The 72,089-nt window shown below is 38.8% G+C and overlaps 1 protein-coding gene and 1 pseudogene across 1 annotated transcript; both read right to left on the reverse strand.

Moving 5' to 3' along the window:
* Positions 1-2,684: 2,684 nt before the first annotated feature.
* Positions 2,685-18,975, reverse strand: LOC132099201 (CD209 antigen-like protein A). The gene is made up of 4 exons (XM_059505653.1): positions 18,876-18,975; positions 14,396-14,523; positions 3,139-3,248; positions 2,685-3,030 (listed from the first exon to the last, which is right to left on the reverse strand). The coding sequence occupies exons 2-4, from the start codon at positions 14,474-14,476 to the stop codon at positions 2,898-2,900; spliced, it is 324 nt and encodes a 107-aa protein (XP_059361636.1). The 5' UTR covers positions 14,477-14,523; positions 18,876-18,975; the 3' UTR covers positions 2,685-2,897.
* Positions 18,976-25,066: 6,091 nt separating this feature from the next.
* Positions 25,067-29,788, reverse strand: LOC132099283 (uncharacterized; annotated as a pseudogene).
* Between the last annotated feature and the right edge of the window lie 42,301 nt (positions 29,789-72,089).

The raw sequence follows: 72,089 nt of genomic DNA on the forward strand, positions 1-72,089 counted from the left end.
AATTGAAATGCAACTATTTGTTTCTCAATCTCATGCCAATGTTATTTATTATACATCACACTTTCAAGTGTCGGTTCAGATCTTTAGACGTGTGTGTGTTTGTATTTTGCAATTTTTTTGATCAATTATCAGTTGATGTGTTGACAGCAAATTGCTTGTTCAATTTAAATGTGAATGAAAGTGTTGTCTCTATCATTAAATAAATTACATTAAAAAAGTGTTTTGTCATCTTTAAAAATGTAAAGCAGTGGGGTAACATTTGTTTACGATTATTGATCGAAGTAAAAAAAGAAATAATCCCTGTTGACACAACATGATTTAGTTGACTGGACTAGAAAATAATAGTCAAGTCAACTTAAAGAAATGTGACCTGGACTAATTCCACTCTAATATGAAGTTGTTTCAACAATAATTTTTTGTCAAGATAACAAAAAATGTGGGATAACATAATAATTTTAGTTGACTCAAATTATTTTTTACAGTATAGAGCAAATAACTGTGCATTACAGACTTGTAGTGTGTTCTTTAGGATCAAATAAATATTTAGCAACTTGTTTTGTAGCGGTGTGACCCTCTTTTCAAAAGTTATTGAACTGGATGGTGTGCCATTAAAGAAACCACATTATGAAGTAGTAGACATTGACCATATAAAAATAATTATTGCACAATAAAGAGTTGTAGTATGTTTATTAGGGTCAAGTTAAGATTTTTCAATGTGTTCAGGAACAGTCCATCAAGCCTTTTAAAAGCTATTGAACTCAATCATGTGTCATTGAAGAGTTTATGAAATATACAGTACAGACCAAAAGTTTGGACACAGCTTCTCATTCAAAGAGTTTTCTTTATTTTCATGACTATGAAAATTGTAGATTCACACTGAAGGCATCAAAACTATGAATTAACACATGTGGAATTATATATGGAATTATATACATAACAAAAAAGTGTGAAACAACTGGAAATATGTCATATTGTAGGTTCTTCAAAGTAGCCACCTTTTGCTTTGATTACTGCTTTGCACACTCTTGGCATTCTCTTGATGAGCTTCAAGAGGTAGTCACCTGAATACCAGAGATAGATAAACTGTACATGTGGCAAGAGGTGCAAGTAACAATAGCAGGAGAAGCCATTACTCACCGTGCTTGATGAAATATTCTTACCACAGTTGTTTGATGAACTTGTGAAAAACTGGAGTGAGAGAGAGGAGAGGAGAAAAGAAAAAAAGATGCATCACACCTGCTGTGCGTGCTGTACTATTCAGTAGCTTTAGTGTAACATGGAACTTGAAGAAGCAAAGAAAAAATGAAAACAGGAGATTTAACTTTGAGCAAGTTTGGAGAAAAATCGGAGGTATGGAAACATTTTAAACTAGTCGTGGGGAGTGACAACATATGTGTTGGCTTTGTCTCGTGCATTAAATGCGGCACGCTGCTCGCTTATGACAGCCAAAAAACGGGGACTTCGCCGATGAACACACACATGAAGCAGGCTTGCCGTGATGAGCTTCAGGTTGTTACATCAGAAGTCAAGTCGGCTGAACAGTTGATGGATTTAGCAGCGACTGCATCTGATGCTCTTCCTTCAGTCGATTATTCACTGACTTTAACGAGGCTGGACTTTAAAAGAAGCTCTCAGTCATTTGGGTGTTATTCTGGGCTTGTTTGATGTGAGCAAACTTTGATATCACTAGCATATAGCTGACAATCAACAGTCATGAAAATATTTAAAACAAAACAATTTATACTTGACGCATGTAATTGTTTCATATAGTCTTAGTTAATGATTCATATTTACTTATGCTAGAATGTACTTGATCTACATGATGTTGTTTCTTAATAAAAAAATATATACAAAAAATTGTAACTCCTCCATAATTTATATCCTGACTTCCACAAACAGAATATTTTTCATATTCTGAGTGAAATATTAGAGGAGTTTTATATGTGATATGCTTATACTTTCCATTTATATTCATCGCATGGTTCAGGAGATATGTCAGCTAATTATTGAAGACAAGTAAATCATCGTCAAGTAGGTTTATCGTCATACTGTAGTTGTTACAAAAAGCTGCAAGAAATTACAAAAAAGGGACACAGTTCAAAATAAACTTTACTGGATGTCCTGAATTATAAAACTAAAATCATGATCATTTTGGATCAATGCTGTTCATGTGAACATTTCTATTATTTCAGTGTATTACTGATATTATTTCAGTCAGTAGAAACATTGCTGTTGTTTTTCACATTCAGATCTGAATATCAAAACTAAAATCTGAATAATTTTGACTGAATATTCAAAAGAAAGTGATTTTAAATAGTTGAAATATTAGCATAGTTTTTGTTTTTATTACTGAATAATCTAATTAAAGTGCCATTCAAATAAACCTTTAGCAAAATGACTACACACAAGGCTTGTGGTTAAGCAGATATATTGTAACGCAGCTGCTTCAGAAAAAGAGAGAATCCAAGTGCAGTCATGAACATTTATTCAAAGAAACAAGACAAACATAAATCCAGATGAGAAAAATCCAAAGACGGACAAGAAAAACAGATCAGATTGGATCATAACAGATATTCATAAAGCTCTCTCTCTCTCTCTCTCTCTCTATATATATATATATATACTGTATAATGTATCATTTAAGAACACTCTTTTCACAGATCCATTTAGCCGTATCATTAGTTCATATCTAAAAATTCAAAACAAAATGATTTAACAAAGTTTTATATGAAAATGTTTATATTACAATGTTTTTTTTCTATTTATTTTTTATTTGTTTTTACAGAATAACCTAATTAATGTGCCATTCAAAAAAAACAAAACAAAAAAAAAAACAGGTAAAATGACTGACATTTATATGTTCATGAAGCATATATGTACACTTTTATTATAATGTATCATTTAAGGATATTCTTCTCACAGATCCATTTAACACTATTATTACAATGAGTATCAAACCATCCTGATGAATGAATATTAGCACAGTCTTCTTTTCCCTGATAGTTGTTTGGCTCTCCAGACACCCAGAACCTGCTTCAACAGATCAGCGTTAGTTCAGAGCTGCTTTCTGTGTGATATGATACTGACTGAGACAATCATTTATTAGATAATAATCAGTTCAGTTCAGTGATTTCTCACCCAGAGGTCAGTGTGCTGCCATCAACCCATTTCCATCTGTCCTCCACTTCAATATCAGTCAGACCAATCCAGAAAAGTTCAGAACCACCAGAAATGTTCTTCACAAAATCCTGAGAAGTCAAACAATAACAGGATTTATTAAACAAACAAACAAACAAACACACACACACACACACACACACACACACACACAGACACACACACACACACAGACACACACACACACACACACACACACACACACACACAGGTATATAGTGTTTATGAGGACAGCATGTAACCATTGTGGTTTAGAGGGACATCCCTTTCCTAACATCCTAGAAACCAATATATTAAACAATGTTATATGGCCTCTTTAGGATACATCTCACTTAAAAATGTTGTTTTTACATAAAATCATGGAAATATATCAACTGATTTTTCACAGGCTTGCAGGGTCCAATGATTTATGGTTTGCGGGGACATGCAGGTTTACAGGGACTAAACACACACAAGCATTGTGGTTTACAAGGTCTAACATAGTTTACTAAGAACTTCATTAAAAAAAACTGATAGACAGTATTTTTGATATGAGTAATCCATCTTTAGGAACAGTAGGTTTTACATTTTAAGGTTTGGAGCCTGTCATATTTTCTGCTTTAGTTCATGTAGCATGAAAAGCAATGTACTGGATTTGTTGCATGTTAATTTTGTTTATTGCACTGGAGAAAGAATATATATATATATATATATATATACAGTACAGACCAAAAGTTTGGAAACATTACTATTTTTAATGTTTTTGAAAGAAGTTTCTTCTGGTCATCAAGCCTGCATTTATTTGATAAAAAATACAGAAAAATAATGTAATATTGTGATATATTATTACAATTTAAAATAATAGTTTTTAAATGTATTATACTTTAAATTATCATTTATTTCTGTGATGCAAAGCTGATTTTTTTAGGCTCATTATCACATGATCCTTTAGAAATCATTCTAATATGATGATTCATTATCAAAGTTGGAAACAGTTCTGCTGCTTAATATGTTCCAGAACATGTGATACTTTTTTAGGGAATACTTTGATGAATAAAAAGTAAAAAAAAAAAGAAGCTATGTTTTTAAAATATAAATATTTTGTAATAACAATATACACTACTGGTCAGTAATTTGGGGTCAGTCATTTTTTTTCTTTCTTTCACTTTGATTTGCGATAGTTTGCACGTTGGTTTAATGAATATATGCTCAGCTTCTCCGTCTCAAATGCGTTTTGGAGGGCATTTACACCTGGTCTTTTCACGATCGGATAGCTATCCGATCTGAGAAAACGCATGAAGTGGCCAGGTGTAAACGGCCCCTTACAGACTTAGCGTAAACTCATGAAATGAAAATATAAACAAGTATTCTATTGACTGACAGCTGAACTGACAGCTTGCCTGTAGCAATATGAATAAGTTGCTTTAGAATATGTCCAGACCACTGATCTATAACAGGGAACTGGATTGCTCATGACGTCATAGCCGCCGCGCCGCCATATTAGTAATCCCTAGTGTGCGTAAACGTTATATTGAATTAATAGGAAATTGATTTTAATGAGAAAACATCACCTAACAAGTCAGCATTTATAAATCTGAAGTATCTCTGTACATTATTACAATCCAAACACCCTGGACATGTAAACGGTTATTTTTGTAATGTTGGGAATTTCCCCTACTTATTAAAAAGCTATGTTCATTACAGTAACGAGCATCGTGAACATGATAAACCTCAGACACAACCTCAACACATATAACAAATGACAAAGTGCTTATTCTGAAATCTGAAAAAAGATTTATGTTTTTATACCTTTATTTGCCTTGTACAGTTATTCATTGTTTATATAATTTATAGTGTTTTTATTCGTACAGTAGCTAACAATGATTTCATTAACAGCATTAATTTTGAAGCAAGTAATGATTTAAACGGTGGTTAAATTAACTATTTATTTAGCATACAACAGTTTACATGGAATCGGTAATAAACATATCAAATCAAATAAACAAATCAATTTCTGATACGAATACGTTCATCTTTAATAATTCCTGAATAATAATGTTCATAAAGAAATTTAGGTTTATTTTGTGTTGGATCAGTTATCTGTGTCATCAGCGCGCAGCACCTGAACGATTTAAATATATCGCGTATCCTGCCCCAAAAGACCGTAAACACTGTAGATAACACCTAAAATAAACATTAATTTGCATACACATAACATAAAAATGAGTCCCGTTTGACTGATTTGCTTCAAATTGAGTGATTTTAGGACAGCGGTTTGAATGTGTCTCAATGGTGCTCAGTGGTCCAGACACATTCATTAAAGGGATAATTCAGCCAAAAATTTAAATGATTTCATCATTTACTGACCCACAAGTTGTTCCAAACCTGCAGGAGTTTTTTTTTTTTATGGGGACCAGAAACAGTTTGGTTAACTACAATCTTTAAAACAGATCTTTTCTGTTCTACAGATCAAAGAAACTCCTACAGGTTTAGAACAACTTGAGTCAAGTCACCTTTATTTATATAGCGCTTTAAACAAAATACATGCATCAAAGCAACGGAACAACATTCATTAGGAAAACAGTGTAAAGGCAGTTCATCATTGAATTCAGTGATGTCATCTCTGTTCAGTTTAAATAGTGTTTGTGCATTTATTTGCAATCAAGTGAACGATATCGCTGTAGATGAGGGTAAATAAATGATGTCATGATTATCATTTTTGGCTGAACTATCCCTTTAAGTGTGACATACACTACGGAACCATTGGTTATTACTATCAAACAGTCTGTTAAAAACACTGTGCTTCAAAACACTGCACAATATGATTTACTTAACACAAGAATGAATCCAAAACACTCATATACTGTTTGCTTCATGCTTCAGAATATGTCCAGACACATTCGTTAAAGGGGTAGTTCAACTCAAAATGAAAATTATGTGACCCACAAGTTGTTCCAAACTTGCAGGAGTTTCTTTCTTCTACTAAACATACAAAAAAAGATCTGAAGAACATGGGTAACCCAACTTTTTCTGGTCCCCTTTGAATTCCATAAAGTCTCTTATGTTTTGAATTGTTTGAGAATCAAGAATGGGGTGCTCTGCGTTCTCACAATGTGTACCCGAAACTGGTTACCCACAAGATCTTTTTTGTGTTCAGCAGAAGAAAGAAAATCCAACAGGTTTGGAAAAACTAGTGGTAAATTAAAATTTTGAGGTGAACTATCCCTTTAAGCATGCCATACACTGCGGAACCTTTGGTTAGAAAAAAATGCACAAAAACTTCAGCAATAGTTAAAATGTCTAAACAAGACAGAAGTTTGATTTGATTGTGCCAGTCAAATTGTGTGAAAGAGGATAGAAAAGAAGACATTTAAAAACACATCTGTCTCTTGTGAGCTATACCCATGTTCTGAACAAAGTCTCATATGTTTCTCATATGTCTCAAGAAACAAGAATTGGGTGCTCTGCCTCTTGCAATTTCACATTCTGGTAAACTTGCCAGCTTTCCTTTGCTGATGTGCTCCCAGAGAGTGCTTAGTGACCGCTTTGACCTCTGACATGGACCATGGTCTTTGTCACATAGGTCCTTTTTTTCTTTTGCTTGTCAAGCTCTATAAAAAAATACAGTTAGTTAACATAAACATACAACATAGTTTAATCCAGCATATACAGTAAAAGTGGTCAATGCCAAGTTTGAACAAAACCAGTCATTCCTTTAACTAAAAAAAATTTAGAAAGTAATTTTTTTCAAATTTCCACGCATATTAACAATTAAGCACGATCAGATTTTATTTGCCTCTCAAAACTCAGTTTCAAAGGGCAAAACAAAAATACTTACAGCAGATAAATACAATAAAGTGTTGTTTCCTAGTACAATTACAATGGGACAAACATTCACATCAAATGTTAACTCAGCAGTAGAGTTACACTTACGGGACACTGCACTTATTCATAAATCACAAAACTACATTATTTGCATGTGCTTTAAAGCCTTGCCAGTTAAACATTGTATTTACATATGTTTCTGACATGCACTTTTTCTAAACAAGTACCCCCAATAAGGTCCAAAATTTTACAATTTTACATTGTTGCCAATGGAGGCAAGACACTGTGGTGGTTAAATGATTAAATCTAATTTAGTACCATAACATACAGGGTCCTGTTTTGATCTCTGTTGTTTTCTGTGAGCATGCTTTTGATATAAGCATTTATATAACTTTCACTAGCAAAACCAAACTGCTGCGCTAATAGTCTCATGAATAGTTGTACACAGAGACCAAGGATCAGATGCAATCAAAATATAGTTAAAGCAAACATTTAACTGAAGTGTGAAATCACAGTCTTGTATCCTAACGGTCAACCAACCCCCCCCCCCCCCCAAATTTTTAGGGCCAGCACTAGACTACAGCAATGCACTTCCATCATGCGCAATCAAACCTCTACAAATGATACAGAATGCAACAGTATGACTGGTTTTCAACAAGCCCAAGATCCCACGTCACACATTTCCAAATCTCTCTGCACTGTCTCTTGGTTGCAGCTCACATCAGGTTCAAGATACTGATGCTTGCATAGAAAACAGCCATGGCTCTACACTTTCCTACTTCCCCTTGCTTTTTAAGTCTACATCCCCTCCAGAAGTACAGACATGCAAAAAAAAACAATTTCCAGAAAATTTTTATTTACTATTCCAAGCTGGTGGAATGATCTTCCGATCTCAAATCTGTAACGCCAAATCCCTGACAATATTCTAGAAAACTCACCTCTCCCATGAACACTTAATTGCATCCTGCTAAATCAAAAATAAATAAAAACCTCTGCTTCCACTACTTCCTTAATTCCTCCCTATTCTACTTTGTATTTTTGTAACAATGTCTGACATTTGTAAGTAGTTTTGGATAAAAGCTTCTTAGGAATTAATAAATGTAAATACAAACAATTTCTTGATATTTGGAAGGTGTTTGGTGAAGCCATGTTAACAAATAAAATGGAGTGGATGTTAAAAATACAAGAATATAAAAATTACAGATTAATTTAGCATGTTGCACGTTGTCACACAGTTTCAGTTTTGTTGACAGTGAGAGGTGGTACGAAATTTGATAAAGGCGGCCACTTTGAAATTCTTTATGCAGGAATCCTGATCTCTCATATACGCATGCATTACCAGATCGTTTTATGAGATCATAGATTTGGTTTAGATTGCATCTGATTGGTGGAAAATGTATATTGTGACCAGGATATATCATATCATCCAGCCCTACCCTGTGCCTCCCCTGATGTACTCTGGCACTCCCTCATTTACATTTTGAAAACCTGTCTTGCTATATAAAGATAAGTCATGCAGACAGTACTTCACGTTATGGTGTTTAAGCCAAAATACTGATGTTGCTGATCAGCCAACTAATGACTGCTCAAATACGAAAACAAACTAACAGTTCTATGATTACTAGGGATATCCAGATCCGATCACGTGATCGGAAATCGGGCCCGATCACGTGGTTTCAGACTCGATCGGAATCGGACGTTACCTCCCGATCAGGACTCGGATATATATATATATATATATTCTCATTAATTTTTAACACATCTTTTGTTATGCGGTGGCACAGAGTTAGACCCATTTGAGTCCACACAGAAACAGCGACGTGTGCGGCATGACATCACTTTGTTTTCAAGAGCTGGTGTGAATAAATATAGATTCAAACTCAAAGGGACATGATAGTTTGCGCATGACCTGATATTTCATTCGGACCCAGGATACAGCGAGATGAACATCACAGAGCGCTAAACTCTCATGCAGTGTGTGTTTCATTCATACTCGAAGCCGGAGCGCGCTCTCGCGCTGATATCAGGATATTCCTAATATGGACAAAAGCGTCCAGCTATGCTGTGGTGCGCACAGGAAAACAGAAACTTATGCAAACACGAAGACATTAATATACGATCACGACAATAAATTGTTCAAGTCATCTCCAGCAGGTGATAAATAAAGTATGAACAATGCAGTGCTGATTGACATAGTATTTATTACAGTATAGAAACTATTCTGCATTATTATGTGATAAACAGTGTTTGTAGTATATAAACAAATCATTATTATTTGTTATTGTCCAGCATTTATAGATTTCTAAGCCAATTAAAAGCTAGAAATTAGAGAAAAAATAAAGTTGCCTATACTAGAGTTGTGACGTTCGCGAACGAACCGATTCTTTTGAACGGCTCATAAACATGAACGATGGGAGCCGAGTCTCGGCTGGAGGGGAGCCGTTCTTTCTGTCGTTCTTTTTTCCTATGCGTGTTTCACACAGATGCACACAAATGAGCTCCTCCGCGAGACAGAACAGTTATAGGGGGAGGGGCGCACCCAGCGCAGGCCAACCCTTTATAGCGTGATGATATTAGTTATTAGTTGTGCATGTTCATTGCAGCCCACTTTGTTATTGTTCATTGACTTGAAGGGGCTGATGTCCTATTTGCAAAGTTTACAGTAGTAATAGTATGTAGTATGTAGACATTTCCATTTTATTTATTCTAATTTTATCTACTTTAAATATTTTTTGTTTTCTATCAAAATGTTCTTGTGTGATAACAATGTTCTTGTGTGAAAGTGTTTGTAGTAAAAGCTGTTTTTCACAGAAATTCATTGCAGCCGGCTTTGTTTTTGATGTTTATTTGAGTAGGTATTGTATGAATAACATAAGTCAACGTAGCTTCACACACACACACACACACACACACACACACACATTTTGTACTAAAGGTAAATCCAAAACAGTGATGTCACTGTCTAAGCAGAGGGATTTGTGCAACCCTATGGAATATAGTCCACACATGACAAATGAGGTAATAATCAATATTTCAGAATAATTCAAACTCAGATATTGGTGTGTGATATCTGAGTTTTAATTATTTGGCTACAAATCTCACCTCATCATTCTTCCCAGTGATTATTTCCAGGATAAACTGAGATGCCTCCAAGCTGGCTTCTTAAAACTGACTATATATTTAAAAAGAGCCAAAAGAGCCGTTCTTTTGAACGGCTCTTTGAAAGGAACGGATCGCGAAGATCCGGATCCCCTCAAAGAGCCATAAATCCCATCACTAGCCTATACTACCAGTCAGAAGTTTTTGAACAGTAAGCTTGTCAAGGGTTTTTTTTTTTTTTTAAGAAGTCCCTTCTATTCACCAAGCCTGCATTTATTTGATCCAAAGTACAGCAAAACAGTGAGATTTTGAAATATTTTTAGTAGCCTATTTAAAATAGCTGTTTTATATTTGAATATATATCAAAATGTAATTTATTGAAGATCCTGGATCTGTTTTTTCGCTCTTCTTTATTCTTTTTTTATGTATTATAGAAGTATCGGATCGGGACTCGGTATCGGCAGATACTCAAAATCAAATGACTCGGACTCGAGGACAAAAAAACCTGATCGGGACATCCCTAATGATTACTGTTGGATCTTATGATATATTGTATCCGATTTTCTGTTTTTAAGTTGGTTTGGATAAAAGCTTTTGCTAAATGAGTAATTTCAAATGTAAACTGTAACCTGCATCAGTTCATCAACCTCAATGTCCATATTAGGGTTGGGGCGATAGATCGTCCGACGCGGATGGCTGATAGACAACACGGTCTTGCACCGGCATCTTGATCCCCCACCTTTGGAATGCATTATCGCTTTTTAGTTTCAACATCACTTTCAAGATTCATGATAAACTATTTATACTATGGAATGGCAGTACTAACCACACATTTTACAAGATATGTTTGTCAGGGTGGTATTGAGAATCTGCAAATCATTCACCATTGTCCTCAGACATCTCTACGTACACTGTGTCTAAACTGGACGCAACAGTAGTCATGTGGTGCCATATCACCTAAAGACTTCTACACTGGACACGACCATTGAAGAACATTTTAAGGGTGCTTTCACACTTGGTTCACTTGCCTGGTCCGAACCCGAGTTCGGTTGCTCCCCCCTGCCCCTGCCCCCGCTGGACTGTGTTCATATTATTTGAGTCCAAACCGCGGATCGCTTGCGTCATGAAGCCAGCAGCTGTTTACCCCGTTGCTTGGTAACAACAGTGCAGGAGAAGGTGGCAAATGCATAGCATTACTCTCTGCAATTTTATGTATTACGTTTTTGAACTGTTCGTTTTGTTTATAAAGCTTCGGTACATAACGGCGCTTGCGTCTGTCTTACAAATGTACTGAAAATGCTCGAAAGAACGTTGAAGGCGAACATAAATGAGATGTACAGCTCTCTGCTTGCAGCGCGTCAGTCACACTTATCTGGAAAGTGAGTGAAACACACACACAAACACACATTTTCATCAAATAATTTGTCATTAAAAGCGGTTCACTTACGCGATTTGGTACGATTGCGTTCACATAAGCAGCGAACCGTACCAGAGTTCACATGAAGCCTACCCCAGACCTCCGTTTTTAAGTGGACTCTGGTACGGTTCGCGGGTGCGGATCCGAGTACGGAAGACAGCGTTCACATCATCCAAAAAAACTGAACTCTGACGTCAATCGACCCCGGGTGCGCACCAAAAGTGCTAGTGTGAAAGCACCCTGAATGTGTGTCAGCACATCACAAATAGAACACAGCAGTTTACTGTCAGGGATTTGTGGTGTCATGCTTTCAGTCAAGACTGTATCACTAATTATAATGAGTTCTATTGACTGATAGTTGGATGTTAAATTGTCCAAGAAATTATCACGATAAACGATATTATTGCCGTTCTAAGATCAGTTTCAACTAATATAATGATAATGGCATAATAACACAGGTACACCTTTTCAGAGAGCAATAATCTTTTATTTTATCTTATGGCAGATTCAGAGCAAGAAATACTAACATGTTGACTTTGTGTGACTTAAAATTAAGTGAAGTGAAGTGAAGTGAAGTGACATTCAGCCAAGTATGGTGACCCATACTCAGAATTTGTGCTCTGCATTTAACCCATCCGAAATGCACACACACAGAGCAGTGAACACACACACACACTGTGAGCACACACCCGGAGCAGTGGGCAGCCGTTTATGCTGCGGCGCCCGGGGAGCAGTTGGGGGTTCGATGCCTTGCTCAAGGGCACCTAAGTCGTGGTATTGAAGGGTGGTATTGAATTAATATTGTATGTTATATTATGTTTATATGCCAGTTAGGGATGCTCTTATTGACTGTTTATCCGTTATCCTTGTAACCATAGACTGTATAAAAACAGGTTGTAACGGATATCGCAGCTGATGGATGCTTAGCAACAACAGACGACGCAGCACAACTGCCCGAGCGCTTTGGAAATAAGAAGAAAACGCGCTGTGTGTGTGTGTGTGCTCAACATTAAGCTTTGAAATGTGCTAAATCAGCCAAAAAGTTACTTGTCCAGGACATTTTTTTTGGGTTGTGATGTAAATGCTATTTATTCAGAAGCACTTTTCTCATCAATGTTCAGGCCTTATATTAATCTGCATAATTGTACTTTCTGCCCACCTAAGTTGATTTCTAAGACCCTTTTTATCTGCCACATGTATGTTCTTTTTGTTTTTTAATATATCTGTTGGTTCCTGTGTTTAATTTGGCCTAATTTTCTTTGTTCCCATTTTCGCACCACACTGACATAATGCCTGCCAATTAAACTTTTTATACAGACACTGCCAGCAAGGTTATACTTCATTAATACATGAGTAAAAATAAATGGTACAATCTAAATGCCATAATATGATCTTTGCCAGGGCTGAAAATATTTTTGATACAACTACTATACATAAATGAATAAAACATATACAGATTACAGTATTCTTCTAAGCATTACATATAGAATGCAAACTTACCTTTAATTCCATCAGTATATTTTGAAAGAAGGGTGTGTTTATCTCTTCCTGGATGAAGGTGTGTTTCAGCATCCTGAGGAGGAGAAAGCCCTGCCTCTGGAGCTCTTCCTGCTGTTCACTCAAATTCACACATTTGATAGTCAGTTAGTCAGAAGAAGTAGTTTAGATCACTAATATTGTGTGATTATCAAGTTTGTATTAATCAAAAAGCATGTCTAATTAATTAAAATCATTAAACTTATACAATTTCACATCAATTTATTAAAAGTTGAACAACAATCATACGAACATTACTGTCTTCAGAATTTTCGATATCATTTTGATTTCATCTTAGGCTACATATAACTGTTAATTTGTGAGCTCCATAGAGTTGAAAGTTGTAGAATATTGTTTGACATGTAATGTTACTTGGATAGTTTTAGGGATAATGTTTCTATGATAAAAAAAAGAAAAAAACCTTCCTGGCTGATTGATATATTCCCACAAAATACAGAAATCATAATGAAATCGTACAGTTCAGATAAATCAATGCCGCTTTAACTGAAGCAATGGAAAGAATGACCTCAAAATGGTGACTCATTCGTCAATTAGGCGTCGACGTTTCAGATTCTATCAGGTACTTGATGAAATTGTTTCTTTAATATTGATTTATTTAGTATTAATTTCTACAGACAGACGTGTGGTCAGAACTGTGCTGTACACACAGAGGGCGCTGAGGAGAAGCGGTGGCCTGTAACGATCGATCTCCATCATTACAAACTCTTAATACAAAAGCAACATATATTTCTAAATAGATTTAAATGGAGATACGAGACATTTACGAAGTCTTTGATCATGGTTGCTAAATAGCTAAATTATTATTTGCTCGTATGAGTTTCAACTGAGGTAAGTAATGCTGGAACTTTTTTATTCACTTTACAAAACGTAGTAGATTAATGTATTCAAAATGCAAAGACGATATTTACATAGACATAAAAAGAAGTAAGACAACGGATATTTTTTTTCAAAGGCACAGATTACTTACTTGGTCTGTCTCTGATGCAGTCTGGATATCTTCAGGGAAAAAATGATTGACATCCCAGAACTACCGTCCATACACATACACATTGTGGTATATATGGTCTTTTTTTATTATTAAAAACTTAATAGGGAGCATTATTTTGAGTCAGAAAACAACATAATAGCTTCCAGAATTACGAGGACACCGAAATGTCTTTGTAAACCAAATGTCCTTGTAATGCTGGTGAGTAACCTGACATTTTGTCCTCATAAACCATATATTCAACACACACACACACACACACACACACACACACACACACACACACACACACACACACACAGACTCTCTCTCTCTCTCTCTCTCACACACACACACACACACACACACACACTGACTTGTTCCTCTCTGTTGTTGATGATGATCAGATCTGCTTCTCTCTCTCTACAGTATCTTCTGCTCTCATCCCAGTTCTTCATCTCAGAGGAAAAGAAGTAAAGACTGGATTGATGGCACTTCCATCCATCTATAAACACAACCAGATACGCCATGAACTAAACTCTGATCCACACCAAGTTAAAAAGGTTATGATAGTCTTAGTAGAGGTGTTTAAGTTATTTCAGTTGTTTGTAATATGCTGTTTATATCTTTTACATTTGTCACTGGATCAGATACTGTGATTATTATAGGACTATTATTTTATTCATAATGCCATGCAGAAACTAAATGCAGTTATTCTTGCTCCCTGTCCCAAATGCTAATTCTGTAACAAGAGATTTTTTGCACCATTGGAGCAATTCAAGTGTGAAAGTTTGCAGTTTTTCTTGATTGCTAACACTATAACTGATTCATTTGGCCCAATTTTCCAAAACATTCTTGAAACAAAAATGTGTTTCTCAAAAAATGTAACACATTTCATGTGTTTTCACACACGTACAAACTGGCTCAATGTTTTTTGTTAAACTCTACAACAAATGTCCTCATTATAAACAGGTTTAACATGTTCTGATTCAGAAAACACAAACACAATAGAATTACCTCAAGCATCACAATATAAAATTTATTAAAAATAACACGCAGTGGAAAATAAACTCTTCTTAATGCTTATTGCTGAACTGTATCTGCACCCTTGGTTTGTGTTGTATTCTGTCATATACATTGACCTCGGTCCCAAAAGGTTTCTGAACTGATCTCACTCGTGTTCTCTTGGCAGTGAAGTACTCAGGCCATCCTTAAAAATATTCTTGTTTGCCGTAACCAATTTAGCACCGACTCAATTTTTATTTTTTTTTGCTTTTAGTCCGACCGACTTGCCGATTGTAAATTTGCGTTAAGACCGACCATTTTTTTTTTTACTCTTCAAACAACTAATACAAACGCAATAAAATACTATTAATTATATTTAAGTAAGTATTGTAAATATATAAATTGCCTTGGCCTACATACAAATGAAGGCTATCTTATTTAATAATAAAAAAAACCCTGTGACGTCATCTGTGTTTACACGGATGTCACACTGTGTCCTGTGCGTTCGCTTCGTCTCATACTCTCACTCACTGTCAGAGTCAACGGTTCGCGCTTGGTAATGATGGCTGCGGCTGCAGTAAACTAAATGTTCACGGTCACTGTTTAAAGTCATACGGGTTCAGGCACCATAATACATCTAAAACATTCATTAAAACAGCTCGACACCGCTTTAACTCCCATCTCCTTTTTTTTTTTTTCCGCATCTCTTCTCCTCTCTAGTCTAAAGCCGTGACCGTGTCGACTGTCACTTTATGTTCGAAAATCTATTGCACGAATCAAGCACGAATCAACCAACACAAGTTTCGAAAACGAAAATAAGAAAATGATTATAACGACCTTTTCTCGCAGCGCGTCCAGGTTTATTTTTTTTTTTGAACAGGCGTCACAGAGCAACTGCAGCTTCGGACAAACACGCATAACAGCAAATAATACTTCTGCACAATGTTTCTCTTTTTACAACAGAAATCTGAATTCAGCCGGTATTCAGTCTCATACAGTTTCGGGCTTGGATCGCCTAGGGCTGTCAAAATAGCTGAAAAAAATTAATTCGATTTTTTTTTACTTAAATATGATCAAAATTTGAATTTTATTCGAATTTTAAATGCATAATTTCAGTTCGGGTGAAGAAAAGCTTTTTGCTTCTCTTCTAAGGCTCAAAATAGCGCATCGAGCGAAATATTACTGCATGTTTATTCAAAGCATTAGAATACATGACTGAAAAAAACATAATATTTAAAATAATGTTTATGAACCAATTATTATTTAGTTGCTTAAAGAACTATAAACAAAACCGCATCATGTATGCATGCATTGTTAAATAAATAAAAAGGGCGGAAAACCAGTCACACAGGATACATTTTATCATTTAAAAACATGAGATGCGCGAAATATGCATTCTGTGTGAACGGCTTGGTTTCAGTTTTGATGTAAACAAGATCTTCTCCACATTGATTTTTTTTTTTTAAGTGGCTTCAACTGGATAGGCTAACATAACCTTATAATGCAACGACACATATATTGTCATCGCATCTTGTGCGCGTACACGAGGTGAAAGATGAGAAAGCAGATCCTGCGTGTCGAGCTCGTCCGCCTTTGAAAGTTGTATAATATAAATATTTTTTTTGATAGCCTAAGAAAATCGCCTATGCGATTTTGTTGTTGTTGTTGAAAGCCTGCAGTAAATGTTTTGCATTATGGCAGTCACTCTGCTTATTGTTTTTCGAGAATGTTGCACTCCTGTTTGTCATTGTGCACAGGGGCGTAGTTTATGGGGGGGATGGGGGGGAGGTAAGCCCCCCAATATTCAAATCCATCAGTTACAACCCCCCCAATATTTCAACATGAAAATCACAGTAGATCAAATGAAAAATATATTATTAAAAAATAGAATTCATTTATTTTGTAAAAATTATTTTGTTCCTAATCAAATATGAGTATGTCATAATAAATCAGACAAAAATACTCCCCCTCCATTGAACCGATTGGTAACGCCCAACCAATGAGTCGCACTTTCACCAAAACAAGCGAGTGGTGTTTGAATGGGAGAGCACAGGGTTAATGTTAGCGCCAAAAATGAAGAGAAGCGCTGCACAGCGGACTATATTTAACTGCTGGTCAGAGAGGGATGCAAAAAAAAATACAGCATGTACTGAGAATGAGGTATGAGAATATTGTGTAATAGTTAGTACACACCACATATATTTTAGCTAGCTAATCCATTGCAATGTATTTAGCTATAACTATCAGTATAACAAGATACCAAAGCAGCTGTCTGTTTTGCTAGTATATTTTTCAATAGTGTCTGTAATTATCAACGACAAAAGTATTCATATCGGTGTTTGTTTTCTTACTAAATTAATCTGACTTTTGAACGAATTGGATGAATTAACGATTTAAGTGGCTAACTCATTAAAACAGTGAAACGCTGCCGCCTACTGGCTGTTACAATACTTAATTTCTTTCTTTTGATAATCTCTGCTATGTTAGAATTTTATGAATGATGATTATACACAAATTTTAATAACGTTATGAGGTTTATAATCTCTTAACATGTTTTTATAACAGATTCGAGGTAAATATAGCTGCAGGGTAGAAAAGTCAGCAGAGGGAGAGGAGGAGCAGGTGATCTGGTAAAGAAGATGCCATTCAATCAATAAAATAAAATAAAATAGGAAACAGTATAGAAAAACAGCAGTTTTGTAAAGTTAGGCTATACATTAATGCCTTTAATGTTTTAAAGATGTGTTTCCCTTTAGAAAAAAAATTAAAATGCATTAAGGTGGACTGTAAAAATCTTAAAATAAATGTCTAGATGTTGTCTCTTTCATATTTGTATATGTTGAATTTGTAATCAGTTAAAGCATGTTGCCAGATAGATAGATAGATAGATAGGAAGAAAGAAATTATCCAATAACAATACACATAAAATTATTATTATTTTTTTTAAATAACGGGCAGCATACAACGTTCAACCCCCCCCAATGTTCAAACCAAATCTACGCCCTTGATTGTGCACGTAACTTCACGCCAATAAATCATCAGAAATATTGGTCTTTACCAATATATTGAATCTTTACATTCCTCCTGCCTGTTGTCCGTGGATTTACCTATATTATTTGCCGTATAAAACTTTAGACATGCAAAATCGATTTTACAATCGATTCAATGAACACTCGTCACTCAAATCAAACAGGATTTTTTTCACAAAAGTGACAACCCAAGAAAGCAAAGTAAACGTTCTCTCATTTGTAGGTTGCATTGATACGTCGCGGTGGATGCAAATAAAACAGTACCTCATTTTTTCTCACACCTGAAATTCATGCAATAAACATGTTATTGACAAAGATTTAAATTTGTTTGTTGTCTATATAGCCTGCATCAAAATGAGGTTTGCAATGATGCGCCCGAAGGCACGGGTTGAAGACCCAGTCAGTGACGTCACGATATGCTAATTTGTTTAAATTCATACCGACGTCATCACCATCACAAAAATTTACTTTTTTTTTTTTACATTGAAACTTGAAAAAAAAAAATAGACCGACCTACCGACTCTTTTTAAAAAAAAAAATTACTGTTACTGCAAACCAAAATATTTTTAAGGATGGCCTCAGTGTATTTGACCGGTTTGTGTCTCATCTGAGGCCAAACTTTGAATAAAAGAGAATGTTTTTGACTACAATATTTGATTTTGAACTGGAAGTGTAAGTTTGTACAAGTTGGTGTGTAGTTTTGAGATTGTGTTTGTAGTTGTGAGTAAATGCGAGCATTAGCCACATGTCAGATCCAGTACAGTCCACTTTCAAATCTGAGTCTGCTTTAGAGCAAGTTACCTGTTAAACTGAAGAAACTTACCCGCAAACTTCTTCTGAAGATCATTTATTTTTGATTTCAGCTGGTCTCTCTCTTCGGTGAGGTTGGTGATCTTAGTTAGCAGCTCTTGTGTGTAGTTTGTGCTCTTTGTTTGGATGTGGGCAAACAGTATAATGCGTGCAGTCATCAGAAGAACATACATCAGCCCCAAACACACACCAGCTGCTCTGGAGCTTCTGATCATCACACCATCACTTCCTGACCATCAACAAACATGACTTTATTATCTTGATTTATCCACTTCACACAGCATACAGCAACTAAATCATGAAAACTGAGCACATGTTCAGGCTTTTAGATGATTTATCAGATTTGTGCTATGTGTGATTAAATATGTTTAATCAGTACCTGTGAGTTCAGATGACTGGATTCTCGTGGTGTGACTGTCTGTGGTCCTTTTTCCAAATGTTCCTTTTGTAACAATGTCTTTTTCACAGGTATCATTGATGCTTTTCCCGTGTTCTCTGTTCATTTTCCCTTTATTAACTATATTTGAGTTCACTTTCTGACAGTTTCAGAGTCAATAATCTAACACTAGTTTCTCTCTCGTAGTGGACTGTGTTGTGTTCCTCATCTGTGTTTGTGAAGAGAGGAACTGTTTTTTTTTTTTTTAGAAATGTTTCAAGTGTTTATTCATAAAGGAACTTCAACTCGCTGCAGAACATCACCAGAAATATCTGATTTAACATTGTTGCTTGTGTTTATTTAAATGATGTCAAATACATTTATTATTATTCACACATTGTCTGTATAAATTCTTCAGAGGTTTGTTCATTTTGATGCTTGCTGGTGTTTGGGAACATTTACGGCTTTTGCAGTGTTCATGCGGATTTTTTAAAGATCCTGTGTGTGTAAATGTTGGGCTAATTCTGTTGATGTTTATTAAACTAAAATATATTTAGTCATCCCTAGTGCAGTTAGCTCACCATCAATATAATTTTTTAATAAAACAGTTTCTGTAATATAATTGTTTAAATTGTTTGAGCAGCCTACTGTTGCTATGGTTAATTGTCAGGACATCACATGTAAGTTACAGTGTTTTAAAACTGCTTACATACTGAAAGTGTCACAGAGTCCTCAGTCTCCACTGTCAGCATAGTTTTAATCACCAGCACCTGTCCCTCTTCAACACACCCATCAACACCAGTATAAATGTAGTACAACATTATATATAAAAGTATAAATCTCACTAGTGCTCCAAAGCCTGGTGTCCTCCATCTTTCTTCTGACAGTTCGGGAGAGAGAGAGGGGACTGGGTTTTGTGTAACGTCGACCTGCGTTTACATTACTCTGAGATCTGGGGCCCGTTCTTCGTACGTCGCTAACTCAGTTAGCTGGATTTGAATGTTGACGATTTGGCGTGATCTTGGATCGTTTGGTTCTTCGAAGCTCATCCCGGAACTGCTGTCATAGCAACAGGTCCGTAATCTTAAACCTGCTCGAGAGCAGCTTATTTCATGTAAACAGGATTTGATCGCTTCTTTTCAACCAGAACTGATACTCAAAATATGTCTGCTACCACCGCTACTTTATTACAAGAGTATCGTACTGATCCAGGGACAATAATTTAAAATAATAATCATTAAAAAATTTATTTAAAAATAATATAAAAATGCTGTGTAGTCCATAACAGCCTACTATAGACACAGCCAGTTTTACTCACTGAAATATTTATTTGTCATAAAATTATTACTTCATAATAGTATTAGAGTCTTACACACATGCTATACAGATAATAGAGTCGTGCATTATTTTGAGTGATGACTGCTATTATAAGAGTGGCTTGATGGAGCGCAGGAGATGCATATAACATGATATTGACCCTTAAGAAACTTTTATTAATGCTGTCAAATCTGTCCAAATATAAAATGAAATGAATAGATAATTTCTACATTGAAATAAAAATGTAAAGACTGTACAACTATTATAAATTGCGAATCTAAATAATTGGGAATCATAAAAAAAATTCTAATAAAATAAAAACATGCATCTATTATCTGTTTCATGTATCTATTATAACATTTATGTAGTTTTGTTTGCTTGGCTGTTTCCTTATAAAAGTCCAGAAATTTGTCAAGTTTTTCGTCGGGTGTCATTTTAAATTATATGACGTCATTACATTGCCGTCTTGCCACCAGCCAATCGCTGCACTGCTGATCATGGTTTCGAGTATCGATACATATCGCCTTTTAAGCCAACACATGAACGTGCAATTATCTCAGATAACTCAATCCAGCGATACTAATCATACACAACAGGTGTGTTCGAAGAACCCAATTAGCCGGATCATGATTAGCACGATGATATCATCTTGGATGTGTCATTTGATCTCGGATGTAATAAGCGCCGTACGGAAGAACGGGCCCCTGATCACAATCCGTCCTCGACTACCTCTGAACCAGGACACGCTAAACGGACAACATTCGGATCAGAAGTGCGTTTACACTTGTCTTTTCAATGTGTAAGTGGACAGCATCTGGATACAGTTTGCATGTTAATCTCATGCAGTTTCAGCCTCTAGTTGTCTGGTCTACTTGATGGCTACAGACTGCCTACCTGCGACATACCCTGTGTGATTACGTCTTTAATGGTTGTAGAGGTGGAGGTTGTAGGAGGAAGTTCATCCTGCCACAGGATCTGCTGAAACAGTTCTATTCCACCATCATTGAATCTGTCCTCTGCACTTCAGTAACTGTCTGGTTCAGCTCAGCTTCTAAATCTGACCTCAGAAGACTACAGAGGGTAGTCCGGACTGCTGAGCGAATCATCGGTTCAACTCTCCCATCTATTCAAGAACTGTACTTATCCAGAGTGAGCAAAAGGGCTGGCAAAATCACTCTGGACCCCTCACACCCAGCACACTCCCTCTTTGAACTGTTGCCATCTGGTCGATGCTACAGAGCACTGAGCACCAGAACGACCAGACACAGGAACAGTTTCTTCTCTCAGTCAATCCATCTTAACTTGTAAGCACAAAAGACAAGATACTTCTCTTTTCAATATGAATAAGGCTTTATTAGATAAATCTAAGACATATAAACTAATCTAACACATAAGCACACGCACTCACATATTCATAAAAGTTGCAGGAAGATAGAAAGTTAGGGAAGAATGTTTAAGAAGTTTAAGAGAACAAAAATGTGGAATCCCAAGTTTACACCAATACGTGAAATTGCATAGACATGAACAGCCATCAGTCACTTAATTAGCATTGAGCTCCTGAATGAGTAAAGGGGCGTCTACTGTGTAAAGGGGTTCCCTTTGTTGTTGTTGAAAGGGGGTTTCCCGATGTCGCTGATTGGCTGGAAGTTCAGTAGTCGCTGAAGTGACGTCTTGGGAAGCCCGTGGTTGGGCGTTGGCTGAAGACGCGGAGTTGTGTGGGCTGTTTGAAGTTGAACGGGCATTCGTGGTCAGACTCTGAGACAGGGCATTAAAAAATTATTCAGAACATGAAACTCTCAACGGAAAAGTAAAGAAACTAAAGTAAAAGAACAGAAGTAAAGTTTGACGACACTAGGTGGTGTTTCTTCTCATCGTGCCTAAGTAGCAGCAGGCGTGCAGGCCGAAGCACGCTGGAACTGCGCTCAAAGAAACGCTAACAGTGATGACTAAAAGCATGACTAAAAGCTAAACGCAAGCTAAAAGCTAAAAGCAGGCATGAATAATAGCAAAAGCTAAGAAGCAAAGCTAAAAAAAACAGAATTTGATTTTGTCCTGAGTATTTAAACTGGCCTTTTGGCCAAACCTCAAATGTTGTCTTGACCAATTAGATATTGTCTTTGCTTGGGGTATTATAAATCATGTCTTATCAAACACGTTGTCCGAATTTTCCCGCTCTTGCAGGGTATAATTTTGGACATGATTCCTATATCAAGATGACAAATAACTGATGGTCAGGACGGTTTCAAGCTAACAGATTCAAACACATACATACTAAACATAAATAAGCTATCCAATAGTTATTAAAAGACATACACAATAAGTGATTATAAACATGATAGTCAAATGTGTGGATTACATATAAATGAATATGGAGTTAAGCAAAGGACTGATATTCATTTATTAAATCTTTTTGAGATCATTAAGAGACAGTTCTTGTGCCATTCTCTGACAAAAGATGTTCTGTGGGGACCAGAGGTTAAAAGGTCCCCTTAGGAATTTCAGTCTGGTTCTGCTAGGTGGGGGGGGGGGGGGTCAATCCAAGGATCTTGTTTATTACTCTCATGGGTTTACATGTGCTGGCCGGCGTTGCATCTTAATTACTTGCCCTAAATTTGACAATCTCTTCTCCGAATTGAAATTGTCAATAATTGTTCTATTGGTGTTAATGTTGAAAGCTGTTCTGTGAAAGAGTTGGTTGGTTGGTTATCTTGCTTCTGAATTGTGGCACTAGGAATGATTTACAACCTCCTGGAATTTGGCTCGTGTTTCAACTACAGTCCTGATCGACTCTTTAACTTGTCTGGTTCGGGTCTGATACACTACATCTCCCCCTTTCAATCGGCGAGGTGTTTAGCTGAAGACATCATTGATCGCTTGAGAAACAAAGGCAGAAGAAGCAGACAAACACAGCAAACAACAAGACAACACCTCCATGACAGTTACTGTACTAGTGCAGGCATCAGTTTATTTAGGTACACGTAGTTAAGTTCAATTAGTCAATGTAGTTTAGCACTTTGAGGATAGTTTAGATCGTTTTGGAAATTGTTGTTTTATTTTGATTCATCAATCAACTTTGTTTGGTTCTTCTAGGTTGCCTTAATTTAATTGTTTACCGTTAGTTTTCTAGTAGCCTGATTGTCAATTAAATGAATTGACCTATCATCCATGGAGCTCTCTGGCTTCCATTCAGTTTAGAGTGGCTGATGGATATTAGGTGTGGCGATTCAATCCTAATTTCAGACCTTCGACCCTTGCAGGGTGTCTAGGTGTTTCATCTACTCAGGAAAGAGGGGAAGGAGAAGGACAGGTAAAAGAAGAACAAAACTAAACAAAGCTGCTGTGGGTTTTCCTAGCATGGCTTCCAACTACTAATGAGCTAGTATGTCATGTGCAGCTAGTGTGTCATGTACCTTAACTTCGTGTCAGGTGTTCTACCTATTGTGAGGATGGCTGCACGTTTCTTCATAGTGGGTATATGTAACTTTGCTATGCTAAAAGTTGGACATTCTACCTGTGAGAAGAATACGTTTGTTGAATGTGTTATCAGTAGATGTGGTTACCTCTGGGTGTAGGTAATGTTGTGCGTGTTGATGGTGTAGTGCAAGCGTGGTCAGATCTGTTTCAGTCTGTGTTGTCTCCCCCCTTGTCTAGTGTGTCACTGAAGACTGGATCTCTGCATCCTTGGCTTGGATGAGGGCGTATCCTTGGTCTAATGGGGGTCAGTCCAGCAAGACAGGAAGTTCTTTAGCAGACAGTCGGAGGCAGTTTGGCATGGCTGTGCGAAGCTGGGTTGAAAAACTTCTTGTGATGCCTTCTGGCTGTAGCAGACTTTCTGACCTTCTGTGCTCTGGTGGTTGCTGTTGCACAGACAGGAATGTGGTTCTTGGAGTTGGAGTTCATTTGACAGTTTGTTAGTGAGCGTTGGGTTACTGAGGTGATTTTCTTTAGTACATCAGATTTTTCATCAACGGTTGGCCGTGAAAGACTTGTTCGTTCTGGGTCGTTGTTGAACAGGTGCTTGTCATCTCTGATGTGGTGCACCAGGTGATCACCGGCCTTCAGTTCTGTCGCTGGTCACTGCAAGCATGACTCAACTTTGTGGTCATATGCATGTAACTGGTCTTGAAGGAACTCTTTTAGTTGTCTCATGACTTGTTCTATGTCTTCTGATGGTAAGCTGTCATGTTCTTGTGCATACTCAGCACTGTACATGTCTGAGTGGTGCTGAGGTGGGTTTTGTTGTCGCTTACCCACCCGAGTTGCTCCGATGAGTCCGGTGATTACCTTTGGATGTCTGGTTAGGTTTCCAGTTGTTCTTATCCTTTTGGTTTCTTGAGAAGCGTGGCTGGTCCCATGGATTTTTCCAACGGTTGGGCTGAAAACGGTTGTGTACATGGGTGTCACGTTCTCTGTGCTCTTGTTGGAAGACTCTAGTGTTGTGATGCCAATGGGTGTCATCCAGTGCAAGGCTTGAGTCTTTGTTAACAGAGTTCCAGAGTTTGGGAGTTCAGTTACCTTTTTTGAGGCCATCTTCTGCTTGTTATAGGTCGTGGACAGGCCATGACACCTATATGGTGGCTGACTCCAGGGTGCATATTCTTTAGGAAGAGGCTTTTGAAGTTCACATCCTCCTCAAGGTCAGGCTTGTTGTGTGCACCAAAGTATGCTTGTCGGAGTCGGTTGTAGTACGTTTGTGGAATCTCTTGTTGACCTTGTTTGGTTTCCAAGGCAGTCAACAGTCCATGTTCAGACCCTGGGTCTGTAAACTCTTTAATCAGGACCTCACAAAGTTGCTGGTAGTTTGACTGGGCTGTCGTTCTAGAAAGTTTCGTACCTCGGGACTGGATGTGGCTCTAAGGAGGTATAACCGGTCTCTGTCAGTCACATGTGGTCTCATTTCCAGATGAAATTCAATATCTTGCAGGTAAGCCTGGATGTCGTGGTGCTCTGGGGATTTCGGGTTGAACCTGCTGATGTTTTCAGACAGCTTGTTGAGGTGTTTGATGGTCATCCCTTGTGCAGCTCTAAGGTCTTGGATGGGAGGTTTTCTTTCGTTGGCAGGAAAGGGTTGGATGGCGAAGGCAGATGAGGTTTTGGGTTGTGGCCCTTCGCTCTTTCGTCATATGCCAGTTCTTGGACATGGGACTCTGCTATGCTCAGCAGTGATGAGGCTAAGAGATGTTTCTCTTTCCTTGGCTCTTTTCTCTGCTTGTAAGCATATTGGAGTTCTTTTCTGACAACGTAGAGCTCATCGTTGGTATCGTCTAGTTGTTGGGTCAGATTGTCCATTTCAATTCTGTACCTTTCAAGGTGTTCTTCCAAAGCACTAATTTCTTGTTTCTGATGTCTAGCTTGGCTTTCTCTAGTAGCTGTTCGGCATGGAGTCTGTTTACCAGGTCTTTCTGAGCAGCTGTTGCATGTTGCTGGTCGAGCTGAGCTGCTGCCAGGGCTGCTTGGAGCTTCTTAACTTGTTCCGTAGTTTCCTGCTCCCTCTCGCTGGGTGCTTTGAGTTGATCTTGAACTTTCACTTCCAGCTTGTCTATGCGATGTTGAGCACGTGTCAGCTGATCTTGAAGGTGGGTGATGTGCTTGTCACTCAGTTTCAGCTGGGTTGTGAAGGCATAGCTTAGTGAGCTGGTGATCTTGACTAGCTCCCCGTGGTTGTTGTTCTGGCTTGAATCTTGTGTCAGGAATCTTCTAAGGATTAGGATTAATACTAAAAATAATAACAGTTCAAATGTTTTTGGAGCGAGGCTGTCTGTCATGCCTCTCAGCCAAGTGTTCACATCTTCCCTATGGGCAATGGGGTCTGCAGTCTGTGGCATGTTGGCGTGCTGGGTAGAAGAGAGACTGACACAGATCTGTGTGGAGTAAAAGCCTATGTGTTGCGGGACAACTAAGTGTTGAACCAGTGATTGTGAACCACTAGAAAAGAGTGGTGATAACGGTGTTGGTCTCAGGGTATCTAAGTAGACTAGAGATGCGAAGATTTTGTCACACTAATGAGGAAGAGGAAAAGAGAGAAAGAGGTGAAAAACTAATTCAATGACAATCAAAAATGTATGTTTTTTCAAATGAGGAAAATTAATTTTTCCCAATTAAATGTTATCAAAAAGGTAAAAAATATTATTAAATCTCTTGTTTTGGACAAAAGAATACAATAATAATGCTGATATCTCTTTCCTTAGTCTGACAGGATTGACACCGTACACCTTACAGTTGGACCGCTCATCAGGGAGGCTGCGAAGGCAATTGATCTCAACGTTAGATGAGATGCTAAAACTTGGATTGCGCTTCCAAATGTATGCACGTTAGGAAGAACAAAGGAGAGGTGGATTACAATCAAATTCATAAGGATGATTTGTCTTCTTTGACACGATTGTGTATTTCATTCACTTAGAATTGATTGATTGTTCTTACATGTCATTACACATGTTAAAAGTGAAGAGGAAAGGAAAGGAGAGATGGGACGGAGACAGTAAGTCTCAGTTGCGGTTATCTCAACTACGAGGAGAGCGTTGTTTTAGTTGCTGCACAACTAATCAAACTAAATAAACTTTAAATGAAAGAGAGTTGTCTTTCTAATTTATTTGAACTCGTAGTGAGGGATAACAATGTCTCCTTTTAGGGCTCAGGTGTGTCGTTCCCAAACTAGGATACAAAGAGGAAAGAAATGGTAAGAAAAAGTAAAATTAAAAAGTAATAAATGGGCAAAATAAGCAAAAATGAAATTAAATAGAGGAAATCAATAAATAAAACAATAGTGGTTAAGTGTATAACGAAAACAGTAAGAAAGAGGGGTAAAACGCAATAAGTCTGAATAGAATATATTCAGATGGATAATAAATAAATTAGGTAGAATAGGTTTACTTAAACTTTCAAAGTTCAAGGCTTATTCAATCCTAAAATAATTAGGCCCCAAAGATAATACTAGAAATAATGATCATATGAAATGATCTGAGAGGAAAATTTTAATGATTTAATGATTCGTTGCCTCCAAAAAATCTCGTTTGAGCACACTTTCTCTTTGTCTTTATCCCCATCAAATGTTACTATTGATATAGCCTTTGATATCTTACGGTCCAACCGATACATTCTTCTTCGTCTTCATCTCCGCTCAGTTGTAGATTAGGGCTATTATTCAGTCTTATTATGCCGCTTTCATCGTCGGTCAGATCGTCTCCAGAATCAGTGAGCCCTTATTTATAAGAATCTGGCTTGTCCAAGAAGTACTTCAAAACATTTTCGATGTAACGGCCACGGTTCAGCTCGTCTGCGATAATCTTTGCGGCGTCCCGCTTGTCACGCTTTCCCTTAAAGGGTCGGGGGCAATAACAAAAGAAACAAAAGCCGGCTTATCCAGTATGAAAATACACACAGACAATGACATGCCCCTACTGCATGCTAAAATTTCTGAAAAACAAACTGATTTCAACCTCAAACTTTACGCTTTTTTTTTGGCCGGCAGCCATATCACCCTGGAGCCCAAGACCGGTTTCCCACTGAAGCTAAGCAGGGCTGAGCCTGGTCAGTACCTGGATGGGAGACCTCCTGAGAAAACTAGGTTGCTGCTGGAAGAGGTGCTAGTGAGGCCAGCAGGGGGTGCTCACCCTGTGGTCTGTGTGGGTCCTAGTGCCCCAGTGTAGTGATGGGGACACTATACTGTCAACAAGCACCGTCCTTCGGATGAGACGTTAAACTGAGGTCCTAACTCTCTGTGGTCATTAAAAATCCCAGGATGCCTTTCGAAAAGAGTAGAGGTGTGACCTCGGCATCCTGGCTAAAATTTGCCCATTGGCCTCTGACCATCATGGCCTCCTAACAATCCCCATATCCACTGATTGGCTTCATCACTCTGTCTCCTCTCCACCAGTAAGCTGGTGTGTGGTGGGCGTTCTGGCGCAATATGGCTGCCGTCGCATCATCCAGGTGGATGCTGCACACTGGTGGTGGATGAGGAGATACCCCCTGACTATGTAAAGCGCTTTGAGTGCCTAGAAAAGCGCTATATAAATGTAATGAATTATTATTATTTTAAATATACCAATACTGCTATCTCAAACACGGAAAGGCTTCTTCATGATCTCAACTAACAGATTCTGCAAAAAAACGAAAATCACCAATTTTGAAAAAAATAAAACCGTTTCTTTCTCATTTTGCTCGAAAGTCGTGCTGCCGACTTGTGTCACTGGTTTCTGTGAAGGGTCACATATAAAAACTTCACAATCATGGGAAGGAGGCGGGTACCAGTGGACATTCAAATGAAATCTTTAATAATAAAATAAACACAACAGCGCGACAGCCCCCCCACGGTCGACTGCCGTGGACAAACAAAACCAAACCACAAAATAAAACCCAAGCCTGGTCCTCTCTCGTCCTTCACTGTCATAGCTCACCTAGACATTTAAAATGACACCAAACATGGAAGTTTTTATATTATTTATTATTATTTTTTTTTATATTATTTTTTTATTTGTCATAGTAAGATCATTTCACAATTTGTATTTATTATATGGAATAACTATTAGAAAAATAATGATTTATTTTTACATTAATTCATGTAAACCTATTCTAGCTGACCCTCAAAATTATGAATCTGTAATTGAGCATAAAAGGGATCCTTTAAGAAAAATCACTATGCAATCACATAATTTAATCATTTTGGCTATTTTTTTTTTCCTAATTATTTCCTTTTATGTCTAATATTCGTGTTATTTAAATTTAAGTGAATAATTGTATAGATTTGTGAGATGTTTGTAAAGTAAGACAGAAAGACTGTTTACTGGACAAGAAGAATTTATTGAAGCCAATTTTCTTAGAACAGACTGTGACTAAAGGAAGTGAGCTGAGAAACCACTGTGTGTGTGCGTTTCTGATTGTGTGATGAAGAAACTGCAGATGTGGTCTGACAAAAAACCCACTGTTGGTGGTTCACTTGACATTTCGTGGGAAAACTCTCTTTTACAGCAGATCGCCTTTTCAGCCCTTTGTGCTGAAGGCCTGTCATGTAGTTTTTCTGTAATCACTGTTGTAAATTTTCTTTCTGTTTGGCTTACCACTGCAAATCCTGCAGACAGCACGTTCTGTTCTGTCCTGAAACAACATCCATCACAAAAAAGTGTCAATTCAGGGTTGTCTAAAGGGATGTCCCTCAAACCCTCCCTCACCTTGTCATCTGTCAAGGCCCTTGGGACACATTCATGAGGCTCCCCCTCCCCCACCAGCTCAGCCATGTTTATTCCTTTGTGTTCATGTACAATGTTGGGGGCAGTTAGAATTTTGAGTAATTTGTTTTGTCTCTGTGCTGAAAAAGTAAATGCAGAGAAAGTAATGAAAGCCACCACAGAGTGGTTTGTCAGGATGTGTAGTGGGTGTCCCATCACCAGATGCTGTGTTTTTTCTATCATTTTAGCCAGCCCTGCCACAAATTGTGCGCAGGGTGCTTATCTTTGCTCAACTTTGTCCAAAGGAGCGCTACAGTAACTCAGCACTCGCCTTTGTTGGCACTGTTTTTGATACAGCACCCCACTCACACTGTTCTTGGTGTTGCTTACATCTAGGTAGAAAGGTAATCCATGGTTGGGAGTTTGCAATGTGCCAGCAGCAGCCATGTCAGTCTTCGGATTTATGAAAACCTGTTCTTTCTGTACTGTCCACTGCAGTACAGCCTTACTGTTTTTCATGCCTACTTCTTATTAAGAGAAAAATCAGCTGGGTTGTTTTGGTCTTAAAATCATTGCTCTGTTTTGGTTACTCTTACTTAGCAGGCCGATAAGAGAAGCAGAGCACCATCCCTGCCTCCACACAAGCACTCTCTCTCTCTTACTGTGCAAAATATTAGTTATTTATTTATTTAGACAATTTTCGCCAAACTTTAACTTAGACTATTATATCTATTTTATTACAACATATAACCCTTAATCATTCCAATAGGTTAAAAATGTCAAAGTTTCTATATCTCAAATCTCAGTTTAGACTGCTTAAAATACATAATGCTAGGAGCATTTCTTTAAAATTATTTTTACCTTACATGCTTAATTCCCTTAACCTTTGTTATCTAAACCATCTCTTGATTCAGCAAAAGTAGTCTTCATTTTTAGCCACCACCATATCTTGTAATCATCTTATGCTATTCCTAATGACCTGCATGAGTAAAGACTATGATATAGACATATTAGTTCAATATTGTTTTAGCCACATAAGAAATTTTGTCTCAAAATAATGTCTATCATCACATGGTCTCAGATGGTTCTTGACAGCCCATTGCCATTAACTCTTTATAAATAAGCCTCTTTTCCTCAGGGTCTGATCCCCTGGCATAGTTGCGTCAAGTTGTGGACTCTTGTCACAACAAGCAATCAAGGAATGTGGTTGCTGGTGATCAGGTCTGGAGGAGCTCACATTTTTGAGGCAGATTGCTGTACTTCCAAAAGTTCCCCTCTTAATGATGCTCTAGGCCTATCAAGCATCCGCTCAACTCCACTACCATCTCACATATAACACCTCCCTTCAGGGCAGGTGCCCAGTGGTGGTGACCCCCTGCCTTAGGTTATCCCCTATTGGCCAGAAGAGGATCTTACCCGTCATTGAGAAATCACCTCATGCACACTGGTAACCACTCTTTCCCGTTGCAACATCCTCGACAGTCTTCTTCCAGAATCCAGTATTTCCTGCAGCTTAGGAAAGGTGCACTCAAGAACCATGAGAGCCATTGACAGCACCTACTAGTGTTAAAACATTGAGACAGGTTAATCAAACTAATATTTAATCACTAAAATCAATTGGATACCTCCAAACTATCATGCTGAGATTACTCAGTGAATTTATTTTTCACACTGTCCATTCATTGTAATTTTCTGTTGCTTCTGTAGCTGCAGCCATCAGGCCCTGTATGATGGTGGAGACTAAAAATAAGACAGATAAGTTACTGGTCATAGAACAAATAGCAATACAACTGTTTAACTATTCAAAATTATTACATCTATAGCTCAGGGTCTGTATTATGATTTTAAAGACCTCATGTCTCTTCAACAATTGCTCCTAAATTGTTATTCATTATTTTTATAATCTCTTATTTCTTAAATGCATTGGGCAGTTGAACATTTAACTACCAACTGCCCTTATAAGGCATTAAATCTGAAGTCTTTTTGTCATGTCCTTTAGCATCTCAGTGCCTATGATTTGACTGAAAACACTGTGCTGTACTATAAATAGCTTATCACTTAAACACAGGCTCAGATAACGGCATTTTAGCTTACTTTGAATGAGAGAGAGAACTCTGAGGGATTCAGGACTCGTAACAATGCATTTTCATTCATTTTTAACATAATTTCATCGTACTATCATTTTACTCTAGCCCAGTTTAAAACTTGTCAGAAATTATATGCATTTTAAAAATAAACATCTTTATATTTTTATTTTTACTTTATTTTCGCAACTCAAATGTTTCTCAAAGTTCTTTGCAGTCATTGTCATTACTTTTACATCAAATTTGTATTTATTCATTCACTTAATTCTGGCCATGGCTTCGGAATTTACTCAACACAGCATTCATGTCAGAATGGCCCCGCGGTTTGTATTCTGGATAGTTGCCATTAGCCCTCATCAGTGGCATTTGATATTTTGAACTTTTTCGTCTTACGTCGGGTAATGCTTATAAAGAGGTGGTAAACCTGGGGGAGGACGGGTGAGCCCCATCTTCTGCCATTACACTGTGGTGGGTTTCCCCATAAAAATGTGGTATGGTTTGTTCATATGGTTCAAATTCACTCCTGATCTCATCCTCTTGTTTTAGTTTTCTCTGGTTCCAATCAATGTCTAAGTCATATCCTGTGATGGTTAAGCTATCTTTATTATCTCCTACCATTCTGCCTGTGGCACCCCCTGGAGACATTCCTCTTATGCTGCCTTCCCCTACGCTGCTCTTCCTTTTACCACCTTCCCTCAATGGTATACTTCCTCTCTGCAAACTTTCTCCCTGTATTTCCTTCATTATATTCTGTACTTCTTCCAACCCCTCCTCTATTTCTCCCTGCAGTTGACTTGTTTTCTCTTTTTTTATTGCATCTTTTACTTTCTGTTTCACTTCTTGTTCTATCATTACCTTTATTTCATACTGTTGTAACTGGTGTTCTCGTTCTTTTTCTTCCCTATCTCTCTCACTGAGAGTTACATCTATTTGCCCTTTCGTGATTTTAAAAGTACCGTCACTTTTTGCTGTTTTAGTTGTGGTTTTAACCACCCCTTCATTTATTTCAAACAATGGCATTTGCATTGGGGCTGATGCCGTTACTTTGTGCGTGGGCGGGGCATAAGGGGGTGGACTCCGATCTTTCTCCTCTGCCCATGTAGCACATTTTACCGTGGCTGCCATAGCAGCCGCTATTCTGCTCCATTTCCTCAATTCTGCCTCCTTCTCTAGAGGAAGTAACAGTACAATCCGTCTAGTTGCAGATTGTAATCTACAAGATTCTGTGTAGTGTTTTTTGGTCCAATAATTAATATCTCTGTCTTATCCGAATTTAATTGGAGAAAATTATTTGTCATCCAATCTTTTACATTTTTGACACACTCTGTCAGCTTAGATAATTGGGAAGTTTCATCTGGTCTCGTTGAGATATATAGCTGAGTATCATCAGCATAACAGTGGAAGCTAATTCCGTATTTTCTAATAATATTTCCAAGGGGCAACATGTATATTGAAAATAGAAGGGGACCTAGGACGGATCCTTGTGGCACTCCATATTTTACTGATGATAAATGAGATGACACCCCATTTAAGTAAACAAAATGGTAGCGCTCGGACAGGTAGGATCTAAACCATCTAAGAGCCTGCCCTTGAATACCTGTATAGTTTTGTAATCGATCTATGAGTATGTCATGATCTATGGTGTCGAACGCAGCACTAAGATCAAGTAAGACTAGAAATGAGATGCAGCCTTGATCTGACGCAAGAAGCAGGTCATTTGTAATTTTAACAAGTGCAGTTTCTGTGCTATGGTGGGGCCTGAAACCTGACTGAAGTTCTTCATACAGATCATTTTTATGCAGGAAGGTGCTCAATTGAGCAGACACAACTTTTTCTAAAATTTTAGACATAAATGGAAGATTTGAAATAGGCCTATAATTTGCCAGTACACTAGGATCTAGTTTTGGTTTCTTAATAAGAGGCTTGATAACCGCCAGCTTAAATGGTTTTGGGACGTGACCTAAAGATAACGATGAGTTAATAATATTGAGAAGTGGTTCTTCGGCTACAGGTAACAACTCTTTCAGTAATTTAGTGGGTACAGGATCTAATAAACATGTTGTTGGTTTAGATACAGTGATAAGTTTATTTAGCTCTTCCTGTCCTATATTTGTAAAGCACTGCAGTTTATCTTTGGGTGCGATGGATGAAACTGAAGTGTTAGACGCTGTAGAATCTACATTCGCTATTGTATTTCTAATGTTATCTATTTTATCAGTGAAGAAATTCATAAAGTCATTACTATTTAACGTTGGTGGAATATTTGAATCAGGTGGCGTCTTGTAATTTTTTAACTTAGCCACTGTGCTAAATAAAAACCTTGGATTGTTTTGGTTATTTTCAATGAGTTTGTGTATATGCTCTGCCCTAGCAGTTTTTAGAGCCTGTCTATAGCTGGACATACTGTTTTTCCATGCAATTTTAAAAACTTCCAAGTTAGTTTTTCTCCATTTGCGTTCAAGACTACGAGTTACTTTCTTGAGAGAGTGAGTATTACTGTAATTCCATTGCACAGTATGTTTTTCTCTAACCTTTTTCAATTTGATGGGGGCAACAGCTTCTAATGTATTAGAGAAAATAGTGCCCATGTTGTCAGTCATTTCGTCTAATTCATGTGTATTTTTGGGTACAAATAGCAGTTGAGATAGATCAGGCAGGTTATTTGCGAATCTGTCTTTGGTGGCTGGAACAATAGTTCTGCCCAGACGGTATCGCTGAGACATATAGTTAATATCAGTGTTACGCAGCATGCACGATACAAGGAAATGGTCTGTAACATCATCACATTGAGGTACGATATCTATAGCAGTAAGATCGATTCCATGCGATATAATTAAATCTAGTGTATGATTAAAACGATGAGTGGGCCCGGTGACATTTTGCTTGACTCCAAAGGAGTTTATTAGGTCAGTAAACGCAAGTCCTAATGTATCATTTGCATTATCAACGTGAATATTAAAATCTCCCGTAATTAGCGCCTTATCAACTGTAACTAGAAGGTCTGAGAGGAAATCTGCAAATTCTTTTAGGAATTCTGTATACGGCCCTGGTGGTCTATACACAGTAGCCAGAACAAGAGATACATTAGATTTCTTTCGCATGTCTGACAGTGTAACATTTAGCAGAAGTATTTCAAAAGAGTTAAACCTGTATCCTGTTTTCTGGGTAACATTGAGAATATCACTATATATTGTTGAAACACCTCCGCCACAAGGTTTTTTTCTCCATTCTGTCACCGATGGAGTTTCGGTTCCTTGCCGCTGTCGCCTCTGGCTTGCTTAGTTGGGGACACTTCATCTACAGCGATATCGTTGAATTGATTGCAAATAAATGCACAGACATTATTTAACTGAACAGAGATGACATAACTGAATTCAATGATGAACTGCCTTTAACTATCATTTTTGCATTATTGACACTGTTTTCCCAATGAATGTTGTTCAGTTGCTTTGACGCAATGTATTTTGTTTAAAGCGCTATATAGATAAAGGTGACATGACATGACCAGTCTGACGGGGCTCATGCTTATAACAGTAGTTTGGTGGAGTCGACTCATTTAGACCAAAATAATCATTTGGTTTTAGCCAGGTTTCAGTCAAGCAGAGTACATCAAAACTATTATCTTTGATCATTTCATTTACAATAACTGCTTTGGGTGTGAGTGATCTAATATTTATGAGCCCAAACTTTAAAAATTGTTTTTGTTCATTTACTTTACATGTTTCTGGTTTAATCACGATAAGATTTTTTCGAGATCCTACCTACATTATATTTTGACCTCACTATTCGGGGAACAGACACAGGCTTAATAGATTGTACAGCGCAAGTACTTTTATCATTTAAGCGGGTGGAACAAAACTCATCATAATAGTTATTTGAGAATTGTCTTACTAGTCACATGGAGCGAAGTGTCCTGGAGATGTTGTCAGAGAGCAGCTCCGCTCCGACTCTGCTGGGGTGTAATCCATCAGCGCGAAACAGCCTAGGACGCTCCCAGAAAAGGTTCCAGTTATTAACAAATAGCAGTTTCTGTTCTGACAACAGCCATTCATTTAAAGCAAAAAGTCTACTGAACCTTTCATGTACTCGTCGATACATGGGCAGTGGTCCTGACACGATGATCGTCGCCGCGGGCATCGTGCTCCGAACCGTCTCGATCAGGCTGCTGAAGTCCCTCTTCAGCGTCTCCGTTTGCCGCAGCGTGGTGTTGTTAACCACGGCGTGAAGCACGACCGCTCTGGGGCTCTCTTCGGCCTTCAGGATTGCGGGTATCTGCGCAGAAACATCGAAAACACGAGCACCAGGCAAACAATGAGTGTGCACTTTACCTTCGGCTAACGTAGCACAGACGTGTCGGACGATGGAGTCTCCGATGATCACAGCGTCGCGTCCTGTCTCGCGGAGGGGAGCGAATCGGTTCCGGATTGAGATGTCGAAGGCAGGAGGGGGAGAAGTCATCGGCCAGGGCCCAGCTCGCGTCCTCCGCTGTGGATGCACCCAGGGTCCGTGGTGTCCCGGCATCGCAGTGAAGGACATCTGGGAAGATCGCGTCCTGGGTGCACCGGGCCTGTGCAGAGAAACACACGGAGTAGACGTGGTGGGTCTGTTAACAGCACGCTGTATACTTACCCCGGACTTGTGAGCGTCAGCCCGGGATGATTCCAGCGCGGCTCTCCGCTCTCTCAGTTGGGCCTGCCTCAGCTCCAGGTCGCGAATCTGCTTCCCCACGGCCTCAAGCTGCACAGAATGCAGCTCGAGCGTGTCCCCACTTGCAATCAAAGGTAGAGATTCATCCGCCATTAAAGCAAGTAACAGTGAGTACAGCAGTGGTAATGTGTGTGAATAGAGTATTAGCAATTTAAGCGCAGTTAGCTGCAACCACGCCGCTGATGCTAACGGGCTATAAGCTAATGGCGGACCCGGGAGATCAAAATAAAACTAGTGATAGCGAGGTTCTCTGATTGTTTTTGTTGTAGAATACAATAGAGGATATATTCACACGTTATATAAACGGAAACGATAGTGTATAAAATTGATTTAAGATAAAAATAGTCGATAAAAAGAATATAGTGACGGAGCTCAAACGCAGTACAGATGCCAATAACAAACAGGTTAGAGAGTCGGACTCGCAATCGAAGGGTTGTGAGTTTGAGTCCCGGGCCGGCAGGAATTGTGGGTGGGGGGAGTGCATGTACAGTGCTCTCTCCACCCTCAATACCACGACTTAGGTGCCCTTGAGCAAGGCATCGAACCCCCAACTGCTCCCCGGGAGCCGCACCATAAAAGGCTGCACACTGCACCGGGGGTGTGTTCACAGTGTGTGTGTGTGTGTGTGTGTGTGTGTGTGTGTTCACTGCTCTGTGTGTGTGCACTTTAGATGGGTTAAATGCAGAGCACGAATTCTGAGTATGGGTCACCATACTTGGCTGAATGTCACGTCACTTTCTTTTCTTTTACTATTTAACGTTGATGGAATGGAATGGAATCAGGTGGCATCTGGTTATTTGTTAACTTAGCCACTGTGCTAAATAAAAACCTTGGATTGTTTTGGTTATTTTCAATGAGTTTGTGTATATGCTCTGCCCTAGCAGTTTTTAGAGCCTGTCTATAGCTGGACATACTGTTTTTCCATGCAATTCTAAAAACTTAGTTTTTCTCCATTTGCATTCAAGACCACGAGTTTCTTTCTTGAGAGAGTGAGTATTACTGTAATTCCATTGCACAGTATGTTTTTCTCTAACCTTTTTCAATTTGATGGGGGCAACAGCTTCTAATGTATTAGAGAAAATAGTGCCCATGTTGTCAGTCATTTCGTCTAATTCATGTGTATTTTTGGGTACAAATAGCAGTTGAGATAGATCAGGCAGGTTATTTGCGAATCTTTCTTTGGTGGCTGGAACAATAGTTCTGCCCAGACGGTAACACTGAGACATATTGTTAATATCAGTGATACGCAGCATGCACGATACAAGGAAATGGTCTGTAATATCATCACTTTGGGGTACAATATCTATAGCAGTAAGATCGATTCCATGCGATATAATTAAATCTAGTCTATGATTAAAACTATGAGTGGGCCCGGTGACATTTTGCTTGACTCCAAAAGAGTTTATCAGGCCAGTAAACAAGTCCTAATGCAACATTTGAATTATCAACGTGAATATTAAAATCTCCCATGATTAGCGCCTTATCAACTGTTACCAGAAGGTCTGAGAGGAAATCTGCAAATTATTTTAGGAATTCTGTATACGGCCCTGGTGGTCTATACACAGTAGCCAAAGCAAGAGATACACTGTCAGATATGCAAAAAAAAATCTACTGTAACAGTTACGTTCTCCTCCCTGTCTAAGGGCCAGGAGGGGGGGAAAGTAATAAAGAAAAATATGATATAAAAGAAAAAGAGGGGTAACGTAAAAAAGTAAAGTTACGTGGAAGATACACCTCAACCTCATGCTTCAGTGTGAGAGCAGACACAGCTTCAAGTACAAGAAAAAGTATTTATTTATGTTATAAATTGAAATGGTTAACAAAGGATGAGAATAGGTCTTCAGGAGAGAGTAGGGCCTAAAATAAAGAAAACCAGAGGCTAACTAAGGTTTAAGAGAGCTATCTACCCTGTACAATAACAAAGATGAAAATCAACAACAAAAACTTCCCTGAGCTCCCTTTCTAACCAAAAACAGGAGAAAAAGAATGTATAAAATAAGGCAGCATCCTCTCCCTACATTTTCCAGATAATCCAAAATGAACAGCGCTAATACGATTACCTACAATAGATTTTAATTACCCACAGTTAGAGAAGTCAAAACTAGAAAGCAAACCTGAGCACTTCTTAGCACCAAACAAATGAGTATGAATCCACTCCCAACTCAAGGATAGGCACAGTTCTCACCAAAATACACAAAACACACAAACTCAGTCTGAGTCTGGGGGAGAAGTGTTCCTCTCTATAGGATTCTCTAAGTGCTGTATTAATACTATTCAGTTCAGAGTCTGGCATACTCCCAATGAGTTGCAGCTGATGGTAATTAACCTGAGTGAGAGAGTGAGGGAGAGAAACAGAGCGCAATACAGGGCAGACAAGCATTTTCTTTCAACAGATTATATAAAAAGACCCTGGGACGTAACAATAACATTAAGCAGAAGAATTTTGAATGAGTTAAACCTGCTTTTTTTTTGAGTAACATTGAGAATATCACTATATACTGTTGCAACACCTCCGCCACGACCAGTCTGACGGGGCTCATGCTTATAACAGTAGTTTGGTGGAGTAGACTCATTTAGACCAAAATAATCATTTGGTTTTAGCCAGGTTTCAGTCAAGCAGAGTACATCAAAACTATTATCTGTGATAATTTCATTTACAATAACTGCTTTGGGTGTGAGTGATCTAATATTTATGAGCCATTTATTTAATATATTACCATTTATGTTCATTTATTTTACATTTTCATGGTTCAATCATGATAAGATTTTCTCTAGATCCTACATTAAATTTATATTTTGACCTCACTATTCGGGGAACAGACACAGTCTTAATAGATTGTAGAGCGCAAGTACTTTTATCATTTAAGCGGGTGGAACAAAAGTCATCATAATAGTTATTTGAGAATTGTTTTACTAGTCACATGGAGTGAAGTGTCCTGGAGTTGTTGTCTGAGAGCAGCTCCGCTCCGACTCTGCTGGGGTGTAATCCATCAGCGCGAAACAGCCTGGTCTCTCAGCTCTCTCACGAATCTGCTTCCCCACGCCTCGAGCTCGAACTGCACAGAATGCAGCTTGAACGTGTCCTCACCTGTAATCAAAGGTAGATATTAATCCGCCATTAAAGCAAGTAACAGTGAGTAAAGCAATGGTAATGTGTGTGAATAGAGTATTAGCAATGCAAGTGGGTTTAGCGGCAACCACGCTGCCGATGCTAACGAGCTAATAGCGGACCTGGGAAATAAAAATAAAAATAGTGATAACGAGGCTCTCTGATTGCTTTTATTGTATGTCAGTTTTTTGCTTGTATTGTATATATATATAACTATATATATATATATATAATATATATAACGAGAGAGAAACCTTGTACATACGTTTTTTAGAGAAAAAAAGGGTTATTTCATTCAGAAATAGACATAATGCAGACACCAAATGTTTACAAACATTAGGCTAGGCTATAATAAACACTGTAAACAAAGCTAGGCTTTTTTATAATGATTTGGCATTCAAATACATATCGAATACAGAAACATTTGATTTTGACATTTTAGCCTTCATTATTTTGTAAGTAATAGGGCTAATAAAATGCGATGTGAAACAAGACTTTTTTTTTATTTTACTCTCAAAACGCAATCTTATACAAGTGTTTTATTTTTACTTTTAACAATGCAGCAAACATTTTTAAATATCTTAAAAATACTTTGTCTTTAAAGTGTAGATACATTTTTTTTTTCTTTAAGTAGCTTACATTTGGCCAAAATCTAGAGAAGATGATGCTGTATTGGCTGTGACTAAGCATTTGATCTCTATTTTTTCTTTTCTTTTTGAGTAAAGAAAATGCTATACTTTATTATTATTATATTATTATAATTATTATTAGGCAAATATTATAGTTTTTTAAAAATAACGTTATTAACCTATATTTCTTCCACCCGGACCAGTTTTGAAACAGTAATAATATCAGAGGAACGCAGAACAGAAACGTTAACATATCGATTCTGCTCTGAGTGAACCGATTGAATATTTTGTTCCATTTTTAAGCCCTGCTAAAGACCATTTCTGGTTAACTCTGTCTGGTATAATAGACCACTTCGTATTGTTTCATTATAGCCTTTATGCATGCACTGTTCACAATTTAACCTTATGTTTCTATATTTCTGTCTCCAGTTAGAAATATGTATTTTATTATCTGTCAAAACTTTGCCAACTAAATTTACACTTGGGTGCATAATTTGATCACGTAGTTTCTGTATTATGTTTCCTTCTGCTTCTTTAATCAGTACTATTCGTCTCATGCGCGCTAACTTATCAACTTCATTATTTCCTGTTGCTAATGCACAGTCTGCCTTGGAATGTCCTGGTTGATTTATCACTGTAAGGTCAAAATCAACGATTATTTTTTGAATGTCTTGCCATAATGTTGAGTGTTCAATTAGCTTTTGATTTGGAGTAACCGTTCTCTTTCCAGGTTTGCAAATTGTCATTAATTCCTGTCACATAGCTGCTATCTGTCACTATTATGGCCAGTAAAATGTTTAAAAAGTTGTTGGAGTGTTTTCAAAGCCTGGAAAACTGCCATTAACTCTGCATACTGTGCTGTGCCTTTTCTGAAGCTATGACGTTGTTGCTCTGTTTCAGGATGAAATCCCAGTGAGCTTCTTCGTCTGCGGCCATTTTTGAGCCATCTTTGAAGACAACTGTGTTTTTTTATAGAGAACTAATTTATTTTTCTGGCATTGTTTTACATTCCTTTTTGTCAAATTTTCAAATCTGGATCTAAAAAGCATACTTTCCCATCTTTGCCATCGGCTATTAAGCGCACCTTTACTTTACTTTGTTTTTGGAGAGATGAGCCAATACTGCTGTTTTTGTGTTAAATATTTTCTGGCCCCGCGCCAAGCCTTTCAGCTCGGAATATCTTTTGCTGGGTGCTGCAACCTGCTTCTCCTCCCCAGTGAATTTAAGTTCTGGGATCTCCCAGCTTCCAGTCATAATTCTAACAGGTATGTTATTTTTTCATTCCTTACTATTAATTGGTAACCTATTTCATCTGTTTCCAAGTCAGCTTCTAAATTTTTCTAATCATTTCTTCCTTCCAGCTGTCCTGAGTTTAATATAGCTGTTTTAATTTCTGTCAATGCTTCTTCAGCTTTTTCGGTCCATTTCAAGCGTCCACCTTTGATAGTCATATAGGTTTTTACATCTGGCTAAAGCGAGGGATTAAGTCTCTAACACAACCCAGTAAGCCCATTGTTTGCTGGACCTGTCTAACTGTTTTTGGGGTCTCAAGTTGGTTTACTCTGACTTTCATGGACTGAGTAACACCTCTGTTTCCTGCTGAAATCCAAAATCCCAAAATTTCGACCATGTCAGTCATTAATTTTTTATATTTATTTTCAAAAACCTGCCTCCGCAAGTCGTTTCAACACTTCTGTTACAAGGTTTACGTGATCTCATTTTCCATTTGACACAAGTAATATGTCGTCTATATAAAGTTCGACGTCTAAATCTTTCAGAATTTCACACATGACCAATTGAAAAATTACAGGCGAGTTTAAATAACCCATGCAACCAGTGCAAATCTATCATCTACCTTGCTGCAGTCATTTTTGCTCTGTCCATATGGAGTTTTACGTAGCTCTGACATTAACTGCTACTTAGCCATTGTGAACCTTTGATTTCATTTTCAATTCTTCTTAATTCTTGCTCATAATTAACCAGCTTTAATCTTAAAACCTTTTTCAGATCTTTTGCTGCTAATAAATTTTCAGAACCTAGTAATTCCGTATCATTCGCCTGTTTTTCCCATTTTAACTTGTCCATCATATGTTTGTACCTTTATCGTACCATTTATCTCTAAAGGCTCAGTTGAAACAGAAATTTCTGCATGTGTCAACCAAATACTTAGTTCCCTGAATATTAATATATAAATTCTCATTTTATTTTTTAACTCTTGGGTCACACAGTCTCTGTTTCACCTGGCCGGCTAACCTTCATTCTGTATCAGTTGACTCGCTCCTTCTTCTTAGTTTTGAATTTTTCCTCGTCGTTCAATTTAGAGCGTTTTTCTGTCTTTTGAATTACCTTAGTCCTCCTAATCTTTTTTTCATTTTGATTTCTGTTTTTACGGTCTTCAATTATTTTAGTTAATTCTGCGGGGGTCATATCTTCCCATTTGTCAACTGGAATGAAGCCTGACTTTAGTGGGGGTTTTCTCCCTCCCTGTGCATACTGGATTCCATTCTTCCCTTTCTGAGACGTCTGTCTATTTCCAGCGAACTGTTAACTTTCCTTGTTTCACTGTGATATCCTGCTTCATATTTCACCTTTTGGGCTTTTTAAATTTGTTGTTGTTAAACTGTGGCCCTTGAGCTTGTTTATTTTGTGGTGTACGTTTCCTCATTGTTTTCACATGTTTTGAACCAAGATCATACTCTGCTAGTTTTTCTTCTATTTTTTCTCTGGTCGCATTATTCAGCAGGGTAACTAAATTACGCCCGCCTGGGATTCTCCTTCTTATGTGCCTCAGCAATAGAACTTTGTCGGCATTAGGGATCTCCTGTTCTATAGACCAGTGGTTCCCAAACTTTTCCATTCCACGACCCACCTAGACAAGTGTAATATATTTCACGACCCACCAAAATATTAAAAAAAAAAAAAAAACAACGAGTGAAATTACTTTAAACCTAATCTTACTTAAAATTTTTATGACAGAAATTAAGTATTTAAGAAAAATAACCATTTTATTTTAGAGTACAACTGAAAATTTCACTACAAATTTACAAGTTTTAATTTTTGTTTACTGGCGTTAAAATATGTAGTGTCCATAAAAACGTGAAGCAGGCTCACTCCAGTGAAGTGTGATCTGCGCTGCTGTGTTTTGTTGCATTCATGATCCTTCCGTGTGTGTCGGCGAGAACGGAGCACAATCCAACACTTTTTTAGAAAAGCATAAGAAGCAAAGCAGAACTATCTAAAACAGTTTGGAGATTAAAATAATTGTGAAATAGGTAAAAAAAGACCGATTGAACCTTTTAATGACATTGCTCTGAGACCTTCAAAACACGCAACGCACACGGACTTAATTGCAATTTGAAAATCACACTAAGGATATTGCAGTTCATTATTAATGTTGGTGGGCTATATCGTTGTGATGAGTGGGTTCCCAGTTCCCGCCTCCTTCTTCCTGTGATTGTGAAGATTTTAATGTTTTACACTGGTGCCGAAGCCAGGGAGGAAGGAGGGGCGCGCTGCCGAAGATCCTTCGCCGCTGGGGTGAATCCGCAGTGCCATCGAGCAGGGCGAAGGAGTCTGCCGCCGAGGGTGCTCGATGTGGTGGGCTGGAGTGAGTTGCCAGGGGGGGGGGGGGGGGCGAACTCACTCCAGCCCACCGCCTCGATGACTCATTCGTGGAAAGAGGTGGGAACCGGCGGACAATCAAACAAAGTTTTAATAACCAAATAAACACAAAACAGCGCGACAGCCCCTCTCGGATGACTGCCGTGCACAAATAAAAAACAAACACAAAATAAAACCCAGGCCTGGTCCTCTCTCGTCCTTCACTGTCATCGCTCCTCTTTTGTATCTTTCCGATCTCCTCCGTGGTTCTTGAGACCGGTGAGTGTTGCTCATTTCCCAATCACTCCACCGGCCTAGCTCTGTTCCCATGGCACTAGGCCCCGCCCCACTCGTCACATTCGTGCAGCCCTAGACTGAACTGTGTTAGTGTCTGTGTGTCATTGAAACGCAAAATTAGCTGCAGCCAAGTGACTTTGTGCGACCCACCTTGTTCCATTCCGTGACCCACGAGTGGGTCGCGACCCACAGTTTGAAAACCCCTGCTATAGACGGCCAAATTCCTAATAACGGTATATGCTCTTTCTGGGTTTTTTTTGTCCATTCTTTAATTTTATGTTCTATGCCTTTCAAATTGTTCATCTTATCCAAAGCCTCAGAGGAGATGTGGTGAGCAGTACAGGTCTGCACCAGCCTCGTAGCGGCATCTCGACTCAGCCGCTTTCATTATCTGTTCTGCATATGCACTCTGGTCTTTGTGCGACTTCTAATTTCCTACCCGTCCTCTAGCTGCTTCTGTTATTTGTAATTACGGCAATTTCACATGTACACTATTCTGGTTTAGGCCTACTTCAGTTTCTTGTGGAGTTGCAACCTCTAATTGTCTGTGAGAAGTTGTAAATCCAGGAGTTACTGATTGAATCCTGACTGTTTTTCTTTGCTTTGTGACCTGACCATCACAATCCTCCTTACTTCTGTCCTCCAGTCCTATTACTTCTGTACATTTTAATATTTGTATTTCTTTTTTGTGCCGCGGCGTTAACTACAAGTCAGTCGCGTGTTAACATAATTTGTGTAACTACCGCCAGGTGGCGCAAAGGGATGGATTGCGAAATGAATGTAATTGTAAAATGAGATAAAAGGAGGAAGTAAAACAATAACATTATGATACAACATTGTAACATCTTTAAAAAATATTAAAACATTTACAGTGAGTTAATTTCAAAACGTAGGATAGTCTTAGGCTACAGTCTATGCATCAAAAATTTAAAGAAGACCTTTACACAAAGAATCATATGAATGATATTGTTATTAAACAATAAATAAATATACAGTTGGTAGACATCCAAAAGGCTCCTTTTACCGCCACACGTACCGCCGCCGTGGCGTCTGTAAAGTACATTTGCTGCTTTTGACCGCTGAGTGGCGCTTTAACCACAAGTTATCAAACGAGCGCATCACAGCACATTTTCGTAAATAGACGTCAGTTTTGCCCCGCTGATGTGTGGTTTCAGTCACGGAAAATGAAAGAAAAACACTATAGTTAAAATATTTAAAATATTTAATATGTAATATTCACAGATGAAAGTTTGGTACTTATGAAGTTATGAGCATTTCTTAGAATGAATTCAAGCAGGATAAATGTCATCAATTTAGATTTGATACATTTAAAAAGTGTGCAGTATTATTTATATTATATGAATTATGTGTTATATTATTCAAAAGAAATTGTGGTTTACTTTGCATTGGAGCAGTGAAAGTGGTAGCCTATTTTAGGGGGGTAGGCTACATGGATTAATATGCAATGTCAATATTTTCATATATTATGCCTATATTTTAATTTATATTTTAAAATTCCTTTAATAAAACAACATGCATTTTTGTTATTCGTTACCTGTCCTTTATTTTGACAGATAACTTCTTGGGAAAAAGACATTTGTCTGTACACGGATTAAGAAATCGTTGCATGTTTAAACGTGAAGCACTGTATAATTTCGTTCACATTATTTATGCCTAATTATCCTAAATCAAGAAACAAAAAAATTAAACCTGCACGATTTAGCTAAATCTTTAAAACCCCACAAGCCATACATATCTACCCCCAAAAAAACCCAACCCCCTGCAGCTGAACTGAATTCTGTCTGTTTTTTTGTCTGTGAGGAACAATGTGTTTTCATGTTACTGAGTTGAAACATACCTTCACTCAACAGCACTCCTTGTATTCATTATTTTCTCGCAGCCCATATTATTATTTTCACAAGACCATAATGATAATAACAATTTATTAATTAATAATTAAAACATTAAAACACATAAACATTGTTATTTGTGATCGTGGGTGTTTGCGGAAGGCTTTAAGACCAAGTGGACTCCTCCGTCAGCTGCTCCGCCTCACAGCGTGCAGGACTCCACTAACTGACGCAGCTTCACCGTCTGCAGTGAAACTTACTAAATCAGATTGAGGCAAATACAACTTATTGATCACTACAATCATTAAGCAAGGCAGGAAAACATTCATTCTAACTGAAGGAAGACGTATTTCACTGAGTTAATGCTGTTAAATAGAGGGAGAGAGCGAGAGAGAGAGAGAGAAAACCTAGTCTAGGGCTATTCTTAAACTTGGAGCTCATTATATTGAAGTACAAATCCAAAACACCAGAAACATTATGCATTTTATTAATAATGAAATGTTATGAGAAGTATGCATTTTATTTATTCACATGCTGTATGGTTGAAATTATATTTTAGTTCACAACTAAGTTCCATTGTTTAAAAAAACGCTTTATTGGCTAACGTTTCATAAACCTTCAGTTGTTATGCTCTAAAATCCATGCCATTTGCAATTTCACAGTATTTTCACCTCCTAAATCACTAATCTTTAAAGTCACAATTCTAGTTCTTGAAATACACCTCTGGTGCAACTCAGACACATCATCAGTGATGTATCCTTGGTTCAATGGGTGTTTCGGGTCTCACAACATCATTCACCCTCACCTAGGCGATCCAGCCAGGGTTGATCAGCCCGCTTGATCCACAGCCACCTTGATGCCTTTTCGGCGGCGTCCATGATGGTCTTGATGGCTTTCCTGATCTGCAGTCCCTTCACTCCAAGCATCTTGAGGGCCCTGATGAGTGACTGGCGTCCTCCACCCCCTGCTTCGACATTCGCCTGCCAGCTCCTCGTACTTGGCCCTCTTCCTCTCAAAAGCCTCCTCCATCCGGTCTTCCCAGAGAACGGTCAACTCCAGCAGGACCACTTGCCTTGTTGTATCGGACACTAGAACAATGTCTGGCCTGAGTGTGGTTACTGTAATTTTTTCTGGGAATTTGAGCTGTCTCCCTAGGTCAACCTTCAGCTGCCAGTCCTTTTCTGTTGAGAACAGCCCCCCTGATTGCTTCAGGTGCTGATGTGGCTTCTCCCCGGCCTTAAGAAAGGTGATGTTTTGTCTTGCTGTTTGCTGGTGCCTACTGCAGGCGATCCCAGAACTGATGATCTCTGCAATGATCCTCAGCACTTGGTTGTGGCGCCAACGGTAGCGCCCATCTCCCAGTGCTCTTGGGCAGCAACTCAAGATGTGCTCCAGGGAACCTCCTCTCTGGCAAAGTGGGCACAATGGTGTTTCTGCCAGACCCCAGCGGAAAAGATTGGATAGACTGGTGAGGACATCATATACAGACTGAACCAGGAATTTGATCCGATGATCCGATTCCACAATTCTGTCCATGATATCTTCCAGTCTGCCACCTGCTCCCATCGGGGCCATGCCCCCTGCTGATGCATCCCAACTGTCCTACTGCTGCGGGCTTCTTCCACCCCAGCTCGGACCTCATCTTGGATCAGCTGTCGCCTTTCCTTTCCCTGTGTCTTGTTAAAAAAGCGAGGTCTTGGATTGCTCCCAAGTCCTACCCGTCCAGATGCCACTGCCCCCACCAGCTCACGGTGTTGCAGTCATGACTCAGCCTGGTCTACTGCCTCTTGGGCCTTCCACTTCCTGCCAGTTCTGACCTCTATGCCTGCCAAAGAGACCTTGTTGTCACTGGAGTCTCTGTACAGTAGCACCTCTCTTGATTGGGTTACCATAAACTCTTCCTTCAGACTGCTGAAAGGCAGTTTTAGTTTAAGGCAAGGCAAGTTTATTTATATAGCACATTTCGTACACAATGGTAATTCAAAGTGCTTTACATAAAAGAAAGTAAAACAATCATGAAGAAAAATAATAAAAATAAAACAAGCAATTTTAAAACTTTTAAAATGATTAAAACATTTAAAAACAGTTAGAAAATGATTTGACATTAAAAAAAAAAAAAAAAAAAAAAAAACAGTGAAAATATAATGCAATCAGTTCGGACATTGCACAGTGCTCATTTAATAAATGCACAGCTAAACAGATGGGTTTTGAGTCTAGATTTAAATGTGACCAGTGTTTTAGCACATCTGATCTCTTCTGGAAGCTGATTCCAACTGCGGGCCTCATAGTAACTAAAGGAGGACTCCCCTTGTTTTGTGTGAACCCTTGGTATTTCTAACTGACTCGATCCTAGTGATCTGAGTGGTGAACATATCTGCAATATATTTCAGTCCTAGGTCATTTAGTTACTTATATACAAGTAAAAGTACTTTAAAATCAATCCTAAATGTAACTGGAAGCCAGTGTAAGGACCTGAGGACTGGTGTGATATGCTCAGATTTTCTGGTTCTAGTCAGAATCCTGGCAGCAGCGTTCTGGATGAGCTGCAGCTGTCTAATGGTCTTTTTGGGAAGGCCGGTGAGGAGCCCATTACAATAGTCCACCCTGCTGGTGATGAAGGCATGAACAAGTTTCTCCAAGTCTTGGCTGGAAACAAAACATCTAATTCTTGCAATGTTTTTTTTTAAATGGTAGTATGCTGATTTAGTTACTGCTTTGACATGACTACTGAAACTAAGGTCTGTCTCCAGAATCACACCAAGATTCCTGACTTGATTTTTAGTTGTTTGACCCCTGGTGTCAAGGTATGCATTCACCTTGAACACTTCCAGGCTTTATATTTACCTGGCAGACCTGACTTGTCCACTGCCGTCAACCAGATTCCCAAATGTTTAGTGGTTGTCTGGAGTGATGCGGTATCTTTCAGGGTGCAGTCGTAGATCTTGCCCAGACTTTTGTATCAGAATGCCTCCAAGTGAGAAGCGGTTCTGGCCTGTAACCTTCCCTTTCTTCACCACCAGAGACCCGAACTTGGCTGGCTTAAATTCCATCCGAGCCTAGTAAATAATGGTCAAAATAATGGTCAAATTTACTCAGGCCAATGGTATTTTTTTAATGACATTTTATTATTAATTAATTTATTTATGTATTTATTTATTCTTGAATAATTGTAGCCTACATAAATAGGTGAAGCAAAACAAATATTTGGATCGTCCCTTATTTTTTCCCTTATTTTCTTAAAGAATAAATACTTTTCTACAAGAATAAACATGATAACATATTACTAATTCATATAGAAATAATTTAAGCTGTTAAAACCTATTTTTAAACTTGAATTTAAATACTATTAAACTAACTTTAAAATCTCAAAGAGTTTATAAATTAAAAAGGATAAAATATCAAAGTGCAGGTTAAATAGCCTAAATGAACTTGTGTTAACAATATAATTAGAACTAACAATATAATTAGATTTTTTGAAATTGACAATTCCTGTATAAAATGGGACAGCAACCTTTATATTTTTAACACTTTAACATTTTGACAGAGGTGGGTAGAGTACCCAAAAACTGTACTCAAGTAAAAGTAAAAGTACTTCTAGAAATATTTACTCAAGTAAAAGTAAAAGTACTAGTCTTGAATAGTTACTTGAGTAAGAGTAAAAGAGTATCGGATAAAAAATCTACTCAAGTAGTTAGTTACTAGTTACTTTGGGTCATATATACTGAGCCTATTTTTATTTAGATATATAGATAAAATGTATGTAATGTATGTGTGCGTGTATAAATGTATATATTTCATCAGCCTTTACTCCAATTTATGTAATTTATTATAAAACCCTGTCTGTTTACTTAAGTAACAGATATAGGTGTCATGTCATAACATATTTTTAATACGACTGACTTTATATTAAATGTGAATTTAACATTGAAAGTTAATGTGATATAAATATTGCTACTAATCTTGCATTGTTCAGAAAGAGAGCAAATAACATTTACATTATTAAAGATCATTTTCACTGACAGTCTAGATTTCAATCACTCTCAGAAACTCCCATTAAAATCACTGAAACTGTTAACACTGTGAAATCAATATCTTAATTATAGATTCGTACACACATCTGCACTTTGTTGTTTCTGACGAGAGAATTCACCAGAAAGAGGTCTCCAGTCAGGAGCGAGTGAAGGAAGCACCGGTATTTCAGCGATGACTCATCTGAACACCACTGATTGGCCAATGCTTTAATAAGCTCAAAAGAATCATGTGTGATTGGTTATAATGTGCAGTGCTGTAAAAACACATCTATCTCTGGCTCAGCGCTAGCAAGCAATCACAGATCTGAATTTAGCAGCTGATGATATGACTTGCTGAACGTACTCGCACCAGTGTGATTGTATTAAAATTAATAAAATCTTAATCTGCTAATTTTGTCTTTTGGAAGCTGTATTCAACTTGACTCCCCTCTGTTATAAGCCACACACGTACAACAAACTAATGTCACAGTGGTATCGTGTACTGTAATCGAATGTAGCCCAAGTTATTACCTGTTAAACAGTAGACAGCACACGCGGTGTTCATCTAATAAGGATCTCCATCGCAATCAAATAATAGCCTTTGCAGATTTGCTTTCAATTCAGTGCAGTTCCAGCCACGTCTTCAACGCTCTTTCTGTTCTTAAACGTTACAACTCTGAGTGAACTGCTTCAGACGCTCAGCGCGTGTGGCAGGAGCTGAACGACTCATTCAAACTGATTCATGAACCAATTCACTCGTTTGCCAATTGGTTTGATCAAGCCTTTGAACAGAATTGACTCAAAAGAATGAATCAGTCACGAATGGGCATCGCTCATTGCCCAGAGAAAAGTAGACGGCGCGTTTGGAATAAACTGAAGCATTTATAACATTTATTGCTTTAAGATAAAGTAACGAGAGGAGCGTGGCCCACAGTAACGAAGTAAAAGTACAGATTTTTCCCCAAAAATTTACTCAAGTAAGAGTATAAAGTACCCATCTTTAAATATACTCTGAAAAGTATTAGTTACCCCAAAAAATTACTCGAGTAAATGTAACGAAGTAAATGTAACTCGTTACTACCCACCTCTGCATTTTGAAATCGTCCACAGCTGAGCAACGCGGAGGCGGATCTGCACCAGAGCGCTTGAAGTGAATGTGATGCCCAAAGTCATTTTCAGATGCAATAAAAAAAAATAAAAAAAAACCCTGGATAGCTTAGATTAGGCCCATGCAGGCTCTGCTCTGAAGTATATAATAATTATAATTACTGTTAACCCAGAGTAAAAAATTTGATAAAAATTTTTTAATTTGCTGCATGTTTTTCTTTCTTTCTTTTTTTTTAAACACGCTAAAAAATGTATTAAGTTTGTGAGAGGAAAAAATATGAGTCGTGTATAGGTTGACTTTTAACTGATTAATCACCTATTTTCGTGCATGTTGTTTTTTTTGTTGATATTATATAATTCATGTATAAGTTGCATTTTATTACATTTAGAAATAATAACGGCTGGCCTAATAATGTTATAATGTACCAACAGGATATTTTTAGTTCCCTTCACTTTACATCCTTTAAATTTAACAAATATATCAGAACTATGCAAAATATGTAATTCTAATGGATAAATATAATTGCAGTATATAATAATATAGGCTTAGCTATAAACAAACAAAAAATAATAATAATTTAAAGCTAAGCATAAGGTAAGGTTTGGCTTTCTCATTCTCTCACTCGGGAGAAATCCAAACATTTCCATATTAGTGATGTTGCCCATTTGAAGCTTTACTATTATTCATGAGGTAAAATAGGCTTTGTAGTTCACGCGTGTTTCAGTATCGCTGGAAAAAAATCATAACTAACAATGTGTGGAGTAAGTGGATCGCTGCTAACGCTGAATGTCTGGTGAATGACTGCTGTTTCCAGTGAATATGTGCACGAGACACCAGCGCGATCAAACAGCTGAAACCGATCAATTTTTGGTCACACATAAGGCATAATTCAAAAATGCAAAGTGTTAGTAGTTTGAAAAAATCAAGAATAAAAACAGAGTTAATAATAATTATTGCTAAATGCTGCAGCGTTCTCAATTCGCTCTGCATATGGAACCTGAAGATTTTTTTTAAACCAATAATAAACTGAAATGAAAATGAAATGAAAACATTTAGCTTTTTATCCGTATAGGCCTTATATTTATTTACTGTTTAATAACAATAGCATGCATATGATCCTTTGTGTAAAGGTCTTCTTAAAATTTTTGATGAGTAGATTGTAGCCTAAGACTATCCTACGTTTTGAAATTAACTCACTGTAAATGTTTTAATAATTTTTAAAGATGTTACAATGTTGTATCATAATGTTATTGTTTTACTTCCTCCTTTATATCATTTTACAATTACATTCATTTCGCAATCCGTCCCTTTGCGCCACCTGGCGGTAGTTTCGCGAAGTTCTTTAGTTGGCGCCGGTACAGGATGGCTGCCTCCGTGACGTGCTCTGCATATGTTTTTGTCTTTTTGTTAGTTTGTCCTGTCTTTAGTTATATTCCTGCAATCAGTTTCACCAGGGATGAACTGCTGAACATTCGGCAGAACGCACCACAAGATGTTTTTCCGGATTTCAATTATTCAAACGTTTTATTGAATATTGTTATCGGAGGAGCAGCAGCGCTGATCAAGCGCTTCAGGACGCACAGGCGGGGAAAGCGAGCGGGAGCGCTCGTCAGACTCAGGAAGCGCGGATTTCGAACGCCGTTGTCTAGCATCCATCTGGCAAATCTACGCTCTCTACCCAACAAAACGGACGAACTCCTTCTGCTTTCTCGGACAAATAAGGATTTCACACATTCTGCTGCTCTGTGTTTCACGGAAACCTGGCTGAATGACGCCATACCGGACAGCGCGCTCCATCTGCCGGGCTTTCAGCTGTTTAGAGCGGATCGCGACGCAGAATCAACGGGGAAATCGCGCGGCGGCGGGACATGCTTTTACATCAATGAACGGTGGTGTACAGATGTAACTGTGTTAAAGAAGATGTGCTGTCCTGATCTAGAAATGCAGTTTGTCAACTGCAAGCCGTTCTATTCGCCGCGGGAGTTTCACTCGCTCATTCTGGTTAGTGTTTACATCCCTCCGCAAGCGCAAGTAAGCCTGGCTTTACAGAAACTCGCTGATCAGATCACAGACACAGAACAACAACACCCGGACTCTGTTTTAATCATTCTTGGGGACTTTAATAAAGCCAATCTCTCCCGTGAACTGCCAAAATACAGACAGCATGTTACCTGTCCCACCAGAGACAGTAATATATTGGATCACTGTTACACAACAATAAAGGACGCATATCACTCTGTTCCACGAGCAGCTTTGGGACGTTCTGATCACCTTCTGGTTCATCTTATACCGACCTACAGGCAGAAACTAAAATCAGCTAAACCTGTATTAAGGACTGTAAAAAGATGGACTAATGAAGCAGAGCAAGATTTACAATCTTGTTTTGACCTCACTGATTGTTTTTGAAGCCGCTTCCACCGATCTGGATGAACTCAAAGAGACCGTAACATCATATATCAGTTTCTGTGAGGATATGTGTATTCCTACCAAGACTCAACTAAATTACAACAATGACAAACCGTGGTTCACTGCAAAACTCAGACAGCTCCGTCAGGCCAAAGAAGATGCTTACAGGAAGGGGGACAATGTCTTGTATAAACAGGCTAAATACACACTGGAAAAGGAGATCAGAGTGGCAAAGAGGAATTATTCTGAAAAAATAAGGACTCAGTTCACTTTGAACGACTCCGCATCAGTGTGGAAAAGTCTAAAGAAGATCACCAATTACAAGACACCACCCCCCAGCACTGTGGAGAATCAACGACTGGCAGACGATCTGAACGAGTTTTACTGCAGGTTTGAAAGAACACCCATCACCTGCCCTGAACACCTCTCCACACAACCGTTCACACCAATAACAACTCCTGCAACCAACCCTGAATGCCTCTCCACACAACCGTTCACACCAATAACAACTCCTGCAACCAACCCTGAATGCCTCTCCAAACAAACGTTCACACCATTCACAGCTCCTGCAACCCATCCTGATCACCTCTCCAATCAACCGCTCTCACCATTCACAACTCCTGCAACCAACCCTGAATGCCTCTCCACACAACCGTTCACACCATTAACAGCTCCTGCAACCCATCCTGAACACCTCTCCAATCAAGCACTCTCACCATTCACACCTCCTGCATCCCCCCTCTCCCCCACACCTGCAATACAGATCAGCGAGGATGCGGTGCGCCAGGTCTTCAGGAAGCAGAAAAGGAAAAAAGCACCAGGCCCAGATTGTGTTACACCAGCCTGTCTGAAATCCTGTGCTGACCAGCTGGCCCCCATCTTCACAAAGATCTTCAACAGATCGCTGGAGTTGTGCGAAGTCCCTTCATGCTTCAAACGCTCCACCATCATCCCCATCCCAAAGAAATCCAAAATTACAGGACTAAATGACTACAGGCCTGTGGCTCTAACATCCGTAGTCATGAAGTCATTTGAAAAACTGGTGCTGGCTCACCTGAAGGACATCACTGGACCCTTGCTGGATCCTCTTCAGTTTGCCTACAGAGCAAACAGGTCTGTGGACGATGCAGTAAACATTGGACTGCATTATGTTCTGCAACACCTAGACAGACCGGGAACCTATGTGAGGATCCTGTTTGTGGACTTCAGCTCGGCTTTTAACACGATCATGCCAAACCTCCTCCTGCCCAAACTAACTCAGCTCTCCGTGCCCACCTCCGTCTGTCAGTGGATCAACAGCTTCCTGACAGACAGGCAGCAGCTAGTGAGGCTGGGAAAATACACATCCAGCACCCGTACAATCAGCACCGGAGCTCCCCAGGGCTGTGTTCTCTCCCCACTGCTCTTCTCCCTGTACACTAACGATTGCACATCTAAGGACCCCTCTGTCAAGCTCCTGAAGTTTGCAGATGATACCACACTCATCGGGGCCTCATTCAGGACGGTGACGAGTCTGCTTACAGACAGGAGGTTAAAGAGCTGGCTGTCTGGTGCACTCTCAACAACCTGGAGCTGAACACGCTCAAAACAGTGGAGATAACTGTGTACTTCAGGAGAAACCCCCCTGCACTCCCCCCACTCACCATCATGAACAGCACTGTGACTGCAGTGGAGTCATTCAGGTTCCTGGGCACCACTATCTCTCAGGACCTGAAGTGGGACATTCACATTGACTCCATTGTGAAAAAGGCCCAGCAGAGGTTGTACTTCCTTCGCCAGCTGAGGAAGTTTAACCTGCCACAGGAGCTGCTGAAACAGTTCTACTCCACCATCATCGAATCCATCCTCTGCACTTCAGTAACTGTCTGGTTCAGCTCAGCTTCTAAATCGGACCTCAGAAGACTACAGAGGGTAGTCCGGACTGCTGAGCGAATCATCGGTACAACCCTCCCATCTATTCAAGAACTGTACTTATCCAGAGTGAGCAAAAGGGCTGTTAAAATCACTCTGGACTCCTCACATCCAGCACACTCCCTCTTTGAACTGGTGCCATCTGGTCGACGCTACAGAGCACTGAGCATCAGAACGACCAGACACAGGAACAGTTTCTTCCCTCAGGCAATTCATCTTATGAACAGCTGATACACACTGAACACAATGAACACACTACACTTTATATTTATATACACATACACTTAATTTATCTAACACACGTACTTAGTATACACTTAAATTTTGCACATAATATACATGTACATACATAACTGCTTTTTTGTAATATACCTGGCTACAATTGTCAATTTGTATATTGTCATTTCTTATCTACTTATTTGTATTTTTTGTATTTTAATATTCTTTTACTGCGGAGCTTCTGTCACGAAAACAAATTCCTCGTATGTGTAAACATACCTGGCAATAAAGCTCATTCTGATTCTGATTCTGAATGACCCCGTCTCTCGTGGAGGAGTAAGAAAGACACTCTCACAGCTCTCACCATCTGCCTCTGCTTTCAGACCTCTTAAACACTGTCTGAAAAAGTGTTCTTCACAACTGAGGACCATATGAGATCCGTGATTCTCCTTTAAATCAACTCTCTCATTGTAAAAAAAAAACTGCCGATTAACATTCGGGTTGTGTCAAATAATAAAGAGGAGACAGAAATATCTATAGTTTTCCATTTACATATCTATTTTGAATGTTATTTTCTTTTATTCTGTATGCTTCTTTGTTAATTGTAATATTGTTCAAATTTAGCTTCTGGTAGTGAAGCAGAATTAAAACACATCAACACCAGATATGTGTAACAGTTGCTCCTCACACTACGTATTTCTTTCTGAATTAAATTGTATAACTTTATCTGGTACATCTATGGACCGTGAGATTACGTCCTCACATCCACCACGTTACAGCAACATACCACCATAACATATCCATGATGAATATGGGAATCACAAAGTTAGGACATAAACAAGAGACAAAGATGACGCTGAAGGTAATACACAGTAAAGGATGGTGCAGGTGAGTGAAGGATCCGATGGTAAAAAGCGGTTCTAAAAACCTTTTAGAGCTCACTCTAATTCAAGTTTCTTAATCTGAAATGAATTTGAATGAATGAATAAATCTGTATATATAAAATGTATTTCAATATATATCTGTATTTTATTTATTAACTATTTTAGTGTCATGGTTATGATTTATTATTAATGTAAGTTATGGCTTCAACCTTAAATTCAAAACAGACTCATGCTTTTATAACATCAATTACAGTTTTATTTAGAAACACAGGTATATTAATGTTACTTTTAATATTTTACTTTTCATTTTATTAAAAAAGAACAAGCAAAAGTATGCATATGGATCTCAAATGGGTGCTCGACTAAAAAAAAACAAGTAGAAATATTTCTTTTTTTAAATGTAAAGTTGGCAATACCAAAGCTCAAAAGTATTTAAATGTATTTAAAAAAACTTATGCATAGTGTGACCTGCACACTCCAAACGTCACACACTATACAAAAGTTTTTCTTTGGTGTTGTAGACTTTACATTTACATTTCTTTTCTACTTTTCATTTTAGTATAATTAGACCTCCAGCTCCCTGCAAATACATAAAAGACCTTACTTGAGGGTAATTAGGAACTGGGAAAGACAGCTTGATCTATTGCACACCAAAGTGTCATTATGTATGTGCTTTGTGAAATTAAATGTAGCAATCCAAAACGGTGAATCTAATCCTATTCAGGCTAGTGTTGTCACAGTACCAAAATTTCAGTATTCGGTACCGATACCAATGAAAATCCACGGTTCTCGGTACCAATTTCGGTACCAAAGCAAAACACAAAAATATGCTAATTAAAAAAAAATAATAATAATTTTTAGCACTAAAAATAAAACCAATGCCATTCTTTATACTTATTTAAAATTGTGTTTAAAGTTTTTCTACAAGTCATATAATTATGAAAAACAGTAAACAAGTTTCACCCAAATTTAATTTGTCTTTTAATTTATGAAATTTAAACACATTTTATTTTTGGTAAATAAAGGGGATTTGCTATTAAAATTAAAACGTGGAAGAAATATTGTGATTTATTTCTTTAAAAAATAAAGTTTTATACATTTTTTCAACAGTAGTAGCAGTATCACATACATTTTACTAAATTATAGTAATATTTCTAGCACAATGCCTTTATGTAAAAGGCTAGATCAGCGCCAGCCAATGAAATTGCCATTTGCGCATTAGCTCCGCCCACTACCGGAGAAACCGGTATGTCTTCTGCTTGTTTGAAAATGAATATGAATAATTCTAAATGAACTCCAATATTTTGACAGGAGAAGACAACAAAGAATAGTTTACATATAGCGTGTCGATTCAGCGTGGTAAGACTCTGGCTCTCTCTCTCTTTGCATGTGTGAGAAACAGCGCTATCAGTAAAGCGACAGTGAGTCGTGCGCCTTCACACAAGAGTTTACAGAGCATCAAATACAGGTGCGCTGTGCGTCCATTGAGATGAACTGAAAAGTTCAGATCGCTTGATGGAGAGAGAACTCTGAAGCTCAGATGCTGAAATTAATGCAAGCGTCATGCGCTTCAGTCTATGTAGTAAACAAACCCGCACGTCTCTGCCATTCATTAATTCACACAGAGATGCGCAGAACACGGATTCATATTTCAAACAACTTTTGCGGCTTAACATTTACAGATTCTGGTCCATATGGAGATTTGATTTGATTAATTTATGCTAACTTTGACAAATTACATGACTGTCCATATTAAAATGTAAGTTTAATTTTCATGACTGGATTTTGAGATTCCGTCCTCGTTTTCTGCTTCGCGGAAATCATAGCACTGAACCGGGTTTGAACGGGACCTCGGTACTACCGGTACTTAAAGAAACCTGGTACCGTCACACTTACATTTTTTTAGTACCGACTTGGTACCGAAGTACCGGGTCTTTTGACAACACTAATTCAGGCAAAAGAATGCTCCAAACTGACCACACTGATTTGATCATATCACTGGCACACCTTGATAACCTCTGTGTTACTTTTCTTACAGGAAAAGCATTTCTATCTCATTTATCATATTGGGCCTATGACGATGTTCACATTTTAAGCCTTTATCGCCCGATTCTGATGACACTTCAGTAATATCACGAATCCCTAATTTTGTATTTTTCACTTAGAAATTACGATTAAGTGTGGATGTAATTGACACTTTACTTGACTCTAGGGGATTTTAGGACTCTCAGCCACATGTACACATTCGTCCGGACAACAGTCTATGGTATAGAAAATCTAGTGATCTAGGCAACATCTACCAAGACTTCTGTGATGGTAAATGCTACAAACATCATCCATTGTTTTCAAAATCAACAAATTCATTGCAAATTCAACTTGATTATGATGAATTTGAAAAAGCTTATTTTACACTCCGCAATTTCCAACCACGTATAAATTAATCTCTGATGAATATCCATCTCATCATTTTGTTTCATTCCCAAAATGCCAAGAAACATGGCATTGACAAAATCCTTACTCCATTTGTAGAAGATGTTCGAGAATTAGAGCTGAATGGAATGAAAGCCTCATTTACTCAACCAACTCTCTATGGCACCATTGCTCAATTAACAGGTGACAGTTTAGAATCATTTTCTGGAAACTACTATTGCTGTTACGGATCACTCGGAGACAGAGGAGTAACAGATGAAAGATGGTATTTATTGAATTGACACAAGCAGAGGAGCGGGAAGTGAGGAGTGGATGGGTGTTGGGATCCGTGCCGGGAAGGAAGGGGCCACACACACGCACCGTGGGGTTTTGGAGGATCTTGGAGGCAATCCTTGGAGAGAAGATGGAAGAAGGGTCTTCGGAGGTTATCCTTGGAGAGAAGGTAAAGAGGAGTTAGTCCTAATAGTTAGCGCAGGAATGATCTTGTCGCGAACATGACCGGACAATGACTGGGTGCGTGTGTGTGGCTTTTATGGTGCTGTGGTGGATGACGGGTGATGAGGATCAGGTGGTGATGTTTAGAATTCAGGTGAGGGTGTGTGCCGTGATTGTGTGGAGGTGGAACCTGGCGCTTTTTTGACAGTACCCCCTTCCCCAGGGCCCGCTCCTGAGGGCCGGGGACCCCGACGTCGTGGTGGGCGTCCTCTACCCCTGGGAGCTGGTCGGTTGGGGTGTCTGGAGTGGAAGGTATCTAGCAAGGCGGGGTCCAAGATGTCGTTGCGTGGGACCCAGGAGCGTTCCTCTGGATCGTATCCTTCCCAGTCCACTAAGTACTCCAGCTGCCCACCACACCGCCGGGAGTCCAGGATGTCCTTGACCGAGTAGGCTGCGCCGTCATCAAGGAGGAGAGGAGGGGGGGCTTCCGTCTCGCCAGGTTCTGTGGAGGGAAGAACAGAAGGATGGTGAGGCGTCTATGGAGCGCCCGTTGTAGTTGGTGATGGGCCACGTCCCAGACCCTCTCGCTCCCGGAACTAATAGTCGACCGCGGGAACATCAGAGGGCTCTCCAGACCAGGGGAACAGAGGTGGCTGGTAGCCGAGTACGCACTGGAAGGGTGTGAGTCCGGTGGTGGGTTGACGGAGGGAGTTCTGTGCGTACTCGGCCCACCCCAGGAATTGGTTCCAGGAGTTCTGGTGGCCGTGACAGAAGGTACGGAGGAAGCGTCCGATCTCCTGGACCTTCCTTTCCGTCTGCCCGTTGGACTGCGGGTGGTAGCCGGAGGACAGGCTGATGGCCACACCTAGGAGGGAGTGGAATGCTTTCCATACCCGGGAGATGAATTGGGGGCCCCGATCCGACACTATGTCCTCTGGAATGCCGAAGTACCTGAAGACATGGTTAAACATCAGTTCTGCCGTTTCCATGGCAGTGGGGAGACCCTTCAGAGGAAGAAGACGACAAGCTTTAGAAAATCTATCCACAACAATCAGAATACATGTGTTATTATCAGAGGGAGGAAGGTCGGTCATGAAATCCACTCCTAGGTGTGACCACGGGCGATTGGGGGCGGGCAGAGGATGAAGTTTGCCAGATGGTAGATGGCGAGGACTCTTGGACATGGCGCAGCTGTTACATCCACTCACGTACCTTCTGACATCCGAGGCCATGTTGGGCCACCAGAAGCGTTCCCGTAGCAACGAGAGGGTTTCATTGACCCCCGGGTGACCAGTGCCAAGTGATGTATGGGTGGCGTGGATGAGAGGAGTGCGACGTGTCCTAGGGATGTACTGGTGTCCTGGTGGGCAACCTCCATTGATGGAGGAAATCCCGGAGCACCTCATGCATGAAATCCTGGAATACGGAGGGGGCGTTTACTAGCCCATACGGCATCACGCAGTACTCGTAGTGGCCAGTAGGGGTGATGAAGGCTGTCTTCCACTCGTCCCCCTCGCGTATCCGGATGAGGTTATACACGCTGCGGAGGTCCAACTTGGAGAATACAGTGGCACCACGGAGATGTTCTAGGGCCGCTGGGACGAGGGGAAGTGGATAGCGAAACTTCTGAGTTATCTTGTTGAGGGCTCTGTAATCTATACATGGCCGTAAACCTCCATCCTTCTTGGCCACGAAGAAGAAACTCGAAGCAGCAGGGGAGGTAGATGGATGGATGTATCCTTGAGCCACCGCCTCCCTGATGTAATCCTCCATGGCCATCTCCTCGGGAACGGATAGGGGATAGATCCGTCCCCTAGCCACTGGTTCACCCGGCAGCAGATCTATTGCACAGTCCCACGGCCGGTGTGGAGGCAGCTTGGAGGCCCGCTTCGGGCAGAAGACATCACTGAAGGGGGCGTAGCACTGGGGTATGGAGATGGACTGGTTGACGGCAGGGCTTTCAATAGAGGTGGTGTAGACTGGTAGTGATTCGGGGGGACGTTCCACGGGAACTGGACAGCCGGAGATACATGATCGAAAGCAGGCTTCGCCCCACTTCAGGATTTCTCCGGTCTTCCAGGAGATAACCGGGTTGTGCTGCTTCAACCATGGGCGCCCTAGGATGACGTCAGTGGTGGAATCCTTCAGAAGCAGCAGATGGTAATCCTCATGGTGAAGGAGTCCTGTTTGGAGGGAGATAGGGCCCACGCAGTGGCGTACATATTTCTTGCTTAACGGCCTGCCGGTGATGGTGTGGACTTGGTAAGCGGCCGGCGTGGTTGGGAGCCTGAGTTGACGGCAGAGGGCGCCGGAGATGAAGTTGCCGGCTGACCCAGAATCGAGGAGGGCGGAAACTGGAAGAGACACATCAGCCGCAGTAAGTGTCACAATAGTGGTGAGTGGTTTCATTTGATATCGTGAAGGAAGGATGGCACTCACCATGGGACGAGGAGGGCGAACGGGGCACCCAGCTATGGAATGCCCCAGGGCTGCACAGTACAGACAGAGATTCTGGGCCAGCCGTCTTTGACGCTCCGCCATAGTGAGGCGGTAGGAGTCCACGAGCATGGTCTGGTTCTGGGGAGCTGACGTTCTCTGGTCGGCAGAGCGGAGAGGAGGAATGCGCCTGGCCCTGGTGCTCTTCTAAGCACGACTGCATACGAGTGGCGAAGCGGATGGACAGCTTGACAGACATATTCCCTTGTTTCAAATTGTATAGTCTCTCACCTATTAAGGAGTCCCAGGCGGGTCTGCCGAAAACTTCTCGGAAATGTTCGATGAAGCTAGAATATGACTGGGTTACAGGGTTATTCTGGGTCCAGAGAGAATCTACCCACTGTAATGCCTTGCCTTGCAACTGGGAGATAATGAAAGCTACCTTAGCTCGATCCGTTGGGTATGAGAGCGGTTGCATCTCCAGGACCAGTGAACACTGAAGTAAGAATCCGCTGCATTCCTCCGCCGAACCAGAGTAGGGCGCTGGCCGTGCCATGGGACTGGCGTGCACGGCAGGTGGTGATGTATAGAATTCAGGTGAGGGTGTGCGCCGTGATTGTGTGGAGGTGGAACCTGGCGTGTTTGTGACAACTGCAGCTTGTGTCTTGTTTACAAAGCATCAGCTCAAACAGTGTATAGTGAAAATAATCCATGTGTAGTACCCCGCACCAGATTAACCAATGAGGAGCATTACAGTTATCTTCGTGATAATCCCAGGGAAACCTCTTATTTTGGTGTGAAACACCAACTCATTGTCATACTACAGTGTGTCAGATAACTTTTTTTTTAGAGATCATGCACAATATCTTAGAGGGCATAACGCAGTACAAGGTAAAGTTGTTTGGATATTTAAATGAGAACTTTGTTTCTAATGAAAACATACTCCAGCGTGTATACGCTTTCAATTACGGCTTCAAGGATAAAAATAATCGTTCAACTCGCATAAACAACTTTTGTGGTGCGAACGGTATTGGTCTTAAAGCCAGTCAAACATTATCCCTTATTCGGAACCTTCCACTAATATTTGGTGAAATTGTCCCTGAAGGTGACACAAACTGGCATTAACATGTTAACATTGTGTTTTCTCCATGTATTACAGAGAGAATGACTGTATTTTTAAAGCATCTAATTGAAGAGCATTATCGCTTCTTAAAAATTTATATCCCCAAAATAATTTAATCCTGAAGCATCATTTTATGACACTATGCCGAGAGTATGTCAAATTGGTTATTTAGTACAAGTTTGGAGTATGAAATATGAATCCAAACACAAATTCTTTAAGTCCAGCTTGAACATTTTCAAATAACTAAGTGTCTACTAAAGAAGCATCAAATAGCTGTTGCTTATCATTGGGAATCATTGTCTTCAAAAGAAATTGAGTCTGGGCCTATCAAATTAAAGAAACTAACTGATGTTGAACATGGAGATTTGATTTCAGAGGATTTTCAGATTGATATGTCAAGTGAAGTAAGTGTCACAACTTGGGTTTAACATGATGACATTGAGTTTCCCACAGCTCTTGTTGTTTGTACAGATTTTATTGATGAATTGCCAGTGTTCAAAAAGATTGTTTGTATATTACTGAGAGACAAAGTTTATTTTTTGGTTACTGAAATCGAGACTACATTTGTAGAACATTTTCATGCTTTTTCTGTTTCAGATGTTGAAATCTTGTGACTTGAGATACTTGAAGCCCTGTATTTTGAATTCCCTGTCCCTTGTCAAATGTTATGTGAAGCCATGAAGAATGTTATATCTGAAAGGACACCGTACAGGGTATTTTCTCAGTGCCCTGTCCCTGGGCAAATGTAATGTGAAGCCCTGTTAAAGAAATAAACATTTATTCATTCAACACTTTATGGTCTGATTATTGGGATGGTAACTCTAATAGTTGGTCACTGTTGAAACTATAGTGTAAACCCCAGTGAATTTTATTTGCACATTGGCGAAGTGATGATAAGGTTAAAAGGTGCAGGGTTCCCCACATATTTATTTATTTGTGGTGCTTATTAGGGTTGGGTATCGTTTGAATTTGAACGATTCCGATTCCAATTTCGATTTCTTGTTTCGAATCCGGTTCCTAACGATTCTCGATTCCAATTATTTTAAAGGCAGGGTCAAAAAAAGTTTAGGATTTTTAAAATGAGCTAGCTAATGATCTTTCTGAAGGATATAGTCTCACCTTCTCCATCAATTTTAATTCTATGAACTTTTTACTTTTTATGAACTTTACTACGAATTTCTCACAGGTCTATTTTCAACTACAATATAAATATCAAACAGAGAAAAAAATAATTGCAATACAAACAGCCATTAACAGTTTTAATATGTTAATGTTTATTCAACAAAATCTGTAACATCAAAACTGACACATCTCAGTATATTCTTGTGGATTAGAAGCCCTTCTCTCAATTTCTTTATCCAACTTATCTAACACCTGCAGTATCTTCCTCTAGGTGTCAGTAACAATGGAGGCTTCGCAAGCTTTTATTGAACGTTAATAGCATTGAAGTTAATCGCTTTTGACAATGAAGACTATTGGAAAATGTCGTTCTAGGAATCTCCAAGAATACACAGCCTATGGATTTGAGAAAGTGAGCTGTATTCAATTTAAATGAATTTATTAAAATATTTTGAATGTCAAACTCAGTCAAAACATCTTCCTCTAGGGGCCAGTAATACTGGAGATTTTTGAAAGTCAATAGTGTCACTTCTGCATCACTTTTGACTATAAAAACTACTGCAAAATGTTCTTAAAGAAATCTGTAACAAGACACAGCCTTTGTAGCTAAAATAGAAGACTGTATTTATTTTGAACTAAATTATGTATTGGTTTTATTTTCAATAGTATGAGTTATATTATAGTTCTGTGGCTAAAACCACCATCAAAATGTTTGTCTAATCTGTAACAAGACACGCATTGAAGCTGTGTAATAAATCTGGGTGTGTAATAAATTAATTTATTAAAATGTAGATTTTCAAATGCAAGTCAAAACAACTGCAAAACAACACTCTTCACCAGAATTGTCTTATTTGTTGAATTTCAATAGCATGTTTTCTGTTATAGTTCTGTGACTAAAACTATATAAAAAATATAAAAAATCTTATGAAAACAATAACAAGACACACACCATGAGGTTGATACAGGAGAGTGTATTATGTTAAATTAATTTCTTTATTGGTTTTAATTTCAATAGCCTGTACTTATTTGGTGTCATACTTCAAAAAAAATTATAAATAAAAATGTTATTACAAGGACCAGGAATCAGCCTACTGCATAACCACTGGATTATTGAATACTAATGCTTTAAATGTTGTTTTTCTTTTATTCTAATATATTTATTAATAGTAATAATATAATATTAACCACTATCACATATCCTGTTTACAACAGTTCTTATTTAAATTCAACTGAGAGCTAAAAGTGTTTGTCTTTATGTCTTTCAAAGACCTTGGGTGCACAAATTGCTCTTGTTTTGTTCATTATAAAAATAAAAATAAAAACATTCCACTGGGAAAAATTATCATTTTATAATTATCATGTACTTTGTAGACGGTCACTAGCGCTTTATTGTACACTGGCTTCATCCTTAGTTTCTTAATGAAACATGCTAAATATCTCCAGCAGTTCTACACTTCCAATTTTAAAATGCACATAATGGACCAAATTCTGATGACCATGATGAAGCTTAAGTTGAATTTACTTCAAGGAGATCTTGCTGAAGCTCTGATGTGTCCTGGCGTGTAGTAAGCTGAATTCTCTCCACCTGGACTGATACAGTGGAGGAGCACATGAGAGTCTACAGTCCATGGCTGCCACAGGAGACAATCTGCAGCACAATGCCTTAGTGCTTTAAGGAAAACTTCCCGAACACCAACTCCATTATTGACTGCTCTGACAACCTGCAAAAAAGCCCACAATCTTGACTCCAGGGGGGAGTCATATAGTCTTTATGATTCAAACAATACTCTAAAGTACATAGTTGCCATTGCCCCCTGTGGACTCATTATGTTCATCTCCCCTGCTAATGGGGGAAGATGCAGTGACAAGTTCATTACCCAAAAATCTGGCTTCCCGGACTATCTCCAGCCTGTTGACCAAGTAATGGCAGACAGAGGCTTCATCATTTGTGAGTTGCTGTTTGAGAAAGAGGTAAACCTTACCAGGCCGGCATTTACTCGCAAAGGTGGACAGTTGTCTAACCAGGATGTTACAGTCATGAGGAGGATTGCAAATGTCCTCATACATGTGGAAAGAGTGATCAAATGGCTCAAGCTGTTAAAAATTGTTTCTCAAACTGTCCCTATTAACCTCTTAGCCAGCACCCCGACGCCCTCTTCCTGAAAAGCCCCTCAACTTGCACGTGTCAGTGTTTTTGAATAGATTAAATGAAACGGGATAAATTTAATCTTTACAAACTATGTATCATTATAAAGATCTAAGCCTCAAGCATCGACGACAGATCGCTGTTTTCAATGGTGAACATTTGTGTAAGCAGTACACATAAAGACATGAACATTAGAAACGCTGTACATTCCAGATCCGTCGTTATAACGAGTCATAAACACATCCACAGCTGTGAATCCCGGTTTAGTTAGAAAGGTAAGGGTCCACTGAACGACATCTCATGAAGCACGTTTAGTCCACCGAAGCAATAACGTTGTAATATGGATCATAATTCCTTTGTTACGTTTCATTTCTTCAGCGACAGAATTGTTTGTGTCCGTTATGGAATAACTCGCGGTCAGAAACTGCGTCTTGGTAGTAAAAACACGGCATGGTTTTGCAGCGTACAGCGTCACAAACAGAATGAGGTGATCCACCGGAAAAAAGAATGAATGAAAGATAGGCGAAAGATTGTATATTTTAATTTTGGGGCTCCCTCGTGACGCGCTCTGATGCACCTGTCAGCTGATGGAGGCGGAACTTATAGCGATCACCTTTTTCTTTGTTTCTTTTATTTTTCAACAGTTTTTATATATGTGAGAGTGTGTTTTATGTTGAATGTGAATGTATCTGCATGATTACCTTCTGTTTGAGTGCAAATCAGCTCAGATCAGCTCGCTATTACTGAATGGTCACGGCTATCAAAGTGAACGCGTCTATATGAATAGAGAGAGTGGATTATTTACTTCGGCACATTTGTGTTATTACCATCTGTATAAGTGGCCATCAGCACATCAGCACTTATTTGCATCGTAATTCATTGTAAATGCTGCATCTCTAGCAATCTCAGGATGTTCTGTTGGCAAACAAAGTTATATATTGTTTTTATTTTTCTTATTATCTCTGGTTTGGACACTTTACCTTTTCATTAAATCGCTGCATTCCAGTAGTCTGAGTGCTTCATTTTATTTTATAAATTTTTACTATCATCTTTGCTTCTGTGAGTTGATCCAAATATTCTGTTTCTGGTCCATAGTTTTCATTTTATAGGATCTAGTAAACGAGCCTTGTGCTACACTTTACACCATACTAACTGGGGGAAACACAAATCAACTATTTACAATCTCTCTCTCTCTCTCTCTCTCTCTCTCTCTCTATATATATATATAATATTCAGGTGGGATTCTATCCCATCCCTTTTCATATGTACAAGAGCATATTTTAACTCGTGTAAGGAAATAAGAGAGTCCAAAGATGCAGAATCTGCTTCAGAGAGACATGTAAGAGTCAAGACTTGAATAAAGTTATCACACAGAGTCTCACTGAAAACCAAATCTGGCCTATATAAATTCTGATAGAAATCTTTAAACTCTTGATTTATACCTTTGGGATTATTATCAAGCCATTAGAAGATTGAATTGCCATAATATTTGAATACTTTTCACTATTCCTTAATCTAAGAGCTAAAAGGTGACTTGGCTTAGCACCATTGAAATAATACGTTCTTCTTACTTTGTGCATTATAAATTCAGCTCTATGCCTTAACCGTGATATAAGTTCTGTACACAACACCTTCATTTCTTTCTGAACATCCTCAGTGTGACAAATAGAAGACGACCGTATGCAACCCTTAGTAGCGTCCCAGGGAAAGCGGGGATCATCCACAGAACCAGTATTTATCTCTATAAATCCTCTTAACTCTTTTTTGAGCATGGCACAGAAATCTTTATTTTGTAGCAGTGTGGTATTAAAACAACAACGAGATGCTCTAGTAGGTGCAGACCACAGTATGATAACTGTTTTAATGTATGATACTCTACCTTCTTCACAACTATATCTTTCTAGAATATTAAATGAAAGATTAGGTTTTAACACGACCAGAGTACCCCTTGATTTACTATCCAGTGAAGATGATGCGGCTACAAAATAAAATTTGTTCAGAGAAAATCCAGACATGCAGTATGTTTAATGGGACCATTCAGCGGCAAATCTGATGTCTTTCCCATCCACCTTGATTGGAGATTTCCTAGAAGCTCGGAGAATTGAATCACGACCGGTATAACGTAGCATCTTCATAATGACTGTGCGAGGCCTGCCAGAGTTGTTGGGTGGGCCGATGCGGTGAACTCTCATGATCTCCGGTTTAGCATCGTTTAACGAAGAAAATCCTGAAAATCGTAAGATTCGAGGTTTCCACGCCTTTCGGGAGATTCATAATACAAACATAATCCCTGGGGCTCTGGTCCTCAAAATCAGCCATCTTTTCCTCCAAAATTATCAGTCTGGCGGCAGATTTGTCATGATTTTTTTCCAACTTGCCGACCCGGCTGTTCAGACTGGAATATCGATCACGCAATTCTCTAACTGTCATGATCCTGGTTATACCGGTCGTGATTCAGTTCTCCTTTTCTTCTCTTTTCTTATCCTTTGCCTCCCTCTGCTGGTTGTGTTATGTCCTAATTTCTCTTTTTACACTCTTACGCACACACCCATTCTCTCTACCTCTCATTACCGTCAGCTGGATCTCATTCTCTCCTCATCTTCACACCTGTTCTCTATCTATCTCTTTTGCCCACGGTATATCTAGCTCTCTCTTTCGTTTTCTGTGTTGTTGGATTGTTGTTTGACCTTGACGCACGTAGCAGGGTGTTACCGTTATTTCTCAGAAGTTATTTCCCGTCTTCTCCTATCCTGTCTAAGTCTTGTTTGCATATTGAGCCTCAGTTTTTGCTGCTGTTTTACCACTTCTGTGCTGTATCCAGTGGTCCACGTTGAGAGTAGCAGAGGGCTCCTCATCTCGCCAGTTGTCCAGATCTCACTGTTCAAGAGCCGCCCAGATCTGTGGCTGATATCTTCAGTAACTCTATTAGGAGAAAGCAGTGAAGCACTCCTTGGTTACCCTTTTGTGAAGATTTTGTTCTGTTTACCAGCCTTGCAGCTTATCCTAATTTACTCATTAAAAGACTGTACCTGCTTTCGTCTCTGGATCCCTCTGTTTCATTACACTAACCGCATTAGAGCAGCTGGAAAGCTCAGACTGAATATCATCTAGCCTGTCTTGCAGCGTTTTAAACTGCGCCTCAGTAAACTGCTGCTGTTTCTCCATAGCAGAGGCAATCATGGTGGCGAGTGAATCCTCCATCTTTTCTGCCTTGTGTGCTTGATCACGCTGCATTTGCTTGCTGCCGAATATTCTATGCTCTAATCTTTTTTTTATTCTGTTTTCTTTTTTTTATTTATTTTTTTATTTTTATTTTTTATTCTTTAAAATCCCATGCTAGGTGTACTGTGTTAACCTGAGACTTGTTATAGCACTTATATATATTATTGCTCTTTTTGTTGTTTTTGATTGCTTCCACTGTCCTCATCTGTAAGTCGCTTTGGATAAAAGCGTCTGCTAAATGAATAAATGTAAATGTGTGTGTGTATATATATATATATATATATATATATATATATATATATATATATATATATATATATAATTGTAGCCTACATACATGGGCAAAACAAAACATATATGATAACTTTTTATCTGCAGGCAGATATAGGCCTATATTTTGTACATTAAAAATATTTGAATCGTTCCTTATTTTGTACCTTATTTTCTTGAAGTATAAACACTTATTTTCCACAAGAACAAACATTATAAATAAAGAATAAAAGAATCTCAATTAGCCTTTATTTTCCATTTCTGGATTTAATTGGCAACTCTAATGATAAATTTTTTTGTAATCTTTTAACTCCCCTGACAGTGGCACCGTCCTCAAAAAACAAACAAACAACAACAAAAAAAAAACTCAGTTGAATAGCGAATAATGGATTTAAAAAAAAAAAAAACAATGGGTGCTTGGTTTCTGAAATGGAAACCAAAAACAGTCAGTAAAAAAATGATATGATGAACAAGTCATGATAACATTATTTCATACAGGTCTCCATTCTCTTCTTGTTAATCTCTAATCGTGAGCAGAAATTGTATGGGTTGGCTCCAGATGAGTTTGCATCATTTGGGGATGCGGTTACTGGATGGGCTGGGTGGGGTTGTTCTGGGATTGATCTGCATGTGTTTTGGGGTTTTTTATTAATTTTTATTTTTTTTGCTTTGTTGTTTTTTTGCCTTATAGGAGTTTTTTTTCCCCAAGGGTAGCGTTTTAGTTTAGCAGAATAAATGGCTAATTCTCACGATAATTTGACAAACCCAGTTTGTTCTACAGTACGGTTTTTAACATTGGAATATTAAAGGCATGGGAAATCCCATAAAAAGGTCAAAGATATTTTTAGATTTGAAAAGGTTAAATACTGATATTGCTTTCTTACAGGAGACACATATTGGCACCATGTTACAAAATCATGTTATACTTGTCAATGTATATGCACCACATTTTGACGATCCAGGTTTTGTAAACAAGTTATTTGAGATCCTCCCCTCATTAAATAGTCATCCTCTTATTTATGCCGGGGATTTGCTTGCATTAATCCTTGGAGATTTTATAAACATCAAGATAAGGTATTTTCATTCTACTCGCAAGCACATCAGTCATATTCCCGTATAGATTATTTGTTTTATAGATGCTCCCTAATACCAAAAGTGACATCTGTATCTTACCATGCTATTGTTATATCTGACCATGCCCCTCTTAGTGTTGATATACAGTTGTCTGTGCAGCCTAGATATGCATCATCGTGGAGGTTAAACACTTCTATTTTCTGATAAAAAATTCATTGATCTTATTTCAACCTCCATTGATCATTTTTTGGTTACAAATCAAGATGAGGTGGTCACTTATTCATTGCTGTGGGAGACACTTAAAGCTTACCTCCGGGGACAGATTATTTCTTGTTCCGCACATTTAAATAGAGTTCGCAACACAAGGATACGTGAACTCACTTCCCATATTTTTCAGCAGCTCGCCAACTCTCCTTCACAAGATCAATATAAAAACGTCTCGATTTACAAGCTGAACTTGATCTCCTTCTGACTGATGATGCTGAGTGGCTTCTTTTGCATTCTCGTAGCACTTATTATGGGCATGGTGATAAAACTAGTTATCTCTTAGCTCATCAGTTAAGACGTCAAGCAGCTAGCCGACTGATTGCAGAGATTCAAGATATTCAATTTGATATCTGATCCTGAAGGTATTAATGCCACCTTCAAATATTTTTATTCATCTTCATACACTTCCGAATCTCCATCTGGTACCAATGTATCTGATTCCTTTTTACAGAACTTAAAGTTTACTACAACTGATCCTGCTGTTGCTGGTGATCTTGAAGCCCCTATAGAAACCAACAAAATTAATCTAGCAATTAAAAGGATGCAAGGTAATAAAGCTCTTACAGGCCCCTTTCCTTACAGAATGTGGATGCAAAGATTTTGGCTAAAGTGCTAGCTTCTCGCACTGAAAACATACTACCAAGAATTACATCTGAGGAGCAATCAGATTTCATTAGAGGGAGACAGTTATTCTTTAATGTTCGTACTCTTTTAAATATAAATAATCTTAAACATTACTCCCAGACACCTGAGGTTGTTATTTCACTTGATGCCGAAAAAGCGTTTGATCGTGTGGAGTGGGAGTATCGTTTCACTGTGCTTCAAAAATCTGGGTTTGGAGATAATTTGATCAGATGGATATATCTTTTATATGCTTCTCCTCAGGCGAGTGTGCACACTAATAATAATAATAAATCCAGCTATTTTAGGCTTGGACGGGAAACACGACAGGGATGCCCACTCCCCCCTTTGCTTTTTGCCCCGGCCATTGAGCCATTGTCGATCGCTTTGAGGTCCTCCCCATCATTGCAGGG

This window comes from Carassius carassius, chromosome 22 (assembly GCF_963082965.1).
Source record: "Carassius carassius chromosome 22, fCarCar2.1, whole genome shotgun sequence".
NCBI lineage: Eukaryota > Metazoa > Chordata > Actinopteri > Cypriniformes > Cyprinidae > Carassius > Carassius carassius.

Excerpts from the sequence above, each read along its gene's own strand:
- LOC132099201 (XM_059505653.1), bottom strand. The coding sequence starts at position 14,476 with ATGAAGAACTGGGATGAGAGCAGAAGATACTGTAGAGAGAGAGAAGCA. Across the intron at positions 3,249-14,395 it reads TCAACAACAGAGAGGAACAA|GATTTTGTGAAGAACATTTC; the intron begins GTCAGTGTGTGT and ends TTGACTTCTCAG. Across the intron at positions 3,031-3,138 it reads GGCAGCACACTGACCTCTGG|GTTCTGGGTGTCTGGAGAGC; the intron begins GTGAGAAATCAC and ends CTGTTGAAGCAG.